Source organism: Vigna umbellata, chromosome 11 (genome assembly GCF_029865625.1).
Source record: "Vigna umbellata cultivar VRB3 chromosome 11, Vumbellata_1.0, whole genome shotgun sequence".
NCBI lineage: Eukaryota > Viridiplantae > Streptophyta > Magnoliopsida > Fabales > Fabaceae > Vigna > Vigna umbellata.
In genome coordinates, this window is record NC_142175.1 from 840,174 (window position 1) to 912,262 (window position 72,089).

Consider the following 72,089-nt stretch of genomic DNA (forward strand, 5'->3'; position numbering starts at 1 on the left):
ATCAACCTTTAGTCGTGGATCAAGAATAGCTCCAAAAGCTAACCCAATACTATACTCCTTCCAATACTTTTGAAACTTTTGTTTCATATTACAAGCCATGTCCTTTAAGATGACATTTTCATTCAACAAATTTTCTTCAATGATGAGCTGAATTTTCCAAATTTGCATAAAATACAAGTTTGAAGTGGGATAAGATGAACCAGACATCATGTTTGTAATCTCATAAAATGGTTCTAAGAATTGACATATTTTCTCTCCCCTATCCCATTCCTCAGAAGATGGAAAATTTTTATAATTTCTATCAACCACTTTGAGAATTTCAAAAGCTTCCTTATATTTGATTGCACTTTCAAGCATTAAATAGGTTGAATTCCATCTTGTAGTCACATCTAATCTCAAACCCATGCTCATATTTTTGCCAGCATCACTAACACATTCTTTGAATTTGAGAGTTCTTCCATCTGATGATTTAACATACTTAATACTCTCTCTAATACTATGGAGTGCTTTGTCAATCACCTTTAAACCATCTTGAACTATCAAATTAAGAGTATGAGCACAACATCGTACATGGAAAAACTCACCATCACATAATAAATTTCTATGAACACAAAGATGGCTTTTCAGAATGTCTTGCAAATTAGTATTGGCAGAAGCATTGTCTAGGGTAATTGAGAAAATTTTCTTATCAATACCCCATTGCTTTAGGCAATCAAACACAACACTTTCTAGTTCAACACCTGTATGTGGTGGTTTCATTCGACAGAAGTTAAGAATCTTACTTGTCAATTTCCAGTTTTCATCAACAAAGTGTGCAGTTAGGCAAATATATCCCTCAGAAGTAATTGCAGTCCAAACATCAGAGGTTAAACAAATTCTATTAGGAATCCTAGACATGATTTGCTTAACTTTATCCTTTTGTTCAATGTATTCCTTTTCCACATCTGATACAATAGTGTTCCTACATTTCATGTCAACATTAGGATTAATGTATTTTATCCACTCTCTGATTCCTTCATATTCAACAAAATTATAAGGAAGGCTATGTTTAATTATGGCTCTTGCAAGTAACTTCCGATGAATCTTTTGATTGATTTTTCGTGTCCCAAACTTTCCTTCTTGATTCAAATCCACACCTAAGTTTGCAATACTTCTACATACATGGACATGTCGACTTAAATGTGAAGTTCCATAATTGTTTTTAGTAACTGGGTTTTTTCCAACTTTGTAGCTATTACCACAATACTTACATGCAGCCTTTTCAATTCCATCCTCATCTTTTCCTATTTTTGTGAAAAAATTCCAAACATTTGAGATTTCCTTTTTATTGGTGGTAGCACTCTCAGATGGACCAGGAGTTTCAGATGCAAGATCATCAACCAAAATCAAAGGGTTACTCTTATGGTGGTCCATATTTAAAAGCTATTGCACACAACTGCATAAATAAATGAAGAAATATTTTTAATAGGTCTTCAATAAAGATAGCAGGAAAACTGCTTTTGAAAAGGGAAAGACGTAACCCAGAAAACAACTCGTTAAACTTAAAAACGATTCGTCAAACTATAAAACTATTCTTCAGTTTGTCCAATATGTATCTGCTCTTATTTCAGCAGCTATTGGAGGTGTGTATATATTCTACTTGTTTCTTGATCTATTGGTAGCTACTTTAACTATTGGTTTTGGGCAAGTTCATTTCATTGCATCTTCTTTTCAAGGGATAGATGAACTAAAAGAGACAAAAAAAGAGGCATCAATTGGGTCTAAGACTCTTGAAGCAACTATTGAAAAGACCTTATGCATCAATGACGGGAAGAGGGAGTGTACCCTCTGATATAACAATTGATGGAGATATGTATAATGTGTATAATTTTTATAAAGGTATCTATCTATCTATATAACACTTTTCTAACTAACTACATTTCTTCCCATTTTGTCAAAACTATCTTAATCTCCCTTATCACACCCATCTTAATCACACTTACCATTTATTGTAGAGTTAAATGTTACAGAAATAAAACAAAAATCAAATCTAGATAATATTTCCAGATAAATAAACTCATTTCATTTTAAAGTGTATCATCAGTGTGTAATGAGAGGGACAAAAATAATCATCCATGAGTTCAAATGTCAAAGGCAATGACTGTGTTGGTATTCAATTGCAGTCTCAAATACAAGATAGTTCGGAATAACTAAGATTGAAAAACATACACGATCATTTAAATGAGGGACACAGATGATGAGAAACAAGAGCATTTAAAGGATTTATATATACATATAAAACATAAACGAAAGAAAAATCATATAAGCATGCCAGAAAAAAAAAACAGTTGTGGAATTGATGCTGTCATCTTATTTAAAACGCATAAAACAGAATACAGAAACATATATTCCACCCATTTACTTACCTTTAAATTGAAATCAAATATTGGAGAAGTACAATGTCGTTTGACAAAGCTGATTTGAAGTCTTCAAACGTCCAGGTTGAGACTAAGGTGATCTGAGATACATGATAAATCATATCCATCAAAAGGGGCGTGAGAAATGAATCATGGCTACCAATGAAGTGGAAAACCAAAAATCGACAAAAATAAAACAGAAAAAAAAAGAAGATTTACCGGAAGTGAAATCTGGAGGCGGTGATGTTGCGGTGATGAGATTCGGCGAGGTCTCAGCGGAAGAGAGCGTATATGTTCCAGTGATGAGATTCGTGAAGTTTTGGATCTTGGTAGGCTGAGAAGAAGAATGTCGAACTGTTTCAGTGAAAACGATAAAAGAAAGAGTACTTTGATTGAAAAAGGGGGCTCAACCCACCGTGAAGACGTCCCAACCCATTTTAGTCAGGGCTTTTGGGGGCTGGGGCTTTCAGAAAGCCCCCTGTTAAGTGGGCTACTAAAATGGGGCCTAATTCTAAATAGGGCCAGGGCTGACCCATGGGTGGTGGATTAAAATGACACCTCTAGTTGCGATTAAAGAATAAATAGAAAACATAAGTGTAGTCTGAGTCTCTGTCTAATGTGAATGCCTATGTTTAATGTGTTCAAATATCTAATTTTATGTGTTTACATCAGTTACTTTTATATATATATATATATATATATATGCTCTGATTATCTATTATATACTCTCAAACTTCATATAATCATAAGCTTATTATTGTTGTAAGAAGAGAGAAAACTTTAAGTTTGTTAGATTAAATTCTATTATATACACATCATCTCTGCAAGAGTAATCCTCTAAGGACTTGTAAGCGATTTGACTAATTGCAAATTTTAAAGAGAATTCAAACAATTAACACTTGACTCGGTGGGGTTAAATGGTAGCTAGACAGGTTTGTCTAGTGGAAACGAGGAGTAGGTGAAATTCAACTAGACAATGTGTCGGGAAGATACCGAGAGTGTCTAGGGATACCAAAAGTAGTGAAGAATAATGCACAACCAGGAGTGAGTGAAACTCGGTTTTAGTCAGAATAATGGGGGTTATTGGGATTGACTAGGTGATACCATTAGTGGTGCAAATACTCAGTTATAATCTTAAATTGAAGATTATAGTGGAACTCTCTAAAAGGTTTTAGAGGAGAACTAGATGTAGCTGGGTGGAGTGAACTAGTATAAAATAACTATGTGTTTATTACTTTAGTCTTGCTAAACATTTTCCTTACAAACTCTATAGTAGTTTCTTATTATCTCAATCATTTATAAGAGCTTTTGTCACCAAAATCTATTTTCCATTAAGAGTTATCTTTCTCAAAACACTATAACGGATTTAACTTTATGATTGAAAAATATTTATTTGAGAACTTATAATTTGAGCAGAACTTTCCAAGTCAAGTGTTTAACAACTTATATATATTGTTTAGTCATTGACAAGATTGTTAAACTACTCTTTTATAGAAAATTTTTCCTATTCAACTCCCTTTTTAGTGTTTTTCAAGTATTTCAAATATATGTCCCGTGTTGCAAACGTAGCACGTCCTTCCTTCCCTCTTAACATCCGAGAGCTTGGGACAATTTTTCCTAATATGATCTTTACCACACTCAAAACACTTTAGGGTCCCTTGTATAAATTGTTGCGGCCTCTCATACGGCTTCTTTTGATGCTTTCCTCCTGAGTAGTTTCCTCTCTAAGTCTTTATCACTTGCCCTACCTCCTCCTTCATCTGTTCTGCCACCTTGTTCTGCTCGACCATCTCTAGGAACTCTCTGCCCCTCAAGTGGACAATCACTTTCAGTAGGTTGTGACAAAATCCCCTCTCAAACTTTCTACACTTCTATTCCTTTCTCACGTTCTAGGTGTAGAATCGAGCCAGATACTCAAACTGCTCCTTATAAGACTACATAGAGTTTCTCCCTTGCTGTAAGGTTAAGAATTATGCTTCCTACTCAAAATTGACACTGACGAGAAAATATCTTTCCAAGAATCTTGCTATGAAGTTCTCCCAGCTGATGGGTTCCCCTCGAGCATCCATCTCTTGTCTCATACCTCGTAACCAGTACTTAGTTCCCCAAGCTAGCATGTAAGTAGCAAAGACCAGCTTCTGCCCCTTAGAACATTCAATCACTTCGAAAATCTGCTAATCTCTACAAATTTAGTCGTCGGCCTCGTCTAGTGTAGCCTTCCTATTGAACTTGGTAGGATTGTGGCGCAACTAGTCATTCACAACCACCCTTGGGTGCTGGTTCGGCATGTCGCCTTTGTAGAACCTGTGTCATTTGTCGAATGGCCTGCACAAGCTCTTCCGTAGCGTTGATAGGAATCCTTGCCCTTCGCAACATCTTATTATTTATAAGATAAGCAGATAAGACAACTAATCACACAAAATATCAGAATCACACAACAAAGCTAGCCGAGTTCACTCCCTAAAAGTCTCAAAAGTTTTTTTTTTCAAAAAATAGGCTCTGACACCAAAATGTAACACCCCTACTCGGATGCCACTGGTAATAAAATAATGATCCTCATTTTCAGTAAAACATAGAAAATTATATAAAATGATTCTTGTCATTTAATCAAAATCCTTTATAAATTTGTAAACAAAACACAGAAGCAAAACCATAATTTAATTGAGTTTCAAGTAGCACAAAGTAAACCAAAAATTTCCTTTACAAAATAATAAAGCCAAGTATGACTGAATAATAAAATAGAAATCCCAAATAGTATTTCCCGCGCCTCTCGTTGATATGCTCTATTGTAGTTATATTTGTAACAGCATCTATCCCCGTAGAACTACGATCATCGTAAGTGGAAACCACAACCATAATATGCAACAGTGAACAACCAAAATAATCATCATAAAACATGAAATAACGTATAAGATCAGTAATCAAATTTGCTCAAACATATAAACTAAAATTCAAAGATTAATAGTTATATATTCCTAAACACAAAAGTTTCCCTTACCTCAAAGGAAGAGCCCTAGCTCACAAAGACCCCACAAAATACACCAATCCTTAAGCAACTCTCATAAAAGACCCAAATTAATGATCTGATTGTACTCTCATGACCACCAAAAAATACTTAAGGACGGATGCAATCCCCTCATAGGATACATGCAAGAAAAACAAGAATTGGATCAAGAAAAGATAAAAAAAAAGGAAAACTTACTCTATTTACAATTCTAATCGAACAATCTTATAGTTCTCTACACTAAAACTCTTATGATGTGATCGAATCTTCAAAGAGTTAAAAGGATTTAATAATCTTAGAGAGAAGAAAGATGAGTTTTAGAGAATAGACGATAAAGGTTTTTATAAAATGAAATTCATTTAAATAAATTTTATTTATAATTTTAACTTTTTAATAATATAATACATGAGTGTAATTTATAAAGCATTTTTATACTCTTAATAAATTTTCTAAGATTTCATATTAATTTAAAATTAATTAATTTCTTTAAATATGATTAATTTATTAACTTAATCAATTGTTAGAAAAGTTATTAATAATAAAATTTTGAAATTTAATTAATAAATTTTAATTAATGATGTAAGTTAATGTTATGAATATGAATTTAATATTGAAATTAATAATGTGCTAATATATTCTTGATAATTAAAAATTATTAAAAACGATATTTATTATGAAAATAAATTTAATTTTCTTATTATATCTTTCATTAGTTTAATTAAGTTTTATATTCATCGTATATTTGAATATTTTAAATTAAATCCCTAACACTTTTTTTTATTTGAAGTAATAAAAGTTATTTATCTTCATAGGTTGTAATTTTTTTTATATAAATTATCACTAGGTAAAAAAATTAAGGAGTCAAATAACAATAGCATCATTCTATTAAAAGAAATAGCAAGGACTTAGTTGAAATATATAATTTTGTAAGTTTTCAATAAAAAATAAAATTAATAAAAATTCAATTAAAAGTATCCAAATATTACAAGAAACTTTTTATTTACGTTTGTTTCTTTTATTTTGTAGTTGAAAAAAATTGTTATAGTTATTAGCGTTGACAATTCTGGAGAGCTGCAAGTGGTTCGTGTTTTGGATGATGATGTCATGTTATCAACGTTGTACAGTGGTTGATGATGACTAGAGTTTTTGATATGTTGGAAGATTAAAGATGTTAATGCGACAACATATATACAGTTATTATATAACAAAAAAAATTGAACTGTTACTTGTTCAAACACTGTTAATATATATAGTTCGTCATTAATAATTTAGACCATGAAAAATATCAAATTAACCATAAATTAACAAAATTAAGATTATATTAAACATTTGAAAAAAAATAATCACATTGAATTACTTCAAACATAGTTATTAATTATAATAATTACTTGAAAATTATTGTAATATTTTCAGATTTATATTTGTGTACAATTAATTAATATGATATATTGAATTTAAATAATTCAAATAAATATTAAAAGCATACATAACACGAAATAAATATAATTAGTTGTCAGGATAACAAGAGGGAAAAAACGACATTAAATAGGTAATGAGGAACCATGGAAAACAACGTTAAAAGAAAAAAAAAATCAATTAGTACCTAAAATATACATTTTCTTTCTTAGGCTTATAGTAAAGGGATCATCTAAATCACTAATCATGTCCTGTAAATAAATAGTTCAATCTTATCTTTTCATTTTTTGAATGAATATATATAATTCCAATTGTCTCAAATCAATATTAAATCATTTGGGCAACATCCACATTGATTTTTAATATAAACTGGAATTCTACAAATCCTCATAACAGTTCTAAGAGGTTCATATCATTCTAAATTTCCTAATATTTATTTCAATCATTAATTTAAATTTATTTCTTAAATTTAAAAATCTTAATATAAGTAATTCTTATATCAATTATTTAAGTTGATAATATTTATTACAAATTCTATATAAATAAGTTAACAAATTAATTATATTTTAAAAAATTAAATTCAATTACATTTAAATTAATTTTAAAATTTTATAATGTTTTCCTTTTATTTAAAAATAAAATTATCTATATCACTTAAAAATCAAAATCAAACACAATTTAAATAGTGTTTTATACTTTTTAAATATATTTAAAGATAAAACCATAACAAAACTTTAGGCCCTGTTCTTTTGAGTGGATTTGAGATGATGGATTTGAGGAGATTTGAGAGGATTTGAAGATAATTTTTTTTGTCGTTTATTTGAGTGAATTTGAAGGTAAATGAGAGTGAATTTGGAAATAATTTTTTTTAATTTGTCATGTCAATACAATTCTATACTAATTCTCACAAAATTTATTTTCAAATTCACTATCATTTACCTCCAAATTCACTCAAATAAACGACAAAAAAAATTATCTTCAAATCCTCTCAAATCCCCTCAAATCCATCCTCTCAAATCCACTCAAAAGAACAGGGTGTTAGTCTCCAAAATCAATAATCAATAATATCTAACCCATTCACGAATTTAAAATCAAAACAAAATGATTTTTTTAGTTTTAAAATTGAGTTCCAATACCGCCAAATTGAAAAGTGCTAGATAAGTAAATAATGAGAGAATCATGTTAATTAGAACACTAATTCTGAGAAGAAGAAAAATACAGTAAATGTTCCTCTTATTTTCAAGGGTAAATTTTAAAAATATTCTTTATTTGTCAAATTTAAGATAACTTTGATTTTTCTTTTCTCGTACCTTTTCATTTTCAAGGTTAAGAAACTAATAAATACAGAGAAAGAAATAATGAAATAATAAATAGAGGAGTTAATACCAAACTGCAAAATAGAAAGAGAAAAAAGCATCCAATATAATAAATTGGCGTGATAATTTTATTACCTGAAAAAACGTTAAATTGCCATTTTTCACAAGTGCGACAGTGCTGTAAAGAAAAGAAATAATTAAAAAAAAACTAATTAAATATTATGAGATGTTTCTACCAATAGTATACGAGAACAGTCTGAAAAAATATACGTGTCAATCTTTTATTTCTTGCTCTACAAATAGAAAATGTAATAAATAATGTTTATTCCTTTTTTATATAATAATAAATAATAATAACAAAATAACATATCTTTTACCCAAACATTTCCATAACTGAAATGGTCCCAATTGAATACAAGAAACTCATTGCCACAACCCTTTTCTGCATGCTCTCCTGGTGGCTCTTCAAAACCTCTCTTTTCTTTACTCTGTTTGTCCCTGTTCCGTTCTCTATTTTCTCTATTGTCTAGATTTCTTTCCAATTTTTTGTGGACAAAAGAGCAAATCCTAATTTTGGTATTCTGAAATGGGAACAAAGAGGGGCAGTTCGAGGATGAGTGTTTTGTTTGAAAGGTTGAGGAAGCTGCCAATGAAGGTGAAGATCTTTTGTGGGGCGTTGCTTGCTCTGTGTGCTTTGGTCGCCTTAAAGTTCACCTTCACAAGCACCTACTATTACTTCATAGCCTCTGAAGCAGTCCATATTATTGGAATCATTGCTCTCATTTACAAGCTTTTTGCCCTCAAGACATGCTCTGGTACTTTTTCTTTCCCTCATTCATCACATCCCACTATTCATTCATAAATTGTCATTCTGGTTGATTGCAGTTGTTAGCAAGAGAAATCATAACCACCACTTTCAATCAAAACAATTCTGGGTTTGATTTTGTTTTCTTCAATTTCTGGATTTGATTGTGTTTGTGAATGTGTTTATGATCTATGTTATGAAAAAAATGGTATGTCCTTTATAAAAAATTATAGGCTATCTGGAATTTGATCTGGTTTGATTTGTTTCACCAGATATCCCATTGCAGTTTTGGGTTTTTCTTCTTGGAATTTTAGAAAACAAAAACTGTAGGTTTTAAATTTTGGGTAATTTTAATTTATTTATTTTTAAATTTTTATCTATTTGGGTGTTTAAAGTGTTTATAAGTTTTGCTTAACAATTTTGTTTATTGATTGATTTTGTTCTTAGTAGAATCACAGTGATTATCATTTTTGACTTGTTAATGACAGAATACTTTAGATAAAAATAAAAAGTGTATTAATTTAAAAAAAGTCAATTGAAAATACGTAATGATTTATTGAAAAAGTTATATAATCTGTGGAATTTTACAATTTTTAATAAATTTTAATTAATAATATTATGATATTTTTACAGTATTAAAATAATATTTAGTCCGGGGAAGTCATATGTTAGTCATTGATTGTTAGTTTTAGAAGAAAAAGAAGTGTTGAAAAGTAAAAACTATGTTTAATGCCATTAATCAGATGGTTTTAGAAAAAGTTGTGGTCAAAGTAACGTAAATTAACTTCAATGATATTTTTGTAACGTGTAAACTTTGGTTTAAAGATTTTCAAATAATAATCCAAATACACTCTTAAACTTAAATTAGTGCGAATATGATATATTAAACTTAAATTAGTGCGAATATGATATACTAAATGCTAAAAGTCATTGGAAGAATTAAACAAAGCTTAAAGTGTTTATATTATTAACTCGTTCATTTTGATCATTCAACTATTCCATTATCTATTGTGTTTAGTTTAAGAAAATAATTATTTCATGGTATATATAAAATAGTAAAAGTGTTTCTAATAGAAAACAAATTTTCAAATGGTTGATGTATATAGAGAATATAACAGGATAGAATAAAAACATGATATTATAAAAATAAAGTAAACTATAATCTTGTCACACGTAAAATAATAAATTAAATATTAATTGTAATATATAATAACTCTTAGATTGACTATAAAACAATTCTTAGACTGAATATCACAACTCACAGGTCCACAGTCTACACCTAACTAACCTAACTTTATATGAAATTATGAATTCGATTGGCTCACACAAAGTCAACTTGAATGAATTTTCTTAATAAATAAACCTTAGGTGGTTCATTTAGCTTAACCTAATCACCTAACTGTATCCCAGTCTAATAATTTCACAGGCTTAATCTTTTTAAATCTCAAGAAAAATATTACAGTTTATATGTAATATTTTTAAGTTCCAAAATATTAATATTTTAATTTAAGCCGAACTATCCAAAATGTAGTTTGATCCCAACCAAACAAAGATGTCACATTTGATTTCCCAATGGAAAATGAGCCGCCATTCTACTAAAACGTTGTCTATGTCTGATTATGGTGGACACCCCTACTGTTCAAAGTCATTCCCTTATTTTAAAGGCTTTTGTTTACTGCACATCCCAATTACTAACTGCACTCCTAAAATATTAGGAAAAGATTCAATAATCCTTCAACACTATATCACACCACACCATACTACTGTCACCACCACACTGCTCCTGCATAAGAAGAAGAAGAAGAAAAAGAAAAGGCTGCAGAGGAAGAAAAAAAGAGAAATGTAGAAAAAAAAACTCGTTTTTTAAAGCTTTTTAGAACATATTTCATTTAAGGTATTCCGCAAAAGTCAGTTTCGAAAGATATTTTGCGTTTTGAAAAGTTTGTTTCTGAATTTTTATTTCAAAAATTTTATTCTGAAATGAATTTCATGTATTTTGGAAATTCTATTTCGGAAATCATGTTCTAAAATTTTGTTCTAGAATTTTTTTTTCTGCAAATTCTGTTCTAGAAATCTCGTTTCGGAATAACTTGTTCCAAAAATTCGGAAGTCATTTTACCGGAAGGTAAAATGGTCATTTTGAAAACTTGAGGAGGAGTGGAAAGAAATTGTGGAGGTGCAGGAAGTAAAAGCCTATGGTCTACTGGAATCATAAACTTTGTTACTATTAAATGGAATCAGAAAATGCAGAGTTGGTTGAAATTTGAATTACTGATATTTCCCATTATCAAAGAGTAAAAAAAACTGATGTTGTCCCAAATATTACAGAAAGTCTGTCAGAGGTACATCACCAAGGATTCATAATTATAAGATATAGTTTTCATCCCCTTTTATACTATAATTGGTTCATATCTATACTCAAAACAAGATTTCTAATGAATCCAAGTTTTGGTTCTTTCTTATGTAATGACAATTTGATATGTTTTATTATATGGTTATATAATTTCTGATAAAGAGTTAATATAACAAGTTTCTGTTTCCATTTTCAGGCTTATCCCTCAAGACTCAAGAGCTCACAGCTTTATTTCTAGCGACAAGATTATGTTGTAGCACTTTGACAGAGGCTAACCTACACACAGTGCTAGATGTGATATCTCTTTTTTCAACATTAGTGGTCATATGGATGATAAGATTCAAGTTGAAGTCATCCTATATCAAGGATCTTGACAATATGAAACTCTACTTTGTGGTAAATAAACTTTACTTCTCACTCTTTTGTGTTAATTTTTGCACATAATTTGAAGCTTTGCACGTTTGCATTCAATGAACTAATACATGGAATGTCATTTTGAGTATATTACATGATTCAAAGTTTTGTTCCTTTGGCTTGAAAATGTTGTTAAAAGAAAAACTAACAGTACTTCAATGAATTAAAACAGTAGTTTATGCTTATATGTTGTTGATGAAGAGACGCCACATCTAAAAATGAAGTCAAGTACATTAGTGAGATACAATTTAAACCTAACCAGATAAGGTATTGACCTTATTCTCTATTCAAAATCTTTAAGTAATATTAATGAGTCTTCATGTTTAGTTGTTGTTTTATTTTCTCCTTTTTATCTAATGTAAGACTTACATTCTTAGATTTTCAACAATTACACAAAAATGATTAATTTTAGTGCAGTGGATTAAAGACTAAACATAAAAGAAACAACGGTAAAACTTTCTTAACTATGTTTGTGTGAATTGTCGGTCATTGTTTGTCTTGTTTGCTCTTCAAATAAGCCCAAAGATGACGATAACTCTTAGAATTTGTGTTGATTTGTCTCAATGTGATCATGTGATGGGATAATGCTTTTCATTTGGCAATGAATCTGCATAGACGAAAATAAATGTAACAAAAACATGTCTTACACTGTGTGCTAGGTTGTCCCTTCTGCAATCATTGCAATACTAATCCACCCTTTTACACACCATTGGCGTGTGATTCGAATTGTTTGGGCATTCAGTTTGTATTTGGAAGCTGTCTCTGTTCTTCCTCAACTTCGTTTTATGCAGAACGCGAAGGTTGGTTCTCTGTACTTTGTTCTACTACTGATATGAATTCAGAGTATATGTTGTAATTGTGGTATGTTTTGTAGATGGTTGAAACATTTACAGGGTACTATGTATTCGCTCTTGGTGTTTCTAGATTCATGGCTCTGGCTTATTGGATAATTCAGGTGAGATCAGTGTTCACTTGGTTTAATCTCCTTCACCTGTATTAGACTTTTTTAATTTTAACTTGTTGAAATCATATTATTATAAAATAATGTCGATCATGCATCACTTCATTTTTATTAAAAATAATAATAATACAAGATTAAGTATAACATTTGTTGTGTTTAACTCATGATTTCTAACAAAAAGTTGTCTAAAACTAGCACAATTTTACTTTAAAAGTTGTCTATGTATACATAATTTTTTTACAATGAAATTTTGTTATATAAACACAACTTATCCATATTTGTCAAAATTTTAAAATTTACCAACTTGAATTATTTTGTGAAAAAATTACACTATTATGATAAAACAAAAATTCCCCGCATAAGACCCTATATCTATTTTTCAATCTTAAAAGCACCACTTCCTATCATTAATCAGATAAAAAAATTATAAAAAGGAGTTTTATAAAACTTTTTCTTATATTAGAGTAAAAGTTAGAGAGAGAAAATTCTTAAAAAAAAGTGTGATATTTCAGGATCCATAGGAAGTAAATTAAAAATTCATGTAATGACTCGTGCTAAAAAGATTACCTAATTTTTTTTTCATTGTAAGTATATTTTTAAAATCTCAATTTTATAATTTCCTTTCATTACAGTGAGCCCTCCCTTTCTTTTGAAATTCTTTTATAAAATTATGTAAATAAGGTATATTCTAAGGTTTTATAAATTTGAATTTTTAAACCCAAAACAAAATTTATGTTGTTGAGTATATTTTGCTTCTAACTATATAACATATTGAGTCTTTTTCTCTTGTTTTTATCTTGTGATAGGGGTGAAACAAAGAAACAAAAATAAAATTGTACATACTTATATATAAGAATCATAACTCCTTTATGTATTATGTAATATCTATAAGAATCATAACTCCTTTATGTATTATGTAATATCTGCCAATTACTTTTTAAAAAATGTCAATATTTTTAATTTAATGAGAAATATTCTTAATTGAACATAACATATACACAGTTAATATTTTATGACATACACTTTATTATATATAATTAATTAAATCATTTTACTTTGGTTAATAATCTTAACACATTTAATTGTTTATTATATATATATATATATATATATACATATATATATATATATATATACATATATATATATATACATATATATATATATACATATATATATATATATATATACATATATATATATATATAAGACTTAAATTACTAACATTATATTGTTTAGAAAGACATTGAATAATGTGTAGTGTTATTGGTATGTAATATTTTGCAGATCTACGAGACCGGAGGAACATATTTATTTTTGGCTGGAAGTGGCTACTTTTGGTTTTTGGCAGCTTTTCTGGCTGAGATGGTTCAATCCTTCATCTTGGCTGACTTTTGTTACTATTACATGAAAAGGTACCTCAATTTCTTTCCTCTTCCTCAAGTCTCTCTAAGGACATTTCTTTCTCTAAAATTTCCAAATTAATATTTGCTTTGTAATATTGCTGCATTTCTTTACCCTCTTTATCTTATTGTCTTGGTACAATATGTTTTTTATTTCAAGGAAACATAGGCTAGACAGCAATAAAATAGAATATTTATCATGATTATTCTATGTATTGGTATAAGATATTTTTTATTTGAAGAAAAAATAGGTTACACTGCAATATTTATCATGATTATTCTTGATATAAATGTCACTCTTTTGTATTAATGTTACTTTTTTTTTTCATCACTTTCATTTTGTACTATTGTCATTATAAGTACATTCATGTCATCTTTATCATTTTATTATCATCATTACTATCATTTTGTCACTTTTATCATCTCTATTATAATAATTATCACCACTATATTATATCTTTTAATTTTCATTGTCGTGTTATAATATTGATATCATAACAACTGTTACTGCTTTCATTATTGCTGTATTTATTTCCATTGTTATTATTATTCTTCTTCTTCTTTTGTTATGTCTATTGAATAATAATTATTATATTATCATCATCATTCTTTCCACTATTAAATAATATTTAGAAAGCAATATATATTTAAATTATGTATTTTAAAATATAAACAATTTCTTTTACCATATGTCATTACTTATATTTGTGTTTTTTCTTTTCTTTTTCAGCTTCATGCAAGGGCAACTTTTGAGGAAAATGCCTGTTTAAGGGTCTTGAAACCTATTCTATCAAAAAGGAAAATCATGCCTAATTGATGTAGAATGTTTTGAATGAGTTTTTATTTGTTGTAACCTTTGTTTGAGCTGAGACTAGGTTGTCCCGTGTATGTTTAGTTGGAATCACTTTTTGTACATCCTTTTGGTGTTAACTTAACTTTCATATTGCTTCCTGCAACTCCAATATTGTTAATAGCACTCCACACTAACACAAGAAAAAGATTAAACTATGGTTGTTTAGGAAAACTCTTTCCGATGTGTTTTCAAAAGTTTGTTTTGATAGTCTTATTGAGGAAAGTCGTTTTCAAAATGCATTTGAAAAATTTTGTTCTGAAATTTTTATTTCGTAAAACTTGTGAAAAATTTTCTGAACTTTACTTTTACGATAGAGCAAAATTATCATATTCAAAATTTGAGAAGGGGTGCACAAAAAAATAGTGATGATGCAGCTCTTAACTTTTGAGCTTTGCATTTGGTTGTCATTTTCATTACTAAACTTTGGATATTACAAGATTTCAAAGCCCACTTAGGAGATTCTTTTAGTCTCTAAACAAGTTGATACTAACCATCACTCTTATTACATAACAATTTTATTGAAAATAAAAAATAACAATAAAAAATATGAAAGACCATATTAAATCTATAATAAAATTACATCATATAATAGTCAAATAAAACCTTTTTTTAATAATCTCATTTCCTTTGTGAAAATTATTTTATAATTTGAACTTTATATACTTTTAAAATTTATTGTTTAGAAATTTCTTGTACTTTGAATTGAGTTATCATCTTCTTCATTATTAAAATATTTCCTCTCATCAAGTCTATTAGACCATTTAAAAGTTATTTTCAATTCCTCCTCCTAAAGATATTTTTTAGACATCAAAAATTAAAAATATTTTAAGAACTATTATTTAGTAAATATAATTATTGTAAACCATGCAAACTATTAATAATAAGAGTGACATTCTTCAAAGAAGATATATCAATCAATAATTGGACTTGTGTAATTTCACTATAGTTTCAATCTATTGTTTTGCACTAGCTTTCGCTTTCACACACAATTAAGGAGTTGTATAATTCGTTACCAATTATGTTTAATTATATTTTTAGTATCTCATTTAAGATAATTTTAATTTTGGTCTCCCAAATATAAAAATTAAGAATATTATTTTAATTCCAAAAACTGAATTTGAGGATCAAAAGCAATTGTAAACCCTAAATCTTATAAAACCCCTAAACTTCAATCATAAATATTCAAACAAAGCAAAATTAATCTTGCATTGTTCGAACTAGAGAAGGAGTAAAAGAAAACAAAAAAAAAATGGAAGTGAAAAATGAAATATTTTTTTAAGGGTTAAATATGTTTTTAGTCCCTAAACTATTGACCGTTTCTGGTTTTCGTCCCTCTTCCAAAGTAAGGTACATTTTAGTCCTCAATCTTTAAAAAACGTTCGTTTTAGTCGAAAAAACGAACGTTTTGAGGACTAAAACGAGGACTAAAAACAAAATTTTGAGGACTAAAACGAACGTTTTTCTAAAGAATGAGGACCAAATTGTACCTTACTTTGGAAGAGGGACGAAAACCAGAAACGGCCAATAGTTTAGGGACTAAAAACATATTTAACCCTTTTTTTAATTGAGGAGGAAAATGGACAGTGAAGGAAAATAGGAGAAAGTTAATTCAATTGACGTAATAGATTATTTTTAAAAGTTAATATGTTTAGAATATATTTTATAAAATAAATTATTAAATAAATTTGAAATATAAATTATTTTTAAAAAATATAAATTAGTTTATTATAATAATTTTAAATTAAAATACAAAAATTATTGTAAAATTTTAATAAATGAGAAACATTAAAATAAATTAATTGTAAGAAAATAAATGTAAATTAATTAATTTTATTTTATATTATTTTAATATGTTTATTTTGAGTACTTATCATATTATTTTAAGAGCATAACTATTAATAAAATGTTAACAATAATCAAATTATATTAACGTATATGTTTATAATAATTATATACGTTTACATAAATAAAGTATTATGCTGATCGTATTTTTAATATAATTAATTACATGGTAAATATTTTATTATATTTATGTATATATTAAAAAATACGTTATCTTTTTGTTACAAATTTTTCTCGATTATACATAAATTTGAGAATTTTTTTTCCATGTATATATTTTTTTTCCAAATTTCTCTGTTTTTCTTGTCGGACATTTATTTACGTTTTTCCATACCTTAAAACAAACAAATTGTTGTCCTTAAATGTGTAACTGATTAAATTCATTTTTTTTCAATTTCGAGGAATTAAATTATTATATTAAAAAAAAACTTTATCACAATGTATCACAATGATATTATAATTGTTTAGGAATAACAAAATAAATATTACACGATCAGAGGTGAGTCAAACTAACTAATTAATAGTAACGGTGGTTAAGATTAGAAATACCAAGAGTGGTTTAAAACACTCAACTATACTTCATTGAATATTTATTGAAACTTTCTAAGTTAACTTAGAGAAGAACTAATGTAGTCCTACCAAGTAAACTAGTATAAAATGTTATATGTTTTTGCTGGTTGGTAAACGATCCAGTTTTAGTTGAAGCTTCTTCACACTCTCTTTCTATATCAACAAGAGTCGCTTAATCTAAAGTTACTGTCTACATACAACCCTTGGATACATTTAGTTAGTCATATCTTGTCAAGATAACATTTACTAACAAGTCACATCATGCATTATTATCCAATTCCGAAAAAGTCGAGAAAACATTATTCAACCACCCCTCCTCCACCCCCCTCCCCCCTTCTAGTGTTCTCTCGCACCTTCAACGTCCTGATCTTGCAAGTGTGTTGATGAAGCTTTTTCAAAGGGTAGACTCTATATGAACAACGATAGTAACAAAAGCAAATAAAGATGAAGATGGTCATAGAAGAGAATTTGAAAATGAACTTTTTCAAAAATTGAGAAAACGGTGGCATTAACCACAACTTTCCAACTCCAAGGACTCCATAGAAAAATGGAGTCGTTGAGAGGAAAAATAGGTCTTTACAAGAGATAGCCAAAACAATGTTAAATGTTTTAAATTTTCCTAAGCACTTTTGGACAAAAGTAGTCAGAACTACATGCTTTCTTTAGAACTACATGCTTTCTTTAGAACAGAATTTACATTAGGCTAATCATTAACAAAACACCTTATGAATTATGGAAAGACAAAAGGTCGAACATCTCTCACTTCCATCCCTTTAGATGCCAATTCTTCATTTTAAACTCTAAAGACAATTTGGGAAAGTTTGACTCCAAGAGTGATGAAAGAATCATGTTTGGCTATTCAGAAACATTAACAATGTTAAGAGTCTACAACTCTTACGGCCTTGAAAGTTGAGAAAATCATTCATGTAAAGTTTAATCATGAACCTGACCTAAACAAGTTAAAACTAGATTATTCATTTTCTAAATTGCAGATAAACAATACTCTGTCCAAAGAGGCGAATGCATCTACTTCATCATATATACTCAACAGTCAAAAAGAAAATCAACAGGAAAAGTCACTCAACAATACATCCAAACAACATCATAGTCCCTTCTCCATCTCGTGAAATTTATCCACCTACTTTCCCTTACCTTCACTCCCCAATCCAAATACTAGCCAAGAGTAATTACTTTCCACCTACATGTTATATACCTAAGAACCCTGCTTTTTACGTGGTATGATGAAAAAATTGATTACCCAATACATATTCCATCATTTTTCCTCATTCATTAATTTTTTTTTACTAATTACTCATTTATTTTCTTTATTCAATTTAATTGAATGATGAGATGCTTTTATAATTTAATTTATTCTTAAATAGCTGTTTTAACTCATTCTATCTATTATATAAAATTAAATCCTCATATATCTATATCAGACACTCGTATCGAAAACATAGTTCAAATAATTTTAGATAATAAAATTAAAATATTTAAGGTACAATGTTGGGATCATCCCCTTTTGACTCTTTGGAACATTTCTTAACTTCCTCAGTGTCTTCATTCTGAAAAAAAGAGGAAAGAAAATTATTGTCACATTACCACTCAAAACATCTCTTCCATCTACTGAAATTCCTTTATAATCTAAACCACTCTAACAAATTTCTCTGCACAAAACAAAGTTTTGAACCAAACCCACATTTTGATTAGTGATATTTTTCTAAACAGAAATGGGAGCAAAGAGTAGCAATTCTGCAGTGAATGTTTTCTTTGAAAAGTTGAAGAAGCTGCCAATGAAAGTGAAGATCTTTTTCTGGGTTTTGCTTGCTGTAATTGCTTTGTTGGTCTTAAAATCCACCATTAGAAGACGCTCTTATTTCTTTAAGTAATCCACTCCGTGGGGCTAATAGCCCACACATACAAGCTTTTTGCTCTCAAAACCTGCTCTGGTAAATTTCCTTTTCATCATTGATGAGTATATTTGCAAATGGTTCTCATGATTAGTTTTCATTGTTGATTGTTATCAATAACTTGTATACTTTGATTTGCCATTTTATGTTCTCTCTGCATCTTTTCATTTCAGAAAGATTAAATCCAAACAAGGATTCTAAACTTTAGATTACCTTTCAAAAGGACATTATAAGAAAGTTAGTTCAGAATGAAAAACTTACATTTTGAATTAAAAATGTGGATTTTCTTAATTAATTTAAATTAGAAAAGGGGTTGGCTGGGTTTGTTTTGTTTACTTTCTTTGTTGGCAAGATATGTGAATCTGTTTGTAATCTAAGAAAAGGATTTTGGTACAGTGTGATAATTAAATTATTCATATCTCCTTTGTAATTCCATTATTATTTAATTCTCTCTTTTGTTTCAATAACATTGTTTATCATATGTATCACATATTTATACAACAAGCACAATCTTTTCTTGGAGGAAAACAGGAAAGGGTTAAGTGTAAAACGAAAAAGGAACCAATCAAATACTTTCTTCTAATTCTAATTCTAATTCAATTTTCAGGTTTATCACTTACGAGCTCACAGCTCTATTCCTAGCAGCAAGATTATTAAGTCGAAAATCAAGTGTACATAAAGTCCACTCTGTTATAGATTTGAATCTCTTTCTTCAACATTAGTGATCATATGGATGATAAGATTCAAGTTGAAGTCATCCTATGTCAAAGATCTTGACAATATGAAACTCTATTTTGTGGTAAATAAACTTAACTGTTCTATTTGAAACCTTTCTTTTGCTCTTTTAATGATTATATATTTATATATCATATATTTATATATCACACTTAATAGATATATCTCTTAGTATAAAAAGATTAGTAAATAATTTCACTTCAACTAAAAACAAGACGATTTAAAATATATCAATAAATGTATTCACTTTAAAAGTTAAATTATATCAATAATTTTCATTTACAATGGATGTGTAAATAGACCAAAACAAATGTAACAATAACCATTAGTGGAAAAAATTAAATTATATGATAATATATTATCGGAGTTTTGCAAAACAGTCATAATATACCAACGCAAAACTTATAAATAATTTCAAAATGTATTATAACGGAGTTTTGCATATATGTCATAACATTACTAATGCTGTGTGCTAGGTGGTGCCTTCTGCAATTCTTGCAATACTAAATCATCCTTCTACAAATGGATGGAGAATAACTGGAAATTTTATGGCATTCAGTATGTATTTAGAAGCTATTTCTGTCATGCCTCAGCTTCGTTTAATGCAAAATGCAAAGGTTGTCTCCCTGGACTCAGTTACGGTTTTTTTGTTACTTCTTTATGTTGTCAGTTTCAGAGTACATGTTTTAACTCTCGTATGTTTCTAGATGATTGAAACATTTACAGGATATTATGTATTTGCTCTCGGTGTTTCAAGATTCATGGCACTGCCTCATTGGATAGTTCAGGTCAGATCAATTTTTACTTTTCATGTTCTGTATATTTAATGTGTTTGATTAAAATAAAATAAACCTTCTGTAAAGGTATAACATTAATCCGTTTGGAATCTAAACCTAAATCTAAGTTTTATATTAAGTAAAAATAAAAAAGTTGATCGCTATTAAAAAACTCATAAAATCAATTTCGTTTAATGTTTTACGTACTTTCTAAAGATTCATCAATATACAATAATAATTTCATACATTCATAATATAATCCAAATTTAATATTTTAAAATTTATATTCGATAGTGGGTTAATCAGCTAATTCAGATTATAAGTTAATTGGGTTGAATTGTTCAATGACAAATTTATATTAAATGAATTTATAAGAGAAATGTTATTTTTATTTAAATAAATAAAATAAATATAGTAAATTTTTAAATCACGTGTGTAATGATGATTTTTATAATAATCTATGATTTTGTATAGTTTATTATTATATTTTAATAAAAAAATGTTACAAAAACAAGTTAAAATATATTTACCAAATTATAAATATTAAAACAAATTTGAATCCATTATTTAAATTCGGCCATAATTAAAATATTTTACTAAATCTAATTGTGTGATTAAATTTGTTTAGAAGAAATTGTTTTCTCATACCTAATTTGTAATGATTTAATGATTTGTGCTCTATGTAACATCCGAAAATATAGCTGAAAACTATATATAAGAGTCATTACATAATAATAATGTAGAACAGTTTTTGGAAATAAAGTTAATTTACAGTTATCTTAAAATAATCATAAATTTAAAACCTTACAAAATTCTATCCTAATACAAAACTATATACAAGACAGAAAAGAAGAGTAAGCTAGTGTAATTTAATAGTCATGTGAGCATACAATTCCAAACAAACACATCAGATAATCATACATATGTATAAAACATATGAACACAGATTGACCGACCACTTTAACTTGGTCGTCCGAACTAGTATGAATATGTAGCTATGGTCGTTTGTGCACTTGTGGATGTAGTAACTGGAAACTCATTAGTTGCCACACAAGGTTAGCCCGTTATCACTCACTGTAGGTCCCCCCTAGGTTAGGGCTTCCTGTTATTCTCACGACATAACTTACCCATCTCTACTTGAGAATTGGTAATCATTAGAATTTCAGGATGAACGCCGTGAATTTCGCTGTCATAATTCATACTTTACCAACCAATCACTAAGACATTCCTCCTTGGAATTCTCTTTCATACCAGTTGAAACATAATCCTTTATAAAAACATCCACTCCATTATGCATACATAGCATGTTCATATAACTGAATTTAAACAAGTTTATTAAACAACAATTGAAACCGCATGCAAGACCGAACACGCTGCGTACGTTGGAGACCGAATGGTTTCTCACTACCCCAAAGAACAGGACCGAACGGTCTATAATAGTGATAACGGTTTAAAATACTGTTATCTGTGATGTAATTTTGATACTAAATGCACCTTTTTTGACTTAGAAACTTGCTTGAACTCATGTTTTTTCATTAAGTTGTGTGAATAAGAGAGTTGAGGTTGAATTTGATGATTTTATGACTAATTCCCTTTGTTTTAATAGAAAATGAGTTAATACAGGAAGCAGAGATGAAGTGCTAAGGATATAGAGCTCAGAAAGGCCTAGAAAAGCACCAGAAGAGGAAACGCATGAAGCTTGGGCGACCTGCAAGAGGCTTGGGCGTGGAAAAATCGACGCCCGCCGCCTGGGCGTCGTGCGTCATGGATTAGGCCCATTTTTTTCTCTGTTTCGACTCTTTTGGAGCGGACCCTGTTTCTACTCTTTTCCGACTCTTTTTAAAGGACCCAGGCGCTTTAGGTTTGGTATCTCTAGCTGGAGCAACACAACAACACACTCTTTTACTCTCTGAAGGCGGATCTGGAAGCGGAAGCTTCCTCTTCTACTCTTAGGGTTTTACTATCTCATGCTTTTCCATTGTACATATAATTTCTCCATGTCTAGGGGGAACTAAACTCTATTTGTTGTTGGGGAATGATGTAACCTTGTGAACTCTCATGTATTTGAATTGATTCTTAATCATATATGCTTTATTCATTAATTGTTAGGGAATTCATTTGTTTTAATGATTGCTCTATTTAACTCATTTAGTTGCATGATTTATGAATTGCATGAGTGTCGGGAGGTTCTTTACAATTCAGGTTCTTGTTAAATTCTCCCAAGAGTAATATTTCTCAAGGATGAGGGTATGAGTACTTGGTCGTCTTAAGCTCTTCATCTTCAGACTTAATTTTCTAGGAACGCTAGGAATTGCACGAACTATGAATTAAGGCAGGCTTATTGCGCCAAGGGATTGGGTTCTAATTACTTTAGTGAGTGACGTTAACATTAATGCATAAAGAGGAATTTTTATATACATGAGAGGAAACCTGGTGAAATCTAACCCCAACAACATATTCATCTCATATTAAACAATATTTGTTCATCTCTGTGTTACTCTACTATTGATCAATTTGCATTCATATTTTATTTTATATTTTTGCATCGCAAACCAATGATCTCGTTTATTTTAAGTCTTAATTAATTAATTTATCACACGACTGTTTAGTGCCGAGAGTCCTCTGGGATATGATATTTGGTCTTGTAATTTTATATTACTTGTGTGATTTGGTACACTTGCTAATCCATCAACAAGTTTTTGGCACCGTTGCCGGGGACTCACGGTTTAAACTATTCTATTTGTGTGATTCTTAACCCATTAGACTTTTTTGGTACACTTGTGTGATTCTTATTTTAGTGCACTTGCCAATCCATCAACAAATAGGTAAGGCTGAAGAAGTGGCAGAACACTATTAAGGATCTAACTCTAACGTAAGGCCGAATACAGTTAAACACGAATGTAAGACCGAATACTACTGTGAGACCGAACACTATAATAACCAAATAACTAAAGCTAAACCAAACGCCTACAACTTAGACCGAACACTTTAGAGCTTAGACCGAACACTAAAATTTGACCGAAAGATCATTAACAGATAAGGTCCATAAGAGGCCGAATGTAGTTAAGACCAAACACCAATACAAATCGAGTATTAGTGTAAGACCGAGAACTTAGACTATACCAGATACTTTATCTAGGCCGAACACTAGGTCAAGATCGAAAACTAAAACTAGACCGAACGCTATATTCAATCGAATGCTAATACAAGACCAGGCATTACTAAGATCGAATGCTAGTACAAAACCGAGCATTACTAAGACCGAATGTTAGTATAAGACCGAACATTACTAAGACCGAACGGTCATGAACTTGGAAGACTCTAAAGAGACCGCATCCAGTTAATGACCGAACACTTGAATATGACCAAGCGATCAACAGCGCCTACTCATCTTTCTGCATGATTCTGCAGAACTTCTGCAAAATGATGAACACGCTAGACTTTATCCAAACTAAACATTTTTCCCAACTTCTAATCCTCCAAACATGAATCATATACCCATTTACACCTATCCAATGGTACCTAAATCTTTCTAACATCATTTCAAAGAATCCCAAACCAAAATTCACTCCACATTTTGCATAATCCACAACTCAATGACTACATCATTTAATAGCCCACACAAACAATGCCAAACACACAAACAGTCATCTATGGTTGTAATTATTTTTCAACTTCCAAAGTTTTTGTTCATCATTGTGTCCATTATTAACGCATTAAATAATGTATAATGTAATATAATCTAGATTTGTGACACGAGAGGGACATTTTTATTTTTGGTTGGTAGTGGCTATTTCTGGTTTTTGGCAGCTTTTGTTGCAGTCGTTCATCTTGGCTGACTTTTGTTACTATTACATTAAAAGGTACCTTAATTTTGTCTCTTAGTATTTAGAATTTATATTTGATTCTTCTAGTGAAAATTACACAAAAAAATTTTAAAGTAGAAAGTAAATGTAGAGGAATGGAGGAACAGAGGAACATGAATAAAAGTAAATGATTCTGACGGGATTGAGTAAAGTATCACAATTGAATATGGATAATACCTATTTATTACTTAACATAAAAAATCGTTTTATTATTTATTTTATTTATTAATCAGATATTCGTAAAAATAATACAGATCTTTTATATAGTCGGAAGTATATTATGAATATTTTTATATTTTATGTTTTAAAATTTTTTAATAAAATTATTCGAAAGTAAATATTTAAAATTTAAATTTGAATATTAAATATAATTTAAACAAATTAATCAATAAAATATTAATATAAATCAATTTGATTTTCTAAACAAATATTAAATAAGTTATACTAAAATATAAAATTTTAAAAATTATTTGTTTACGAAATATATTATTACCTACAAATATACATTAAAGATATATTTATCCATCATAAATGTAAGTAAAGTTCACATGCAAGCAAGTGTTTACTACATGACTGATGCATCTGTTGTAGAAGCTAACAATAAAAAATAAAGATCACGAACAAAATACTTCCTGAGGCGTGTAGATCACTGTCCTTAAGGACTTATTCGCGGTGTATTGCGCAAGCCCCCAGGATACAACAGGAATTTTTCAGAATTTCTGAGAATCTCAGAACTAGCAAGGATCTCTTAAAAAGAGAATAAATAAACCCAGAATATTTTTAGGAAAAGAGAGAGAGAATGAAACTAGGAGAAAAGAGAAAGAGAGAAGAATAATTCTGATCATATCTTCTGAATGAAAGAAAAGCTCTATTTATAGAGCCTATGATGGAACTAACCCTCCTTAGCTTGAGGAGTACTTCACGTAAAAAGTGGCACCAAACCTTAAAATTAAAGCAGAAAATCGGTGGTTGTGGAAAGAGAAAAGCAACGTTGGAAACAAACATGAACGTTGCACACCAAATTTGCGGTCCAATCTCAACTTCCTCTACAAGTGATGGCACATATCTTTGCAATATTTTATTAATAAATAATAACAGCGTCAATACTTATATTATTGTTATTATTTTCCTTTGCAGCTTCACGCAAGGACAACTTTTGAAGAAAATTCCTATTTAACTGTCATTTTTGTAGTATAATTTTTATTTTTCTTCTTAGTTGAGGATATAATAACTTTGTTTCAGGCTAGTTCTCTTAGTCTTACATTCTTCCTCCATCTCTTTAATCACATTACTCTACAAAGGATTGGTTTAAACATGTAGAGATGCATTTTCAATATGAGATTCTTCTTAAACTTTCAATACAAATATATATATATATATATATATATATATATATATATATATATATATATATATATATATTGAAATAACATGCAGACTTTAGAGAGAAGATTTTGAATAGTTTAAAAACTTTTCGCAAATAGTGTTAGATGTTGCTTGTAGAGATTAGACGATTTACAAAGAATGTTAAACACTTAAGAATTTTAAATTCATTTGAAAACACGGTAAAGAAATAAAAACTTGTTTTATACTAGTTCACTCAACTTGAGCTACGTCACATTCTTCTTTAAGCACTCTCAAAGGGTTCCGCTAACTTCAACAAATTATGAACGACAACAGCTCAACTGGCTAAAATATCGTTTAACTCCCCTAAGTTAAACAAACTGAATGTTTTGAATCACTTCTGATTACCCAAAAACAAATGTAGGTTTAAAAACAAGTATAGATGAATATCTCTCTTAGATAATATGATCAGAATAATACAAATATCAAAAACTTGTTACAATATGAACTACCAATGGTAGATGACGCAACGATGTGCACAACCAAAGAAAGATAATTTAAAGAACACAAGAGTATATGCAATAAATTCGTTCTTTTTCTCTTCTTCATGCAGTCTTCAACTTATAGAGAACTTCGAAACAGATTTGTTACACTTAGGGCCTTGACTTCGATAAAGTTGATGTAGCCTTTTGTCACCATTGGACGCTACTATGGTTTTGTAGAGAAAAATTGTGTTGTTGTATGGGTGATGTTAGAAAAGTGATGCCTTATATCTCAAGCCAAGAGGGGGGTGAATTAGATTTTACTTTAAAAATTGTTCTTTCAAAAAGCTTCCATCATGTGACACAGATAATGTTTTTAAGAGAAGCTTCTTGAACAATGGGCAACATTGGACGAACATTTTTGTCTTCATGAACTGCTTCTTCAAGCACATTCTCAATAGAAGAGACAACCACAAGATATTGGACTTCCTGGATCAGGTCGTCTAGGTTGAGAGGTTGTTGGATAGTTATGGTTGTTCGCAAAGGAATGTTAGCAGGAAGTGTCTATAGTGGTCTTCTACCAAGAATGTTGGAGTCCACGACGAAGGTAGCGTTGGTATCATCAAAGTGGTAAAATTTGCATGGCTCCAAGACGCTTGAACTTGGTGAAAGCTCTCCTTCTTCAAACTTGACTATCGAATGCTAGCTCGAACTGGCATGGAAGGGCATTGACACATTTATATGGCTGAATATGCTTTGTTACCAAAACAAAAACGCATTGGACTTTGTATAAAGCGTTAGGAGTCCTTCATTCCATATCTTGATGGGATTGGCTAGTGTTATCGTGAAGACATTGGACGAGTGCCTTTTGTTAGCATAAAGCTAAAGAGAAGAAGTTTTGATGATGTCTTAAAGTCAAGTCCCAAGTGCTCTTATTGTAAGAAGATCTTCATGAAGACTTGTCTTGTGTTAAAGCTTTTGAAATTTAGTCGATTTATATAAAGGATGTGATTTATCTTTGATTCTATTTATTGTTTGCCTTATGTTGCGTTAAAATTCGTTTTGAATCAAAAAACCTCATTTTATACTCAAGATAATCGATTATCAACTTATAATAATCAATTATTAGTAATCGATTATGACTTGTCATAATCGATTATCACGAGCAATTATGAGAACTTTTAAGCAATTTTTTTACCGTTGTGCATTCATTAAATGCATAATCGATTACTATAAGTGGATAATCGATTGCCATGAGTGGATAATCAATTATCACACGTTAATTAGCTAAAACAGATTTTTGAAGGTATCCTTGAGTGAGTTTCATCTCTTGTAGTAACAAGAAAGGTGTTCTAACCTTAAACTGTGTTATTTTCTTTGTGATTGTAACAATTTGTTGGTTTGTGATAGTGAAGCGTTAATTCTTGTTTTAGATTAACAACTGGACGTAGGATCTGTGTGATCCAAACCATTATAAAAATCACTTATGCAATTTTCTCTCTTCCTTACTTTTTTATTTGTTTAAATTGTTATTAAGGAATTTATATTTTACGAGAAAATTATTAAAGGTATTATTTGTGATAAGAAATCAATTCACCCCCTCTTAGTTTGTTATACATGCTAACCATTCCGTGCACCGCTCTGACACCTTTTATCATCTCAACCATAGGTTTCTTCAATGGCCTAAAGTCTACTAGAGGTAAACAAGATGTGATCTAGTCTAGCACCACGAGCACATCCAGTGTTATCTTTGAACCAAAGCGCATTTGATTAAGCAACATCAGAGAAATTTATTTATAGAACTCCAAAGGCGTCAAATGCTCACGGTGTTCTACAAAGATTAGCATCATCTTGGATGTCATGGGGTAGAATGAGATGCGACCATGTTGGTAACAACCTATTGTAGGCATTATTTGGGAGTCTTCAAATGACTAGCGAAGAAAAGCGTTGAGCTCTTCAGATTCAGTATCCATAAATTATAGTGAGGGCAAGGAGGATGGTGGGATGGGTTCATTCATGAATTGGTCTATCAAGGCAGTCGTGTGTATTTGGACATTTTGGGAAAGGTTTGGGTAGGTTTTTGTGGCCCAAGTGGGTGGAGGTAGGGCTATAATGACTTTAAATGGAAGATTTAGGTAGGTTTGAGATGGTTGGAAGTGGAAGTTTGGCATATATGGGTTTCAAGGTGGCGTTGGATGAGGGGAAAAGTAGGGGGTGTTGGATGGATATCTGAGAGAATAGGTGTGGAAGGTATGGGTGCAAGATTATATGGAAGGTTAAGAAGTGGCCAATTAAGCGGTTTGGATGGTGTAGGTTCATGTTGGGTAGAGTGGAGGGCTTTAACATTGAGGGTGAGTTTTGAGGTGGTTGGATTAGAGGGTGATAGTTGAGAAGTTGGTGGTTCAGGTTGTGGTGAGAGTTGTTTTGTGGTAAGGGAAGTCTTTGTGGTAAGGATTGAGGGGGTGGAGTTGTTTAGCAAGGGGGTGATTTGGTAAGCAACGCTTGATCTTCGTCCGAGTTGATATGGATAACAGCCTGTGTAGGAATGACGCTAAACAAAACGACCTTAGACGTTGTCCCAGAGGAGCGTCTAATGATGCTTTTCTACTTCTTGATGGGGAGATTCATCAACAACAACTTCATTAGACTTTCAAGAGCACTTAAAAGTGAGTCCATCATTAGAGTTTGAGGACTCTTCAAGACGTGCACCAAATGAAGATACCTTGATCTTCTGTTCTTTCTCCTTCACCAACAAGGGGCGTGAGCCTTTTGTACACTGTTAGACACTATTGTGGTTTTGCAGAGAAAAACTGTGTTATTGTATGGATGATTAAACAGAAAACAACAAAGAAACATTCTTAGAATATCTTTGTATCTTGTAACATCGTTTTGGATCAACACAGAACTTTGAATAAAACACTTTGTCATTGATAAAATCTTCACGAAACTACACAACAAATTAAAGAACTATTCGTACACCAGATCTTAACAGTAAAGTGTATATACTATAACATTTAAGATAGTGTTTACTCGTATAATTAACAATTAACACTATTTCAATAAACAATTTTATTAAACTTTAAAATAAAAAGTTTTAGACAATCTATTCTCAACCTAAATAAGTTTCTTTGGGTTTTTTTAATCATTAAAACAAGACTTAATATGTATTTTTTAAAAAGTGATACAACATTGTGGAAATAACATTTTAAAATAAAAAATATTAATTAAAACTTATGACAGTAACACGAAATAATTTCCAATGAATGTGTTGGTGATAACTTCTACAAAATGAAGTCAAGAAGGTTGAAATAGTGACAGCTCGAAAAGCTCTGGCACTGTGTCACATATCTGCTACCTTTCTCGGTACACATTACTTCACATTGTCCTAGCAAGCACCACGTAACGTACATGCATACCCCATGCCAGACACTCTCCTTTCTCTTTTTGCCCTCATTCCTTTGTCTCTTTCCTTACTTTTCAACATCAATCATCTCTCTCCTCCTGTCCCACATCATCACTTTTAAAATAATTTTTCTTTTTATCTTTTAAAAGAAACTATTTGCTATAACTGTGTTAAAATATAAAAATATAAAATTTGTTTTTAAAAATCAGATTAAATATAATTTTACTCTTTAAACTTTTATATTTTAATGCATTTTTATTTTTAAATTTTAAAAATAAATAAATGTAGCACATTTAACTTAATAACATTAATTTTTTATTTTACATAAATTTTAATGTATTTTGATTTTTAAATTTTAAAATTAACAAATACAGTACATTTTACTCAATAATATTAATTTTTATTTTATATAAATTCTAATATATTTTCATTTTTAAACTTTAAAAGTTAATGAATGTAAAACATTTAACTTAATCACATTAATTTTTTAAATACTAATTTGACTAACAAAAAAGTTAATATTATTAGATAAAATATTATATTTATTTATTTTAAAATTTAAAATTTTTAAAAAATTCACGGCTATGAATATATTTAATTTGAAATCTTTTACAACAAAATAAGTGTAAAATATATCATAGGAAACCGTACTCAATGTTCTTAAATGTACACAGTTTCCGAATGTCCAATATTTATTAAACAGTTTTCATGACTATTTATTTATTATATTTATAGATTTTAATAACTTTTGTTTCAAATATATTTTATGCAGTGTTATTTTCGCAAAACTATAAATGAAAATAAAGTATTGAAACTAATAGGATAACTCTCACAAATAAACAAGAATGAATGTAAATTTATATTAAACACTGTAAAATAAAAGCAATCAAAAGCAGAACAAAAGTAAATGAAAAAAAGGAAGATAAATATAATAAAAAAAAGCTTTTCTTTTGGATTAGGAATTTAAAGAGACAAAATGAGTGAATTTGTTTAAGTAATTGTGATTGTTTTGAAAAAAATAAAAATATATAGTAATTTAATAATTTAAAAGTATCAAATTGCCCTTTAGTCAAACACTTGTTATTTATGTATCACAAGAAGGACACTTTTGATGAATCAGTCTAGTGTGACTATGAATGCATATTTGTTATTTTAGACAAGAAAGATGGTGTTATAGACCATAGGATTTGAAACCTTTCATTTGAGGTGAATTCTTCATGCACAAGTACAAACAAAATGCTTCTATTTATAGGGATTGGTCGTAACATGATGTGTTTAATTTTTAAATGAATTTTAAAATGAAAAATATTCATGTACATAAAAGAATATAATTTTATATTTAACATATATTTAAAGAGAGAATGAAAGTAAGACGTTTATAAGATATATAGTCTAATAAAAGAAAAGAGAAATAAGAAGAAAAAATATATATATTTATTATTATCTTTCTAATTTCTAAATCAACTACAATATACAATACTTTTTTAATTAAGTGATTTAGTAAAGTACCTTGAAAATTTTTGCTATAATTCCTCGCATCGACTTTTTACTATGAATATCAAACAACACTCTTTACTTTTTAAATTTGAAGATATTGTTGAAGTATCCAATTTTAACATCAAACAAGACAGAAGAAATATTTTATAGTGTTTTTCATGCACCCATAATAAATTATCTAGAGACACAATGGATTAGGTAGATTATCCATAATTGATTATAAATAATCTTTTTACATATTTCTATTATAATAGTGATAAATAATTAAAGTTAAAAATTATGCAACGGTTTAAAAGTTAGAAGGGAGACAGGGAGAGGGAAAGAACCGTGACGTGACACGTAGCTTTCTTTCATGATGATGATGTGATGAGTAGTGTAGTAACAGCAGTACGTGAGAAATTCCCTCCCGAAACGTCGACGTGTCGCTTTCCTTAACGAGTCCCAATCAATCTGGGTTCTCGTAACGTCACCATCACCTTAGAAACCACTCTTCACGCTTCAACTTCACCACCTTCCACGTTTCGCCCGACCAAAACCCAACCCTCTGTGCCCTCTTCAACACCTCACCTCCTCCCTCCACGTGTCTCTCCCTTTCCAAGCGGCACCACTCTCTCCCGCCTCGAGATTCAAGCAACGCGCAGCTAGAGATTCGCACCTCCCTCTCCCTCCACCACGTGTCCTTCCTCCCCTCCCCTCATTGCTTGCCACGTGGCTCCCTCCGAACCTTGGCTAAACAGATTCTCATTCTCCGTTCCTCGATAAGAAAGGATTTAGCGGTGCACCCTTCGTTAACGCTCCCATTACGTGTCGCTAACCGCCATCCCTGCCTTCTCCCCTTCCGTCACGTGTCCCTCCGTTCCCCTGATCACATTAATTCATTTTTCCGTTTCTTTTCCAATCCAATAAATCGCGAATCCCACGCCCACCACTCTCTTTTCTCATGTTACCGATAACCATTTTGAATTTCCTTTCTCAGAAGCCATGGTTGAAGTTGAAGAGGTAGAACTCGATTTGGCGCTCTCCATTGGAGGTTCCTTCAGCAGGCACACCATCCACACACCACCTCCTCCGGATTCCAAACCCGACTCCTTCACGCGTCTCGTGGGTGATCCACACGACAAGCGTGTGATTCAAGCGCTGCGGAGAATGGAGGCCAAGAAGAAACGAGAGCAGAAGAGGGAACGCGTTAGAGAGACAGAACCCGAGTGGGAACAGGTTTCTAAGAAGGAGAAAACGGAATGTGACAAAACCGTTACTGCCTTTGGCCCGTGGAGAACCACCGAACCCTTCCGCGTTCACCAGTTCGCCACGGTCCAGTACTTGCCCTTGAATACCGGCTTTCCGTTACCGTGCTGGGTCGGAAGCCAGAAGAATGCAGGTGGAGTTGACGGCGGTAAGGGTTGTGATAATAAAACGGAAAAGTCTAACTGCTCTTCTAAGTGCAGCTCTTCTGCGGATTACCAAAGCTCTTCTCGTGAAGGTGATTAATTATATTAATTTATCCATTTTTAATTTAATATTTTAAGTTTTTTCTGTTCTTCTTCGTTTATTCTTCTTCTGCTGTTTATTGTAACTCGTGCAGCAGTGTGCATGGACCTGGAACTATAGAAAAATTATTCATTGACTGATTTGAGTTTGAGAGCTGTGTAAAGTAACTGTTGTTTAAGCATGTGATACTGTCAAAGGTCGAATCAAGAAAAGAAAATTTGTGTTGCAGTGTTAGGAAGTTGCATTTTTTTTGAATCTGGGATTGTTTGCATATGCACATTAAATCTGAGCTTCTCTGGTGAATTTTAATTTTGTTTTGAAAAATTAAATATAAATATGGAGAATCACGGTCCCATACATCTTTAGAACAAAATGTAGATCAACCTTGTCCTGTTCCTCAAGTTGGGTGAGTGAATTCATTCTGATGAGAAAAAGTTGTCATTTTTTTTTGTCATAAACAGACAAGTTAAATGGCATGAAAAGAAAATGAATTTTTAGTTTGTGTATATATGTTATTGTAATGTTTGTCAGTTTAAGTTTGAAGAAACTCTGTAATTTTGATGTTTAATCGGATATAGTTTAAAGATTGTTGCAAACATTGTTTTCTCAGATGGGGGAAGCAGTGATAGCCACAGCCATTCAGTTCATTCTTTGGCAGAGCAACCCCATTTGACCACTTCCAAGGAAACAAGCATAGGAACCCAACCTGAAGAAAGTGCTTCTGCTTCATCTCACCCTATGAAAGCCAAACAAGGCAACAAAACGGAAGAAAGAAAGCACATTGCAAAGGAAGCTCAACCAAAACCAAACCCCTCTTCACCCGAACCTATGAAAATCAAGCAAGAAGCTCCCACAAGCCACGATGCGGTTCTAACAATGGCAGTTGAGAACAAGTCTCTGTCGAACGAAAACTCAGCCCCCTTGATGGAGGCGAAAGGTGAGCTGGGAAAGCCTCCGAAGCCTCTCTCTCACACCTCTTTACTCCCTCAAATGCCTTATGTGTCTACAAAAGGGAACAATGGGAAAACTGTTCATGGGTTTCTATACAGATATAACAAATCTGAGGTTAGCATTGTCTGTGTCTGCCATGGAAGCACATTTTCACCTGCTGAGTTTGTGCAGCATGCAGGAGGCACAGACATCACACACCCTTTGAGGCATATCACAGTAATTCCTTCAGCCTTGGGTTGATTAATCTCTTTTTTTTTTTTTGTTTTAGGCCTTTTTCTCAGTTCTATATCTAATAGCGTGTTTGAAAATGTTCAGATGTTTAGAGATTGAAGTTATATCATTAGCTGGAACAAACAACACTCTAGGAGAACTGGGGAAGAATTTGATTCATCTGACTTATGTTATGTTACCTTTAGGCTGAGTATGTATTTTTGTTTCCTGTTTTAGATTATATATATTATATTTATTTTGGTAAAGTATGATTTTAGTTGCCCAAGACTTTCAAAATTTTATATTCTTTTGTCTTCAAATTTTTCCTATAAACTATTTTTTTGTCTGTTTAAGTTTTGTTTAAAATATTTTTAATTGGATTACTATAACACGGTTATTAAAAATATCAAAATATAATCACCAAGCACTAAGATTGCTTTACTATGGTTGTTAGTCGCACACTAGGTGCAGCAGCCCAAAAGGTGAAAGAAAAATTAATTCGTTTTTTTTAATTGTGTATAGAAATAATGTAAATATTTTTTTATTATATGAGACGTAATTTCTTACTTTTATTATTATGGCGAAAATTTATTTCTAAAAAATTATTGTATTTGTCTTTAATAACTCTTTATTGAAGAGTTGTTCCTTATCCTTTATTTTTTATTTCCTTTTTTTCTATTTTCTTGTCTTTGTTATTTCATTCTTTTATTGGTTAACCTTAAATTCTTGTTTTACTTATATTCACAAAATCATTCTTGTACCACTTCTTTATATATATATATATATATATATATATATATATATATGAAAGTTTCAATATATATACTTATTTTTAGTTGATAATAATAAGAACATGAGACTTTCAATATATCTTTTTACGATATAATAATAAGAGATGAATATTAATAATAATAATAAATTTTATTAAGATAAATTTTAAATCAAGTTATTATTTTTAACTAATAATTTGATAGATGCAAATATATATTACATATCCTTAGAGTTTTATATGGCAACTAATACCTACGACTCATACAATAAGTTTTATATTGATTATGTTTTGAGTTAATGTAAAAATATGAAGATTGATTTGGTAAAATATTTTTTTTTAATTTTTTGATGCATGTAATAGTGAAGACTGGGTTACCAAGTTTTATATCATTTGTAAATATTGTTGGTTTTATGATGTATGTAATAGTAAAATCTTTATGATTGAGATACAGATAGAGTTGTGTATATAACCAGTTTGGCACCTTTTTGCTAATAATCAATTTGGTCTAAATAATTAAAAATGTTTATAAAATAAATTAGAATGAATTTAAGAAAAAAAATATATTAAAAATATTAATTGAAAGAATAGAAAAAACCTATTTTTATAACAAAAATACTTTTTTATTTAATTTAAATTTTTTAGAAAATATTAATTTATTCTAACTTAAATATATTTAGAAAGAAAAGTATATAATAAAATAATATCTGTAATTTAAAGTAAATTTTTAATTTATAATAAATACTATTTACCAATAAAACATAATGTAGTCACTCCCTCATTTACTTTTATTCTCTCTCCACAGCAACCATCTCAGCACACCTTGCTTTTTTATTTTTTATTTTTAATTTCCTTATCCTAATTGATTACAATTTGATGGTCCCTGACAAGCTCAATAAAAACCACATTAGGGGTAGTGTTTTTTGTTTGGCTCAAAGCACCTACCATTCTGGGAGAAGACTTGTTTATAGTTAGAGAATAAAGAGAAAAAAAAGTTAAAGGAAGAAGAGAAAGAAAAAAGAAAACAAAGTCAAGAAAATTGACATTAAAAGAAAAAAAAAATAAAGGACCTAATCATGATGATCTCTACATTTATAATTTTAATATATAATAAATTCATTTATTTACATTAGTAAAAATACATTTGTCACACATATGTGTATTCACTCTTTTCTATAATAATAAAAAAAACAGTCATTATTGTTATTATATTATAAAATTAAGTATAAATCATTTTATACTTAAGTAGTTTTAATTTATTTTATAGGTAATTTTTCAATTGAAAAATTATTAAGTTTAAAAAAGTCGATTAAATTTAAATAAATATTCACTTAAGAGATAATATTGATAAAATAATTATTTTAATTTAAAAAATTATTTAAAAGATAAAATTAGAAAACAAATGGAAACATAAACAAAAGGAATTTGGTCTATATACTTTATATATATATATATATATATATATATATATATATATATATATATATTATGTTGTTTTGTTTTTTTTAAGTTATTTTCTTTTTTAATAATAATAATATACTTTTGTTCTAAATAAGTGAGATTTAGATGCCGCTTACCAATGGTTTCAAATGACAAAGACTCATGTGTCGCCTATTTTTTTTTTTTTTTTGAATAATTCAAATTTGTGTGTTACTTATCATGTTTCAAATTAACAATTCAGAAATAAGTACTAAATGAAAGATAAATTCTCAGCAACTCATATATAGTCAGATCCTACATCTTATTATTCAAAATCTCTTTATTACTATGCTTTTCAAGGATAGGGTTATCATACTTTAATGATACAAATTTTCTTTACATTTGCTTGATAGTATGAGACGACTATCGAGTACTTATTTTCGGCATCATGTTTTATAAGTCAACTAACATTTAATAATAATTATTTTATTAAATTTATTGAAGTTCTTCATGTGCTTTTCAATCATGAGAAGGTTGAGGTGATGTTATACTATACACGTATATTATTATTCGACAATAAACTGGTCTCTTATGCTTTACTAGCGTATTATTTTTTAACTTGACATAATATACGTCAAAGATAAATGAGTTATTAGGCTTACCTTGACCTACATAGGTGAGAGCCTAAAAATGTCATAATTATCTTATAAATAGTTATTTAGATAAATAATTTACATTTATTTTTACAGCGTCAATTGCTATCTAACGCCTTTCTAAGTTGAGCGTCAATTGCTACCTAAGACGTCTTTCTAAGTTGAGCGTGAAAGTGTCTTTTATAGACACCGTAATAGTCTGAAGATTTTATAAAGCCATTGGGCCCTAATTTGACAAGTCAGACCCATTGACCCAAGGACACTTGAACCTTGGGATGGGCTCTTTCCTTACAAGTCAGATTTCATTTTACATATTCCTTTCTCTCTAGAACAGAAACCTTGCCCTAACTCAAGTGCTCTGACTCCTCTCTAGGTTTCCAGCCATTTCCACCGATTGAATCCTAATTTGGTGGTGTTTTCTTGTTCCTGGAGTCAAGAGCTACGAAACCATCCGATTGGTTATCCGTTCCAGCGGGTAAGTAGACTTTCCCTCTTTCCCTTCACTGTTCTTGTCCTAGATTGTACCATTTTCTGATTTCCTGTGCCCTGTGTGATTTTGTCTTCATTCTCGGTTTATTCCGACTCAAAGAGCTAAAGTCTAGCACCTATTTGGTGATTTATAGGTTCTATACAGTTTCGCACGGTGTAGGGGGTACTGTTAGAGCATCTGTGAACTGTGTTGAGCAACCCACCAAGTGAGGGGAGCTAATTATTTTTCTCTGAATTTATTGCTTGAATCTGATTTGTAAATGTATGCATGTTGAATTTTGGACTGTCGTGCGATTTTGTACGGTATTTTGGATTTTCAGTATATAAGATGGTTTGAATTGAACTGGTGTACTCTTGTGAAAATGTGTTATAACTTTTATTGTATTGGGTGTTATAATTGAAACTGTGGAATGGTGCATGTTGTGTTATGATTATTTTAATCTGTTTCGAATGAGTTGGTTGGCTGAAATTGTTCTGGTTTGAGGGTTTTGAGTAAGATTCTGTAATGGCATTGATATGGGTAGTAAGTAGGTATACAAACATTGTTTTAGATTACCGTGAGAGGAAATAATATATATATAAAAAAAAATTTGGCAATTGAGGTTTAGAGCACAACAGATTAGTTTAGGTAACTTAAATAAATTAATTAAAATTGGTTGAGAGCCTTTCTTTGTTGGTAGGATAGAGGGGACTTAAAAACCTGAGTTGGCACATCCCCTGATCATAGAGCAGCCTTGGCCTGGTCCAGTCAGTTGTGACTAGTCATATGTGCTAGCGCCGAAGGTGAGTCTGATGCGTTCAGACATCTGAACCCTCTCCGGTGACCAATTGGGTAGCGATGTGAAGTGAAGAACAGGTATTTTGTGGTAATGAAAAATTTAGCAAGCAGTTTCATAATTAAGGGAACATTGTAAGTTATTTAGAGATAATACGTATGATATTATATTATATTATTAATGTATACATTATATATATATATATATATATATATATATATATATATATATATATATATATATATATATATATGTGTGTGTGTGTGTGTGTGTATTATATTTTTACGAATCTATCAAAAGAATAAGATGCAAGCTGTTTTCTTTTTTTATATTTATTATTTCATTCAGTATATTAAATTTGCAGTGATAAAATTGTTATAGTTTTCAGAGATTATGCTATTATTATTTTTACATATAATCCATAACTTTTATCTTACTATTTGGTATATATTACTGTTAGGTAATAACATGACAATATCGTCTATTAGGGATGATTGAAATTGGTTGTGGAGCATGTTTTGTTATATATGATTTGATATTTAAGGCTTAAGTATGCGGTTTGATTATAATTCAAAAGTGTGTGAATTGGGAAAGACTGAAACAGGATTTCATGGTTGCTTATGGTAGTTTCAAATGTAGAATCTCTTGGTGAGATTCTTAGTGTTTTAAAATAAAAAGTAGGGGCTCAGCCTTGGGAGTCATTCTGACGCTCCAATGGTCAATCATACTCACTTAGAGAGGTTGAACCATGTGGTGAGGAGTAGTAGGAGGTCCTTAGTCTTGGGGGCTCCCAGTATGCCTCAAGGCGCGGAACGGACTAACCTCGTGAGTGTGGCAGGGTGGGGAACCCAAGTTTCATAAGTCACCACGGGTGCAAGACTCGCCATAGCCCGACTATCATTTTAAAGTCCGGACGAGTCAAGTCTAGAAATTAACATGCTTAGGTTGTATTTCTGAAATTAATTGGTGTGAGTTATTTCTTGTATGTATATGCTTAAATTGAGTTGCATGATTTTATATAATTAGCTCACCCTTGCTTGTTTGTGGTTGTGTTTGTTGCATGCTTTTTCTTTTGCAATGATCATCCACTTGGATGTGAGCAGAGGAGAATGAGGCCTCAGTGGAGAATGTCCTAGAGGGGAATGAGGAAGCAACTTCTTAGTCTCTTTAGGAATTCCATAGCTTTCCATGTATCTGAACAATTCCAGTTCTTGTATTTTGAAGTACTTTAGTATTCTACGTTTTAAAATTTCTTCTACATTCCGGATTACTGTAATCCTTAAATTTTAATTTCTTACAACCTTATTTGCTATTTTATTATTCTAACTGTTTTCTATTATCATTTATGTTGACGTCTTAATTTTATACATGCATGAAGTATAATATTGGGATGTCACATTAGTGGTATCAGAGCAGTTTCTTTCTTAGGAACAACTCTTAGGTTCCGTGTGTGCCACGCTATTGCCCTTATACTCTTAGCGTGTCTAGCTCTTTTTGATTCGATTGATGTTCTGTTCTTTTTGTGTGAAACAGAATAATGGCGCCCAGGCTTCCACCTCCTCCACCTCCTCAAAATGAGCCCTCTGAGTCCAATGCAAGACTGAAGGCTGTACCTGAGGCTCTTCAGCAGCAAAACACTGCTCTGGTGCAACAAAACATGGTTGCCCTTCAAAACCTAGAAGCCGCTAGGATAGCCGCTGAAAATGCCAGGATATCTGCCGAGAATGCAAGGATGGAATCTGACCACACCCAGAGGAAACTGATGGATATGTTGTCCAGGGGTGTACCCACTCAGGGTGCTTCCTCATCTGTTGCTCCAACTCAGGAGTGGACCTTGGAGAGCTTTCTCCAGCACCATCCAGCCAGGTTCACTGGCAAGTGCAGCCCGGATGAAGCAGATCATTGGTTCCAAGACATGGAACGCATATTTGAGGCAAAAGGATGCCCGGATGACAGGAAGTTGGCCTACACTCAGTATCTATTGACAGGGGAAGCTGGCCACTGGTGGAACAGTGTGAAGATGATCCTAGAGAAGCGTGGGACTCCTATTACTTGGGAGTTGTTCAGGACCAAGTTTTACACGGAGTACTTCCCTGATAGCGTCAGATTCGCTAAGGAGGTAGAATTCCTGGAGTTGGCTCAAGGAAACAAGTCGGTGTCAGAATATGCTGACCGTTTTAAACACCTTCTCCGCTTCAGCACCGTACAAGTAAGTGAGGAGTGGCAATGCCGCAAATTCGAGAACGGCCTGAGGAAGGATGTGAAGCTGATGGTAAAAGGATTACGCATCTGAGAGTTCTCTGCTTTGGTAGAGATGACCCGAGACATGGAGAAGACGAAGGCAGAGCCCGAAGTGTCACAGGGCCAGCGAGTCCAACCATTGAGGGTTGGCAGACTAGCAATATCTAGAGGGGGATCCAGCTCTAGGACGACCCCTGTTTCTAGGCCCACATCTTCTAGGTCCAGGAGTTCCTCCTCTAAGCCTTCGGTGCAACAGGGGCATCCCAGTTTTAACAGCCCTGTTCGGTGTTATATGTGTGGAGGACCACACCTTCAGTCTGTGTGCCCTCAGCTGATAGGGTACAAGAGGTGTAACCTCTGCAAGCGGGACGACCATTATGCCAGAGATTGTCCTACTATTAGGAGGACAGGACCACCACCACGTCCAGCGGGCAGAGCCATTCAGAGGGGTGGCGTCAAGCCACAGGCAACAGGGAGAGTATACGCTCTGACAGGAGTTGAGGCAGTCAGTGCAGGTAACTTGGTTGTCAGCACGTGCTTGTTATTTGGAGCTTCATGTGTAGCTTTATTTGATTCGAGGGCGACACATTCTTTTGTGTCTAAGTCTTGTGTGGAGAGGCTCGGTCTAGTGGTCAGAGAACTCCAGTGTGACCAGGTGGTTTCTACACCAGTAGCTGGGCTAGTCAGGACGTCTACGGTGTGTTCCAGATGTCCTATAGAAGTTGAGGGGCGAAGGTTCAGAGTGAACCTTATTTGTCTACCTTTACAGGGGCTAGAGGTCATTCTAGGAATGGATTGGTTAGCCGTCAATCGTATCCTTCTAGATTGCGGAGGAAAGAAGCTTATCTTTCCTGAGGAAGATGAAGACATGTCCTTGTCTCTCAGCGTACTTGGGCAAGACATTTGAGAAGGCGCGAGTTGTTTCCTAATTATGACTCACATAAATGCGACTCAAGACTTGAATTCCTCAGTTCCAGGGGACCAGAGAATGGATCTGCAGGTGGTGAATGAGTTCTTAGACGTCTTCCCCGAGGAAGTCCCTGGTCTACCTCCTCCCCGTGAGGTAGAATTCTCTATAGACCTGGTGTCAGGTGCAGGACCACTGTCTATAGCTCCTTACCGTATGGCTCCCGCGGAGCTAGCAGAATTGAGGAAACATATCGTTGAGCTTCTTGAGAAACAATTTATCAGACCCAGTGTGTCTCCATGGGGTGCGCCAGTATTATTGGTGAAGAAGAAGGATGACACTTCTAGATTGTGTGTTGACTACCGGAAATTAAATAAGCTGACAATTAAAAACAAGTACCCATTGCCGAGAATAGATGATCTGATGGACCAGCTGCATGGAGCTACTGTGTTCTCCAAAATAGATTTGAGATCAGGGTATCACCAAATCTTGGTGAAAGCAGATGATGTTCAGAAGACAGCTTTCAGGTCCAGATATGGCCACTACGAGTATGTAGTTATGCCTTTTGGCGTAACCAATGCGCCTGCTATCTTCATGGACTACATAAACCAGATTTTCAGATCGTTCTTAGATAGATTTGTGATTGTATTCATTGATGACATTCTAATCTATTCTAAGACTCGGGAAGACCATGAAGGTCACTTGTGGACAGTGCTTGGGGGTGTTGAGAGAGAGAAAGTTGTATGCCAAGCTGTCTAAGTGTGAGTTATGGATGGAAGAGGTCCGCTTCCTAGGGCATGTTATATCGGTTGGTGGTATTGCTGTTGATCCAGCCAAAGTTCAAGCTGTAATGGAATGGGAGAGGCCAAAGACAGTCACTGAGATCAGGAGTTTTGTGGGATTGGCCGGTTACTATCGCCGCTTCATTGAAAACTTCTCCAGGATAGTATCCCCATTGACTTAGTTGACCAGGAAGGATCAGCCCTTTGTATGGACTGAAAGATGTGAAGCAAGTTTTCAAGAGCTTAAGGAAAGGTTGACAAGCGCCCCAGTGCTAGTAATTCCAAACACTGGTAGACCTTTTGAGGTCTATTGCGATACCTCTCACCAAGGTCTAGGGTGCGTACTGATGCAAGAAAGAAGAGTGGTTGTCTATGCCTCAAGACAACTTAAAGTGCATGAGAAGAATTATCCCACTCACGACTTGGAGTTAGCTGCAGTCGTCTTTGCTTTGAAAATTTGGAGGCATTATCTATATGGGGCCCAATTCCAAGTGTTCAGCGACCACAAAAGTTTGAAGTACCTCTTTGATCAGAAAGAGTTTAACATGAGGCAAAGGAGATGGATGGAGTTCCTCAAGGACTATGATTTTGAACTCCTATACCACCCTGGAAAGGCGAATGTGGTGGCGGATGCACTCAACAGAAAGACGGTGCATATCTCATTATTGATGGTTAGAGAGCTTGAATTGGTAAAAAGCTTCAGAGATTTGAAGCTACAGGTTGAATTGGAAAGAATGTCAGCATCAGATGCAGTAAATTGGTTGTGTCTAGTAACTTGATAGAACGCATCAGAGAAGGGCAGTTGTTAGATCCTGAGCTTCAGACATCCACAGCCTTGATTGGTACAAAGAAGGGGAAGGATTTCAACACAGGGACGGATGGTCTCTTGCGATTCAAGGGAAGGACATGCGTCCCCAATGATGGGGAATTAAAGAGATTGATACTTGAAGAAGGACACCGAAGTCGTTTTAGTATACATCCAGGTATGACTAAGATGTACCAAGACCTTAAGAAGTCCTTCTGGTGGTCGGGTATGAAGAGAGATGTGGCTCAATTTGGTTCTTCTTGCCTTACTTGTCAAAAGGCCAAAGAAGAGCATCAGAGACCTGGAGGTTTATTGCAGCCTTTGGAGATTCCGGAGTGGAAATGGGATAGCATAACAATGGACTTTGTTACCCATTTACCACGCACTTTCAGGAAACATGATGCCATATGGGTGATAGTGGATAGATTGACCAAGAGTGCTCACTTCTTGGCAATTGACTTAAGGATGTCCATGGCAAAACTAGCGCAACTGTATATTAAGGAGATAGTAAGATTGCATGGAGTGCCTTCTAGCATCATATCAGACAGGGATCCGCGGTTCACCTCTAGATTTTGGCAAACACTCCAGAGTGAGATGGGTAGTAGATTGCAAATGAGCTCAGCCTACCATCCTCAAACAGATGGCCAATCTGAGAGAACGATCCAGTCCTTAGAAGACTTGTTGAGAACATGTATACTGGATCATCTAGGAGCTTGGGATGAGGTGTTACCGTTGGTGGAATTTACTTATAACAACAGCTATCAAGCCAGTATTGGTATGGCTCCATTCGAAGCTTTGTATGGTAGACGCTGCAGAACACCTCTCTGTTGGTTTCAGGATGGAGAGGCGGTATTGACAGGACCAGAATTAGTGCAGCAAACCACAGAGAAGGTGAGACTGATCCAGGAAAGAATGAAAGCATCTCAAAGCCGACAGAAATCATATGCGGATCAGAGGCGAAAATCCTTGGAGTTTGCAGTCGGAGATCATGTCTTTCTCCGAGTTACTCCTACCACTGGTGTTGGAAGAGCTATTCGAGCAAGGAAATTGTCCCCTAAGTACCTCGGTCCTTATCAGATCCTGCGGCGCATCGGACCAGTAGCCTATGAGATAGCCATGCCACCTCAGCTGGCTAATCTTCATCCTGTATTTCATGTCTCCCAGCTTAGGAAATATGTGCCCGATCCGACTCATGTGTTGGAGGTTGAAGACGTCCAAGTGAGGGAAGACTTAAACCAGTGAGGGTAGAGGAACACCAAACCAAGCGGCCTCAAGGCAAGGCGGTCAGACTTGTCAAGGTTATCTAGGACGAAAGAACGGGCGACTCCACTTGGGAATTGGAGGAAGAGATGCAGAGGTCTTATCCTCATCTAATTACCGGTAAGTCTTAATTTTCGAGGCCGAAAATTTTCTTGTTGGGGAGAATGTAATAGTCTGAAGATTTTATAAAGCCATTGGGCCCTAGTTTGACAAGCCAGGCCCATTGACCCAAGGACACTTGAACCTTGGGATGGGCTCTTTCCTTGCAAGTCAGATTTCATTTTACATATTCCTCTCTCTAGAACAGAAACCTTGCCCTAACTCAAGTGCTCTGACTCCTCTCTAGGTTTCCAGCCATTTCCACCGATTGAATCCTAATTTGGTGGTGTTTTCTTGTTCCTGGGGTCAAGAGCTACGAAACCATCTGATTGGTTTTGCGTTCCAGCAGGTAAGTAGATTTCCCTCTTTCCCTTCACTGTTCTTGTCCTAGGTTGTACCATTTTCTGATTTCCTGTGCCCTGTGTGATTTTGTCTTTCATTCTCGGTTTATTCCGACTCAAAGAGCTAAAGTCTAGCACCTATTTGGTGATTTATAGGTTCTGTACAGTTTCGCACGGTGTAAGGGGTACTATTAGAGCATCTGTGAACTGTGTTGAGCAACCCACCAGGTGAGGGGAGCTAATTATTTTTCTCTGAATTTATTGCTTGAATCTGATTTGTAAATGTATGCATGTTGAATTTTGGACTGTCGTGCGATTTTGTGCGGTATTTTGGATTTTTAGTATATAGGATGGTTTGAATTGAACTGGTGTACTCTTGTGAAACTGTGTTATAACTTTTATTGTATTGGGTGTTATAATTGAAACTGTGGAATGGTGCATGTTGTGATATGATTATTTTAATCTGTTTCGAATGAGTTGGTTGGCTGAAATTGTTCTGGTTTGAGGGTTTTGAGTAAGATTCTGTAATTGCATTGATATGGGTAGTAAGTAGGTATACAGACATTGTTTTAGATTACCGTGAGAGGAAATAATATATATATATATATAAAAAAATTTGGCAATTGAGGTTTAGAGCACAACATATTAGTTTAGGTAACTTAAATAAATTAATTAAAATTGGTTGAGAGCCTTTCTTTGTTGGTAGGATAGAGGGGACTTAAAAACCTGAGTTGGCACATCTCCTGATCATAGAGCAGCCCTGGCCTGGTCCAGTCAGTTGTGACTAGTCATATGTGCTAGCGCCGAAGGTGAGTCTGATGCGTTCAGACATCTGAACCCTCTCCGGTGACCAATTGGGTAGCGATGTGAAATGGAGAACAAGTATGTTGTGGTAATGAAAAATTTAGCAAGCAATTTCATAATTAAGGGAACATTGTAAGTTATTTAGAGATAATACGTATGATATTATATTATATTATTAATGTATAGATTATATATATATATATATATATATATATATATATATATATATATAGTAATATATAGGTTTAATCCTTTTCGACATCCCTATTTGTGTACGAATGTCTGAGATAGGTCCTCGTTTTCTAAAGTGTATCAAAATGGTCCTTGATTTTGAAAATTTATATCAATTGAGTCCTTTCCGTTAAGTTGGCTGGACGGCGTTAAAAAAATTGATGAGTGGGATGTTGAGATGACAAACGAACGCTCGTCCACCAGTGAACGAACGCTCGTCACCTCTTACCGCTGGACGACCGTTCGTTCCGCACTGAACGACTGTTCGTTCGGTGGTCGCCGAGCGTTCGTTCGCTGGTGGACGAGCGTTCGTTCGCTGGTGGACGAGCTTTCGTTCATCATCTCAGCATCCCACTCATCAATATTTTTAACGCCGTCTAGCCAACTTAACGGGAAGGACTCAATTGATATCAATTTTCAAAATTAAGGACCATTTTGATACACTTTAGAAAACGAGGACCTATCTCAGACGTTCGTACACAAATAGGGATGTCGAAAAGGATTAAACCTAATATATATATATATATATATATATATATATATATATATATATATATATAATATAGATAGGTAACGTTATATATATAATGTATTATAACTAACGTAATATATACAATATACATAGGTAACGTAATATATATATATATATATATATATATATATATATATATATGTGTGTGTAATATATTTTTATGAATCTATCAAAAGAATAAGATGCAAGCTGATTTCTTTTTTTATATTTATTATTTCATTCAGTATATTAAATTTGCAGTGATAAAATTGTTATAGTTTTCAGAGATTATGCTATTATTATTTTTACATATAATCCATAATTTTTATCTTACTGTTTGGTATATATTACTGTTTGGTAATAACATGACAATATCGTCTATTAGAGATGATTGAAATTGGTTGTGGAGCATGTTCTGTTATATATGATTTGATATTTAAGGCTTAAATATGTGGTTTGATTATAATTCAAAGGTGTGTGAATTGGGAAAGACTGAAACAGGATTTCATGGTTGCTTATGGTAGTTTCAAATGTAGAATCTCTTGGTGAGATTCTTAGTGTTTTAAAATGAAAAGTAGGGGCTCAGCCTTGGGAGTCATTCTGACGCTCCAATGGTCAATCATACTCACTTAGAGAGGTTGAACCATGTGGTGAGGAGTAGTAGGAGGTCCTTAGTCTTGGGGGCTCCCAGTATGCCTCAAGACGCAGAACGGACTAACCTCGTGAGTGTGGCAAGGTAGAGAACCCAAGTTTCATAAGTCACCACGGGTGCAAGACTCGCCATAGCCCGACTATCATTTTAAAGTCCGGACGAGTCAAGTCTAGAAATTAACATGCTTAGGTTGTATTTCTGAAATTAATTGGTGTGAGTTATTTCTTGTATGTATATGCTTAAATTGAGTTGCATGATTTTATATAATTAGCTCACCCTTGCTTTTGTGGTTGTGTTTGTTGCATGCTTTTTCTTTTGCAATGATCATCCACTTGGATGTGAGCAGAGGAGAATGAGGCCTCAGTGGAGAATGTCCTGGAGGGAATGAGGAAGCAACTTCTTAGTCTCTCTAGGAATTCCATAGCTTTCCATGTATCTGAACAATTTCAGTTCTTGTATTTTGAAGTATTTTAGTATTCCACGTTTTAAAATTTCTTCTACATTCCAGATTACTGTAATCCTTAAATTTTAATTTCTTAGAACCTTATTTGCTATTTTATTATTCTAACTGTTTTCTATTATCATCTATATTAACGTCTTAATTTTATACCTGCATGAAGTATAATATTGGAATATCACAGACACCCCATCCATCCATTAAAGATGAGTACCAAAGAAGGGACGAAAAAAAACCTAGTTCATTTGTATAATCAGTAAATACAATAATAATAATAACAATAACAACAATCATAACAACAATAATAATAATAATAATAATATAAAAGAAATTTAGATATTTCATATTATGAATATTGATAATATATAACAAATGAAATTTATTTTTTATTAATATTTTTATGTGATTATGGTATATTATTTTAAATCCCCAAGCATCATGTAAAGATATATAATTCTTTTAAATCGCCAAAAATATTTCAAATTGAATATTTGGATAAATCGTGACAGATTTTTTTATTTAAAAGATATTAACCAATTCTTTTATAGTATTCATGATCATCCTGTTCTTTTCATATAAACTGAATTATATTTTGAATTTAATTAAAATATATTGATGATATACAATAAATTTGAACTTTTATAATTGTTATTTTAAAATTTATTAAAAGTTGGTATATCTATGTTATTAATAAAGAAAATGTATCTTCATAACAACTTTCTAACTACCTTGAATATAATTTGTTATCAATTTTATCATTATTAATAGAATATATTTTATTGTTTTTAGATTTTGTAGTTATTTTTTAAAATTGAATTAATTATCTACAACAAAATTGCTGTCTATAATAAAGTTGTAAATATTATTTATTTTATAATATTTTTATATGAATAAACATTTTTAAAAATTTAATAATACTTTTTTATTTTAAAAAATATAATAAGAGTTATTTTTTCTTTTTCTTTTTTATTATCATGAGAAAAAAATTAACAAAGCGCAGGCACATGTTTTTTTTTTCTCTAATGCTGATATAAAATTAGTTTTATTTATCAGTAAATTATTTTAAAACACCAAAATTTAATTTAAAGATGAAAAAAAGGAGATAGGTAACATATCATAAAAAAACTGCTAAGAAAATTATAATTAGAGAATTAATCCAATATAACATATTCATCTTGATAGCATTACTTGATTAGAACACCTGCGTATATGGGAAATCTCTCACCCTTTATTTCAAAAGGGTCAATATAGTAAATGCATCGTGTTTCTCAAACTCGTAACAACCTTATACCTATTTCTTTTTCTTTTAAAAAGTACATCACAGTCATTCAAATATCGAATCAAAACCTTGTATACAGAACTTTCTTGTAATCACTTCAATACCCTTCTTTTATATATAAGTCACACTACAGAGGCTGTGGAATAAAGCACACACCAAACATCAAGGTCAGGGTTGATGGTAGATGTATCTGTAACAACAATAACAATTTACGTAAATCTTCATCACCTTTTCCTTCACAAGTTGGCGCAAACCAATTTTCTTATTCTCTCAGTTCTTGTGTTAAGGAGTTGCCTAGACTGATTTCTTTTCATTGTTTTTAAATTTCTCTCTGGGCTTAGTGGGTTTCTCTTGGATTTTTGTCTTGACCTACGTGTGAATGTCTGCTATGTTTTGTTCTGTGTGTGTGGTCAATTGGGTTTTGGTGGAAAAGGTGTTTGGTTGAGGGGTTGACCCAAAGCAGAGGATTCTGAGTTCGCGCAGATGAGATGATGTTTGTGTGGATGAATTATTTTATTATTTTTTGTTTCTACCAAATTAATATTATTGTGGCGTATATTAATTAATTCTGGGAATTTTACTTTGTCATGCTTTATTTTCTTCTGCAGTTTTTTGGTTTATGTTTTTGGGAAGAGTTTAGTGTTGATGTGTTTTCATGGGCTAATTGTTCTTTGTGAGATGTTATGTCTGGATTACCGATTTGCATGATTACACATTTGAGGGTTTTAGTGGTGGTTAGAATTGTATGGTGATGATCAAGGTTTATCTGCACTTGTATAGGTTTGTTTTTGTATGGGTTTGTCCAAGGTGGTCTAAAGATGAAAAAAAGTTCTCACTTTGATTGCATTTGCATTCTGGGATATCTTTCTTGATGTTTATGCAATGTCTTTGTTCTCCTATGTTTATGTTCCTATTTGTCTTCTCTCTGAGAATGTTTTATTTTTGTTGCAGGTACTCCTTCTCTATTGAAGGGAGATTGATACTGCTACCGGTGTCCTCTACAAAATTTGCTTTGTAAATTGAAACTAACAATGGTAAGTCTGAGAAGACGTAGACTGCTGGGACTATGTTCAGGTGAATGTTTCATAAAATATTTCATATAACTTGGTTTAAGCCTTTTTTAGTCTTGAGTTTTCTTTTGTAGCTGAGTTTGCTAAAATTGACATTATTTACTAATTTGATTCAAAATTTGTAGGAAATAGTTCGTTTGTCACTCCCCTTCCTCTTCACTGTGAGCATCTGACTGCTACTGAAGCTTCGGGTCAGCAAGTTCAAGTGAGTGAACAATCTAATTTTTCTGATATGACTCACTTCTCCAATCCTCTAGGAACTAATGACTGATTGTATATTTCTGTTGGTGATTTGTTTGTTTCCTATAGTGGTAATATCTGGGTGTTTGGTCCTCTTGTATTTAATGTGATAACTCTTTTTTTCTTAATATTTTGCACTTCATTAATTTTAAATTATTGGTGTATGTGAAATTGAGGCATGAGTTTAACGTCATTTATGTAACTTTCTACAATTGAAAATGTTTAAATACTTTTGACCACTATTTATTGATATAGGATTTACACCTTCCTCTTTTCATACAATAGTTTTATGTCAAGATTCAACAAGCACAAATCATTTGTATATAAAAATTTGCATTTATGCCTCCTCGTAGTTGTTTTTGGTTTACAAGAAAGGAGTTTCTCCTGTTAAGTAATAGCAGTGAAAGATAACTTGGACAAAACTAAATTGAAAAGTGATCTCCAAGCAACATTTTTCTTTTGTCATCTTCAGATGGCTGAATGAATTGGATAACTCTTTTTTCTAGCATTGGTTATTTGCTCTATCTGCTGCATTGCATATTGCATAAAAGGGCACAAGTATAGATTCACACTGAATTTGAACATATAATAAACTTCCAGTTATAGGTATCTGGTTTTCAACAAAGTCCACTAGTTCCTATGAAAGTTACTTGTGATTGTAAAAAGAAAGAGGAATAAAAGGATTGTCACGTTACATATGTTTCTGTTTGTTTCTATTCTGCTTGTTATTTACATCTGGGTTTACTTAAATCGTAAAATTTGCAACAAGCTATTGATTAATAGTAAAATCTGGATGAAGTTTTCCATTGAGTGATAAAATTAAACGTTTATTCTATCTTTTCTTTCATTTTTTTTCAATTGAGAAACTTATAATAAACACTTCTGTCTGTGTTTCCTAGAACACTATTGTGAAAGATGAACCGGGATCATCAAATGCATCTGGTTCCAGCTTGTCCAAAGAGGATTCTAGTCAACAAAGCCTAGGTTTGGTTTCCTAGACATATTATTCTTTTTGTTATATCTGATCTATTTTGTTTTGTGACTAGAAAGTCAACCTAGTAAGAGATGTTCTGCTTACAAAATCTTTGTAATGCTTCTTCCACTTTTGTTTTTTGCTATTTTTTCTTTTAATGTATTATTCACTGATTCTATACATTATGAACTGCAACAAGAAAAGTATAATGGGAAAACTCATGAATAGAAGTTGGTAAGGAATAAAACTTACATAATTCTACCTTTTTTTTTAATAAAGAAAAAGTGACACACTCTTAGTTTGTGGGAGTTAGAAATCAGTCTTATCATAGAACGCACACAAGGTCCCTTATATGAGAAGGAGATGTGTTTATGTCATTTTTTGTTCTGATTTGATAGCATTTTAAATCACTGGTCTAATTTTATCTTAGATTGCGGTCTGTCTTTCTTATTGGACCTTGTTTATGGTAATGTTTTCAGATACAAATACTGAACAAGATTATTTAACAATATTTTATTGGATATCTACAATTTCTTGGTTAATTCTTCATCTGATTGCTGCACCCTTTGAAACATTAATTTCATTGAGTTTATATTTTCTTCACTGAAATTATAGACTATAATTTTGCATAAAGCTCTTAATTGATTGACATTGAATGTTGTGCTGTGCAATGAAAATGGTACCTGACAATCATGGGTTAATTGAAAAGGTAGGAACTGTATGCTGTTTTGAACATAACATGAAATGGACAAACTTGCATTGACAGTTTACTACTGCAAGGAGAAAGTCAGTTTGATCACAGTTCATAAGCATATGGGCATTCAGTTTACTTTCTCTATTTCAAATAGTCAGAGTTTTATCTTGCTTTTGTTTGACTATAACTTACTGAACAAGCATATATCAGGACCACCTGTTAAACGCAGAAAGCAACATTTAAGGAAACATGCTCATGATAAAGAACCATGTTTTATGAGGGGGGTATATTACAAAAACATGAAGTGGCAGGCAGCCATAAAAGTAGACAAGAAACAGATCCATTTAGGAACAGTTGAGTCACAAGAAGAAGCTGCTCATTTATATGACAGGTATTGTTTGAATTGTACCATATTAATACTAAGAATGGTCTCTTTAGACAACTTCATACTCATTTACAGAATATGCATTTCTTACAGTGTATTGCTTGATAAACTGCCAAAAAAAAAACTTTTCTATTCATTTGCTCACTTATTCTAGACAACTTCCTGAGTCACAAGAAACTTACAATAGAAAAAAAATTGTACAATGGTTGTTTTGCAGCCCGCAATTGTATATTAAACTTTGTTACATATATGTAAAGTACAATATCTGCAATGAACATGAACAAGCAAAATAGTTTAAAATCTATCGATTGGAGAATTTTAGTATTCTTTCATTATACTAACTGAGCTACTACTTTGTTATCTATTTCTCCAAGGGCTGCTTTTATGTGTGGAAGAGAACCCAATTTTGAGCTTCAGGAAGAGGAGAAAATGGAATTGTGTAAACTAAAATGGGAAGATTTCTTAGCAATGACTAGACAAGCAATTATCAGCAAAAGTAATTTTCTTCCCTTTCAATTATTTTATATATAATATATATAATTATGTATTTTTGGACTTAAATTTTAACAGTTGTTCCATGCAAAATGTTCAACAGAGCATAAGAGAAAACATAGTCCTGAAGCAAAAGATGTCAGTATGGAAGTTTCAGTGCATTCTGTTGATAGAAAAGTAGTAAATCTAAACCAGCAAACAACAGTCTCCAAAGATCTGAGTTAGGTGGGAATGAAAATTCAGTTTTAAGAATTTAGATTTTACTTTTAGATTCATTTTCAATTTCATTAACCAAAAAATTGTACATGGCCCAGTTCATAGCTATTTGCTTCCTTGTAACGGAGAATGAAGATTCGTTCATTTGTTTTATACACAGCATTTTTTTTTTCTTTTTGGACTTTTATTACTTCTTATTCTAGATAAATAAATCTTTAGACATAATTAGGCATGCATTCTATTATACAGTAAACAATTCAAATCCACCAACAACAAAACTGATGAACTATGTTTATGAAATAAACATAAAAACTGAAAAATAAATAATATCAATTCTTTTTATTTTATCTTAAACCCAAATATTTTATTCATTTCTTAAATTAAAAAGTAATAATCAAAACCAAATCGAACAAAAACACTTATTATATATTGTTGTATATTTAAAATTATTTTTACTGGGAATCAAGAGTGTGAACATTAAGCCAGGTGACAAAATCTAAGGGATGATTCGAGTGTTTCTAATGGCCGAACAAATCTCTCATTATTTAGAGGGAGAAGATTCACTTGCAAAAGATTTTCTGATGGTCATTAAGAGAGTTTTTAAGATATAAGAGTATAATAGTAAGTATGAATTGGATTATACTCTCTTAAGAAATACCATGTATATTTATGGATTTCTAAGCCATGAAAATTATTATAAAATTGAGAATATTTGATAATATCCATAGATAATAAAATATGATTGTTTGTGTGATAAAATAACAATACTATATCATTTAACTAGATTAACCATATAATACATTGATATATGGTATAAAAGGATATTTACGATATCAATATATTATATAATTAAACTATCAAGACTTGACCATATAGTTTGTTAATATATGGTAACAAAACAACAAATATCTTTATTAATATTATTTAGTCACTTTAGGCCAATAATGTTGAATGAGCCTTGATGGGTTATGCTATTTAATGTATTTATTGAGTCAGGTAGGTACAAGCCCTTCAAAGCTTGAGAGTTTGATTGACACGTAAAATGAACACGTTGTGACTGTAATTAGCCCTTTGATCGAGTTGTAGTTGGCATTATGCTTGTAGGTGGATTTGAGTTGTTTTAACTATAGGTCGTCCTTGACTATGATATAGTTAGTTTATTGATGCAAATGTCATCTTAGGCCTTTTGAACTACCTTTTTAGGTAGGTTTTGTGGTGTTGTTTAAGTAGGCTTTGTGTTGTTGTGAAGTAGACTTTGTGTTGTTTAATCAGACTTTGTATTTGCTACCATCTTAGACAACCTTTGTGTGTAATGTTGTCTTAGGCAAACTTTGTAAGTTCTACCGTCTTAGGTTGACTTTTGTTTGTGTTGTCATCTTAGGTAGGTTTTGTGTTGTTGTTTATGTAGGCTTAGTATATGTTGTTGTCTTAGGCATACTTTTCATGTGCTAATGTATTAGGTAGACTTTGTATGTGCTGCCATCTTAGGCAAACTTTGTATGTGTTGTCATCTTAGGCAAACTTTGTATGTATTGTCCTCTTAAGCAGATTTTTTGATAATAGGCGTTCGTCTTGTGCATCTGTAAGAGGAGCTTGAGCTTGCTTCCTTCTTCGCTCTTGTATGTCTTTTCGTCCTTCAACTTTCTTTGATTTGGCTTTCTTTCTTTTGGTTATTTTCTGCAAAGTTATATCGCGTGTGATCATAGTTGTGGCATCAGTAGTTGAAACCTTTATTAGCATAAAGAAACATAAATGAAGAACAAAATACATAAGGGAAGATAGAAGATCTAAAGTGAAAAAAGTTTTTGGGAACAAAGTGTTTGTTATGTCTCTTGTTTAACTTGGTGGCCATTGTCGAGCTTTCGTTAGGCTGTCGTCTGCTTTTTGGAATACTCGTATGTTATAACTTTGTGTTGCTCTTGCTTTTGAGGTATTTTTCATGACAAAAGTCTCTTCCCGTATTTCTCTTGTATATGAAATTTAGATGAAGTTGACAATCCTCCTTGTTATGTGAGGATGATTTTGGTAAAGTTTTGGGCTTTTAATACTCCAGAAAGAAAGGTAAGTCGCAAATGAACAACCTTAGGAACCTTGTCTTTTCTAGCCAGAGTTTTCCTCACACCCTTCTATAAATTCTTCAGTAGAAATCTTTAAAAAGATTTCACAATTTTAGCCATGACATTGACATTCCGTTAAAGAATATCACTCGTACTTGTTCCTCTTTTACTCAAGTTTCTTTTCGTACCTTGTATATAAGTTCAATCATTTATCGATCTATCATCATTTTCAGGCATAGAAGATTTTATAGTCGTTGTGATTGAGACCGATTTGTATGTTCTACATAGCTTAAGAACATGCAATCAAAGGTTTTATAGCATATTTTCCTTTTTTTAGGATCGAGTAACATCACCTTAGCTAGACACCCTGATACTCTTAGATATTTAAGGTTAGGTTGATAACCTTTTCACAACTCATAAGGAGTTTTACCAATTTTCTTATGAGGTATTCTATTTTGTAAAACACATGCAGAGGCTTCTCCCTAAAGGTTATCAAGTGCACAAGAACTAATAAGTATAACATTCATCATTTTCTTAAGAGTTTTATTCTTTCTCTCATCTACTCCATTATACTCTAGTGAATATGATGTGGATAATACCTTCTTTAACACAAAATTCATTAAATAATACATATTCACCACCTCTATATGATCTAATTCTCTTAATTTTCTTATTAAATTGATTTTATACTTCTGCTTTATAAGTTTAAAACACATCAAAGACTTCATCTTTATGTTTGATTAAGTACACTAGGTGTATCTAGAATAATTATTTATAAAGGTCACAATAAATTTTACCTCCTCTAGACATGATTTGCTTTAAATCAGCTAGATCAGTATGAATTAATCCTAATAGTTTAGTTTGACAATCTACACGATAACATGTTTGCAATTTTTTAAAATTAAAGTTTGTAATTTTTTTTATCTAATATACCATTCAAACAAGATTGTATAAAAAATGTAATATAGGTTGTGATGAAAGAAAAATATTTTGTAAATTTGAATGAAGTTTGTGAATATTGAAGAAATTAAATAATTAAAAGAAAAAAATAGAAAAATATCATGTAAGAACAAAAAGAAGAAAGGTTTCAAAATGAATCCAAACTAAAGAGCTAAGAGAATAGTAGTTATATTTTCAAATTAAATGTTAAAGGATTAGGCATTTCCTAATTTAAAATTTAAAATTTAAAAAAATATTATTACGAATTTTACAATATAAAATTCTTGTAGTAAAGTTATTTTTTTATGTTGTGTAATCTAAGAATTATTCCGTTCTAATTATCATTTTGATCTTTAGGACTATATTTAAAAAATTATGGTGTTTTTTGTTTTAAATTAAGAAGTAAATGGGGTGCATGGACGAAATCATGGGCGCAGAAAGCAAAAAGCTCCATCATCTTATATAAGCCCAATTTAGCCCAATCGAGGAACTCCGTTTTCATTTCGAAGTTCTTCACAGTTACCCTCTCACTGGAAACTTGATTTGGGAGTGACACAGAGAAATCAACCACTGCACCATAAACCCTTCAAATCAAATCGAACAAAACCTTACAACACAATCGTGGATTGAAAACAAATAATCCGAAAGAAAAAAATGGGCTCTAAGAATGAAGAAGCTTCAGACGAAGGACCTAGCAATTCACCTCCTTCTTCTTCTTCGTCTCCTTCTTCTCATGCTTGGAAAACTCGAATCGTTATTCCAACCCTCCTCGCAGGTCTCTCTCCCTTTCTCTCTTTTATTCTGTTGCTTCTTTTATTTCTCCAATGTTTTTTCATCGGATCACCATTCCCACGATGAACACTAGTTTTATCTAATACCTATGGAATTTGTGTTTTGCACAAAAGAGTTGATTTTTCACAACGTGGTGATCCTTTTTTGTACTGGAAAATGTGACATATTTAGTGTCTCGAATAAGAAGATACATGCGGTTCTCTAGAAAAGTTAGAGGAGCTAATTGGTGTTCTATTTACATATAATTAAGACAATGTTTTAGTAATGATTAGTTATTTACCTTTTAGTCACTATATTTCAAAATTGTCCATTTTATCTTTATATATATATATATATATATATATATATATATATATATATATATATATATTTTCTATTTTGATCGTTTAGTCAAAGTTAATATGGCAGGGGCAAAATGAAATTGTAGTAGTATGCATAAGGAGTAAAGATGATAAAAGTAATGTGTGTAGGGATCAAAATGGATGATTAAATGGCGTGTGACATAAATTTTGCAAATTTATATTAGATTGAGGATTTGGGTGGGGATAGAGACTGAAAGAGGATAGAGTGTTTGTATTTATGATGTTTGTGATTCTTTGGGAGCAGGGGTTGCTGGAGCTGGAATTGGGTTGATTTCAAAGCATCGAAAAACACTTGGTCTTGCTAATGTGTGTTCTAGCTATGCTGCAAATTTCGCCATCGTCACAGGGTGCTATTGTGGTAATTGTTGGATTTTCTTTTGATCTGATTCTCTGCTTTTCAGTTTGGAGTTATGTTGTATTTTGTATTGATACCATTGTTTGTGTTGATTACTGTGGCGTGCTTTGAATCCATGAATTTATTGATTTGCTATGGTTTCTTATAGATTTGGACCCTCCTGTTTTTTTAACACGAGAGTAACATTATGGGGGACAGCCTGTGAAATTTTGTTGCTGAGGCAGAAGAAGTTGATACCTTCTCCTCATAATGTTTTACCTTGATTTTCTGAAAAGAAATGAGAACATCCATTATAGGGTTGGAGATTTTATATGTAACTATGAAAAGAAAAATATGGCCTCAGTATTCGGGAGGAGTGTTTGTGTTACTGGCCTGTATTTGCTGTGATTTATTTTTAGTATAGCCCTATTAATACGCCCTACTTATAAATAAGTGAAATATGCTATATTGTGTTATAGAGAATCCAGCCATAAATTGGAGCATGGGGGTGACCTCCATTTTCCCCCATCACCTCATATATACATTTACTGTTAGCCTTATGGAAAATTTTGATGAAGTAGATTGGTAAAATTTGAAAATGGTTTGGTGCGGTAACATTTTATCTATCAGAAGTAACATACCTTCATAAATAACAGGAAGGCTATTATTTATATTTGCTGTGAATTTAGAAATGAACTACAGCTTTTTGAATTAGCAAATCTTTATTATATTATATTTAAATTTTTGGCAGGGTTGTTTATACTTCAATGGCATTATGTTATGAAATTCTTAATTAATTACTAATAATACCCAGGAAAAATGTATTTTCCGTTTGGAAGTTTGTTTCCAAAAGAATACTTTGTTAATCAAACAAGTGCTTTGTTACTGAGTATTAATTTTATAAAATGTTTCACAGATTAAATAATCTAATAGTAATAGTTATAGTAACTCTTTGGATGTAAACCCCATTTTGTTTATCTATGTGGATGTGATATTGGTATCAGTATCATCTAGTGAATTGTCATAGAGTGACACAGTGAGTTTTCAACTCTCAGAAGTGATGTTATGATATGGATTTGGATACTATTGAGTGTCTAAATTCCACATTAAGTAATGTAAGATGTTATGTAAAACATTTAATTGCTTGGTTTTTCCTCTATAATCCTTATCAAATTGAGGCTCTAGAATATTTGATTTTATCTTTGGACATAATGTGTCAATTGCAAAGATTCAACACCAATTTGTCTATAAGAAATTTTGTTAAGATATAATGCTGAACCCATGAATTTATCTTGCTCTCCTTGTGGGAATTTGCTAGGAGCCATGAATTGAAAAGAGAAAGAAAAGAAAGATTTTTATTGAATAGAATGAAAAGAATGAGAAATTGGACAGCACTCTCTCCTCCAAGTTTTTACCCTTCAATAACAAATCTCCCTCTCTCCTATCTTTCTTCCCCTATGTTTGTCTTACTACCCCTCTAGCTAACTAACATTAGTATTCTAATTATCCTAACTAATTTCTTCTCATCCTTATATCCTGACAATACACTCCTCCAATATCAACCTTGTTCTCAAGGTTAGAATGGTGGAAGCTTGATCTCGTGGCTCTTCATAATCACCATGATCTTTACCCACTCTTCCTAGAAGTAATTGCAATGCTTTCCTGGTGGCATGAATGATGGTGGAGATAAGGGTGGCTTTTGTATAACAGCCTTTGAACCTTCCTTCTGCCTTGGCTCCATTGCCGAGCTGTCATAGATGCAATGAAGTTTAATGCTGAAGGCTCTCCTAACAATTTGAGATTCCAGGATTCCAATGTTATTTATGTTTCAACCTCCTTCATTCTCAAATCTGGGTCCAACAATGATTCTGATTCATATTATGGAAATCTGAATTTAGAAAAAATTATGCTTTTTTGCATCTCCACCTTGGACTTACTTATACTATTGGATTACCAAGAAAATGGTCTTTTCAGCCCACATTCTTTACTTTATTCTCCTCATGTTTCTCCTGACAATGCATGCACTTTTTCCTCCACCATAATGTCTGTTTCTCTTGCTATTTTGCCTCTTCATTTTTGGTTTCTTCTCCATTATGTAGGATCAAGTGTTTACCACGAGGCTAAAAGCTGTAATTGATAGTCAAGATGTAACTCTTTGTATTTAAGAGCGTAACAGTCGAGATGTCATTATTCGATTGTAACTTGGTCACTTGGCCTATGTCATGGGACAATTGATGCACCCTGCAAAAATCTCTCCCTCAACAATTGTTCCACTAGGAATCAAATTCTTTGATTGTGACTTGACCTACCTAGCCTTGGGATTATTGTGCAACCTACGCAACAATATCCCATTGAGCAATTGCTACATCGGAAATTGAACTTGTGATCTTGGCTTTAATAATAATTATTGGATCAAATGTTGACCACTAGGCCAAAAGCTATAGTTGATAATCAAGGTGCAACTCTTTTTACTTATGAGCGTAGTGGTCCAAGTATCACTATTTGATTGTGACTTGACCCACTTGTCCTATACCTCAAGACAATTGATGCACCCTGCAACAATCTCCCCCTTAACAATTATTCCACTAAGAATCAAATTTTTCGATTGTGACTCAGTCCACCTGGTACAGTAGAGGATAATTGTGCAACTTAACACAATCTCCCTTCAAACAATTGCCTTACTAGGAGTCAAATTCATGACATTGACTTAGATATCAATTGTTGGATCAAATGTTTATCACTACGTCAGAAGTTATAGTTGATAGTCAAGAAGAAACTCTTTCTACTTAAGAGAATAACCACCCAAGTGTCACAATTCAATTGTGACTTGGCCTACACCGTGGGACAATTGATGCATTTTGCAACACACACTGAGTTTGATTCTTGGTTAATGAGCCTTTTTTACTTCTACCTTTTGATTTCAAGAAATGTAATATATTTCTATCACACTCGGCTGCCACTCTTTGAATCAATTTACCCTTTTAGGCTTCCATTAAAGGTAAGCAGTTCAAACATTTTCACCAAGAGCTAGCTTTTGCTTCAATGCATTTTGACCCTCTTCCCTCCGTGCTATTTTTGTTGCTCTGTCAAATATGGATCACCCTCTTCATTCAATATCTTTTGCAGCATGTGCTTCAAATTTAAAATGTTGGCCCTCTCTTTCAAGAACGTTGAAAGTCTTCATTTCTTTGCAGTAAGTTTCCATCTTAGTTTGCTCTTGCATTATGGCAGCCAATCTTTCAAAGATGTGGCTACCATAGCTATCTTTGAATCTTTTTATCGTAGCTGTGAAAAATGATCCCCAGTCTGAATGTGTTATCTTGGTGCCAATAATACAAACTAAGTATCGCCACACCGTCCGTGTTCTTGAATGTGTGTTGCAGCTCGTGGATGAATGAATATCTTGTACCACAGTATTTTTCAACCATAACCAATTGGGTCTACCCACTCAAATGTTGATTGCTCTTTTCTGCCAAATGCCTCCATCTCTAACACTTGCTCTTCCTCGAAGATCCGATAAGCTGGACCAATTTGGTAGGAACCAAGAATTGAAAACAGAAAAAAATAGAAATATTTTTATTGAATAGAATGAAAAGTACTTGAAATAGGAGAGCATTTTCTCCTCCAAGGGTTTCTCCTTTACAAAGGATTAAAAACAACAAACCTCCCTTTCTCCTATATTTCCCTTATTTATGTCTCACTGCCCACTAAGTAATCTATTAATTTTCTAACAATCTTAACTAATTTCTCCTTCTCTATCCTAACAGAATTAAATTGTAACCCTCCTCTGTGTAGATAAGTTAATTGATTCATTAGATCCTACCTAGGTTGGGAATGGGGCTCGAACCCTAGTAGATGACTTCTTACCTAATTTAATAAGATCCATTCTGTCTAATTTGTTAGGTGCACGAGAATTTGTGGCTGCAACTAGAAAAACAGGACCTGACGACATATGGAACTCTGGATTAGCTGGATTTGGAACTGGTGCTCTTCTTGGGCGACTGCAAGGTTTAGTTCTGCCCCTCTTACTATTGCTGCGTTCTTGTGATTTTTGTCAGCCATTAACCATGGTGAATTATCTATCTGTTCTTCACCTTAACTTTTATTATGTATTTTAAAAAGAATTTTCTCTTGGATCTTACTCTCCGTTACACTTTTTTTGTATTTTGTGTTAACTATTTGCTGCAACTTGTTACATATATCATTTATTCAGGACATTTAATCCTTCTCAGCAATTTAGACTGAAATAACTTTGCTTGATGAGATCTGAATTGTTTCCATTTTCAGTTTTCTTTCTCAGTTGTTTTTCTTTTTTGTCTGTGAAATCTTTTTCTGATTTCTTATGTTTTTTCTAATGATTCCTACATTGTCATAAAGTTTTGTAATAATACCTAAAGCATGTTTTTCACTAGGGTAGTCAATAACAAATGGATTTCTTTTAAAAATAGAAATTGATCAATATTTTTATCTTAAAGAACTTGGACTTGCTATAGCATTGTCAATTACTTACAAGGAAGTAGAAGATGTATCATGGTTATTCCAAATACATTTTTATTTTTTTTTTTATCTTAGATTGCCTCGTATTTTTAATATTCTAAGGGTAAGGTTCTTGGAGATTACCACTGGGATTGATATGGAAGTTACACACCCTTGGAGAGGATGAAAGTAATGTTGAGAGCGTCTCTTAAATCTAATGCTACCCAAGGGATTAGTCTCATGAAAATGCTTGTGGGAATAATTTGGTCAAAGAGAGAGTTTTCCCAGATTGTTTAAATTTTGATAAATGAATTATTTGAATGTAAATTGAATGTAATAATTCTTGCTTAAATGTGGTCAATAGTTACAGAGGATCGGTTACAAGCCCTGAAAATTGATGGGCACTTGTGAAATTTTAGGTGGTCAACTGGGTGCAATCCGGTACTCTGTCGTCTTTGCTGTTGTGGGGACAGCGGCAGACTTTACTTATTTGAAATCGAAAGATGCTTTGAGAGATTACACTAAAACAATATACCAAGACATTGAGAATTCAAAAAACAGTGGATCTTGGTTAAAATTGCCAGAATGGTTTCCAGTTCAAGTACTCGATGAGGAAGCCCTTGCTGCTAAACGAGCTCAGGAAGAGCAATTCCTTCAACAAAGGGCAAGGATCCGCAACCTTAAAGAAGAAGAACCTTGAGAACTAAATTTTTGTGGATGTTTGCCTGATCCTTGAGCGAGGCAAACTTTCACCACGTAAAGCATTTTGTATACCCAATTTTATTTTATTTTATTGAGTTAGTTTGTAATAATGTACTTTTCAAGCTAAAAAGCAATGGCTTCAGCAGAGATTTTGAAAATGTTGAGATTGAAATTCATGTACTCATTTGGATTGTCTAATGATTTTTCCCTTCTCAGGGTAGACAATGTCCAATTACTATGTGAGGAAAATCTATAAAAGTATAAATGTTGTAGTTTGACTTGTGCAATCTCGCGAAAATGGCTTCACATGACATTGTTTTCTATTCTATTGTATCATTTCACCCTTTTACTCTTGATGTTGTCGAAAATAATTTGGCTTCACAAGCCCATGATCATGACAAGCCCCGAAAACTCCATTTTCCACGTTTATGCATTGATATTTACATCCTTTCGTGTGTAAACAAAGCCCTGACCAAGTTTGGCTACGACATTGACATAGTTGTGCTTCAACCTCTGCAAATGACAGGGAAAACAGTGAAAAAAACCCATCAATATTACACAATTCGAATGCTTGATATGTGTGACTTGTGACTTACAAAACCTGGTGAATGAAGTTAAAATATTCGAAGGAGTATATATCATACAAAATGAAATTTGGTGAATGAAGAGTATTCAGTTGTGATTGTACCCCAGGTGGATAGAAGGAGTGCAAAGAACACAGAACTTAGGAGCAGAGGAAGCCATTATTGCTAAATGCAAATACAAAATGTAAAAAAGGTAAATGATTTCTCTTGTGATGTGGAATGCATGGACTGAGTTGTGTTATATAGTAACTCTAAGTCATTGCGACAATATTGTTTCATGCTTTGCTTGTATCACATTTGACTTTTTACTCTCTTTTCTTTATTTTGTAAAATTTGCTACATTATCTTGGTCAGGTTATCATTCTCAAAATTGGATTATTTCTAACATTTGTTTATGCATGTTCTTGGACGGGTAGAGCACATGATCTCTAGTAACATACGATTATGTTTATTTTATTGATCAAATATGTTTTTAGTCATTAAATTTTAATATAAAATTAAAATTCTTTTATGTTTTAAATTTTGATAAAATTTAATTCTTAAATTTTATAAATGAATAAATCTAGTTATTTTAATCAAATTGTATTACATTCTTTTGACATGTCAAGTTGTGTTTTTTTATGATATTTGAGTTATTAATATTATTTAATACATTATAACTTAAATATCAATATAAAATATTGTCTAACAAAAAAATCAAAATGATTGGATTAAAAAAATTATATGTATTTATTTTTAAAATCTGCAAATCAAAATATATAAAAATTTTGATAAAGATGAATTTTAATTTCATATTCAAATTTAAGGACTAAAAATATATTTAGCTTTTATTTTATTGACTTGGCTTTCGTATACAATACATCTTCTACCTTCCTTGTTCACTTGTAAGGGTTTTCATAAGAAAATTAGTGTTGCATTAATCTGTTAATCTTAGGAAAAAATGTTTCAAGTTGAGTATTTATATTATGGATAATGCTTAGAAGCAGGTACATGGTTGCCCTTTATTTAAGTCTACACTCACAAACTCTATAAACAAATCTTCGGCCGTTGCTTCCTAGACCACCATCTTTTCTTGAGACAACCTCATACTTTTTGAAATTTCAATAATACCCTTGATGAAAAAGTAAAAGTGGATATGACTGTTGTAGGGTTTGAAGGCAGTGGGTGTGTTCGTGGTGAGTGGTGGTGTTGAGTAGAGGTGAGTGGTGGTTCATAGGTGGTTCATAGGTGGTTGTTGTGTATGGTGGTGATCGTTGATTGGTGGTGATTTTTCTACATTGGTTAATTTTTTGAATTTCACAATTCGAAACGAAAAAATATTGTATTTTATATTTTAATTATGTAATTTGAAATATAAATTTTACAATTTATATTATAAATTGTATAATTCTGAATACCAATTTATATTCTAAATTTGAAATTACATATTAAATTATACATTCTAAAGTATATTTTAAAAAATATATTTTAGATTGTGCCATTCAATCCGAGAGGCATTTGAAAGCATATACATTTCCACATTTTGTAACACAAATTCCAGAATCACTTTCACCTACACCAAATTGGAAAATATTCAGGACGTTTACCTCTTCAATCGGTCTGGTTATACAAAACTCTTCTTGCCAATGGAAAACACCTAAACAATAATTCAGATTACGTAACATCCATTCCTAAACTACCTTCACCAACATCAAATAGGAAAAATTCAGAATACTTACCTCTTTAATCGGTCTGGTTATGCTACACTCTGTCAATGAAAAAAACAATTATCTCTTCTTGGGCAACTACTTAGACAAGGAGGAAAACGAAAATGGAGATAGAAATATATTTTAGCTTTTTATTATTTGTTATGTAGTAAGGATATTTATGTAATAACATAAATATCTTAGATATTTTAGACAGTTAAAATATCAGTCAAAGCCACTAACCACACTTTTAGGTAAGGTGGTTATTTTTATTTTGCTTATAAATACAGTGACAGGACCCAAGTCCAGGTACGTTCTCTTTATGCTCTAGAGATCCTGAATAATATTTCAGAGCAGTATCCAATTACTCTCTTCAGAGCTTCAGCTCTATAAATCATATCTGACTTGAGCGTCGGGGTATCTTTGCAGGTACCTCCCTCTCCTTTTGGCGAGTTTGAAGAACAACAATGGAAGAAATGCAAACATCCCAGACAGTAGAACACGCATCCCAGACATCCAGGAGCAACAGAGACACACAGGAAAATGTACACCGAAACATTTTGGCGCCCACCGTGGGGCCGAGCGTCATCCCATTGATACTGCAAGGAGCCAAGACGGCGCTCGGTCTCGACATCGCTACTTCAGATTAACACCATCAACATCAACCAATTTATGCGGCTTTACAGATAACCATTCATTTTATTATTTATTTTATAATCTTTATAAACTATTTGGAATATTATTATCATCTCAACATATAAACTCATCTGTGACTAATGCATACCGGATAAAAAGGCCAACTATTTATATCAATATTGATTATTGAGATTTCTTACAGTGAAACATCAGAGCAGGCTTCATTCAACCATCAGGTTCAAAAAGAATTACTTGCACCCCAGGAGAAACATTATAATAATCCAACGCCACCCACCGCGGCCTGACCAATCACCACTTCAAGGCCGTCTCTCATCTTCCTCTACGCGTGATGCCACCAAAGCTATTTCCAACTTAATTTTGCCATTCAATCTAGGGGCATCGTTTCTTTGTCATTCCGCGGAAAGAAGAAAGAAGAGGAAACAACCCTTTGACACATCGTGATTTGGCATTATTCTGAGAAAAAGAAAAATGATCTTGGTGCCTTAACGGTTCCAAGTGCAATTCCAAACTCCGATCACCACTGCTCAATCACCAGCATCATCAACAACTCAGCGTCAGCAAGTGGAGGACTCTCTGGACAGACGATAACTCTTTTGTTACGAAGACTTTTATGTCCTCCTCCGACCTCTCCTCCATAGTTGCCTCCATCGTGCCGACCAGGGTCACCGTTCTCTGTCAAGCTATCCCCACCATCACTGCGTTGCCTGCCGCTACCGAGCTTGCTGCCAGCGTTGCCTACAGTCAACGGCGCTTCCTAAAACCGGTTGTACCGTTCTCACCTTCGTTTTCTTTGAAACGGGTTTCCTCTCCGATTTAGGAATCGAGACTGAGAAAATCGAGACTGAGAACAGAGAACCCTAAATCCCCAAATTCATTACACTCCGCCGCAGAACCTTCGTCTTGATCGACGTTCCCACACATCGACGCCGCCATGGTTTCCCAGCATCAAACTTGATATATAAGGTTTGTCGCGCAGGGTTTCACAGACTGAAATTTGGAGGCATAAGAGGTTTTGGAAGTCCCTCGCCCGTGCGAGCGCTGATGACTGGAATGCACCACCAGTGCCTCCGGCGCCACCCTCACCCGCCTTGAGGAGTAAGATTCAAACCTAAACCTGCGACCCCTTGCTGCGGTCAATTCATTTGGTTGAGCCCCCGCGTCATCCGCCGTACAGAGCTGGTGCGCAAAAGTAGGGTTTCTGGTCAAACCCATTCCCCACGGTGGGCGCCAAAATGTTTCGGTGTACATTTTCCTGTGTGTCTCTGTTGCTCCTGGATGTCTGGGATGCGTGTTCTACTGTCTGGGATGTTTGCATTTCTTCCATTGTTGTTCTTCAAACTCGCTGAGGCCGAACGCTGACTGAGTGGACGCTCGACATTCAATTGCCAACGAGCGTCCACTCGTTCAGTCGTTTGCCTCAACGCTCGCCATTCAATTGTTAACGAGCGTCCACTCCATCAGCGTTCGGCCTCAGCGCTCGACATTCAATTGTCGACGAGCGTCCACTCGTTCAGTCGTTTGGCCTCAACGGTCGACATTCAATTGTCGACGAGCGTCCACTCGTTCAGTCGTTCGGCCTCAACGGTCGACATTCAAATGTTAACGAGCGTCCACTCAATCAGCGTTCAGCCTCAGCGCTCGACAAACAAATGTCAACGAGCGTCCACTCAGTCCGTCGTTCGGTCTCAACGCTCGACATTCAATTGTCAACGAGCGTCCACTCGTTCAGTCGTTCGGCCTCAACGGTCGACATTCAATTGTTAACGAGCGTCCACTCAATCAGCGTTCGGCCTCAGCGGTCGACAAACAACGATCATCCAAACTTCGCTGGACATTCCATTTTAACGAGCGTTCAAGAGCCGCTCGTCAATTCACATCAACGAGCGCTCGGCCTCATTTGCTCCAGCTTTTTGCCGTTCATCTTCGCCTCCTTGTGGTCCATCAAATTCCTCACTTGCACACGCTCTCTAATTACAGCGAAGACAGCCTCCCTCAAACTCATAAGTCCTATAGTTACCACGTTCATAAAACGGAACGGTTAAACTCGGACTTGGGGGGCATGTTATGTAGTAAGGATATTTATGTAATAACATAAATATCTTAGATATTTTAGACAGTTAAAATATCAGTCAAAGCCACTAACCACACTTTTAGGTAAGGTGGTTATTTTTATTTTGCTTATAAATACAGTGACAGGACCCAAGTCCAGGTACGTTCTCTTTATGCTCTAGAGATCCTGAATAATATTTCAGAGCAGTATCCAATTACTCTCTTCAGAGCTTCAGCTCTATAAATCATATCTGACTTGAGCGTCGGAGTATCTTTGCAGGTACCTCCCTCTCCTTTTGGCGAGTTTGAAGAACAACAATGGAAGAAATGCAAACATCCCAGACAGTAGAACACGCATCCCAGACATCCAGGAGCAACAGAGACACACAGGAAAATGTACACCGAAACATTATTTTATTCAGTAATGGTTAAAAGCGTCATTTCAGCATGATTATGGGGTGTCTCAAGAAAATATGAGATGGAGGAAGCAATGGCACGAATCTTAATCTTAGGAAATCACACTTTCGAAACTTCTAAATTGAAATGTAATTATTAAACATATTTCAAGTTTATAAAGAGTCTCAAGTCTAAATCTAACGTTCAAATACAAAATAAAAAAAGTTTAAATTTAAAAAAGAAAGAGTATTAAATATTAAATTACATAAGAAAACCATAAAGGAGAGAAGTATAATATTCATGCTAAAAAGAAACTTGTTGATAATACAATATTATCTTATACATTAATATAAAATGTGATTATTGTTAAACTTAGACCATATCTAAATAATTTTATTGAACTTTAGGTGTGTGAACAAGATGAATTCTTAGCAGAAATAAATTATAAGAATAATTTTCACATTACTTACTTTTAGTACCGAAAATTTTGAGTGTTGCATTGTAGGAAAACTTTTGTATGTTTTTACCGGTCTCTTTTGGATATGTTGGTTGGCAAGTAATTAGGTATTCTATAATGGCAAAATCATTTTCTATCTATGAAGCTACTAGCAATGTCAAGTAAGGAATGATAGATTAAGTTCAATTCATGTAAGGAATGATAGATTAAGTTTATACAGTACCTTTAAATTATGCTTGATCTATTGATCTTGATTGTGAAAATTTGATTGGTATGATGAATTGTAATTGCTTAATTTTGGGATTATATAAGTATTTGGTGCTTGAGGCATGTTTGTAATGACCAAGTTGGCCTATTCTAGGTACTTTGGATATACAATTTGGTATCTTAGATTAGAAGTTAAAAGATATACTTGAATCGCTTGTGTTGTATTGTTTTGGTTTTGGGTAAAAAAATTCTCTTTGAGATATTAAATTGATCGAAGTGGTATTTTCCCAGTTATAACGTAGCTATATTGAATTCAAAATGAAACATAATAAGTGGTAGAGAACTGAACAAAAGTCATACTAATCAATCAAAACAAATAAAGAACTTAGCTTTTTTTATGCAGAGTTGGGTGTCCCTATTGTGCCGTTAAGCGCCGATCAAACATTGTCTCATTGTCTCAATTGTGCTAAGCAAAACTTTAGTACCGCTTGTCGCAAAAGTGATAGTGAACTCTTTGTTTTGCTGGCGTTGAGCAGTGGATAAGTGTTGTTATGTGCCATTGCGAAAATGAAAGTCATTGAGCTCTATGAGCCAAAACGTCGGGTGTAATCTAGGTACTATTAGGCGCTCACTTGATATTGAATCCTTGAGAATGTTGTCATTGGATGCTAGAAACCTAGTTTTGGGCACCACCTCAGAATTTATGTTTCAATGGTTTCAAGGCTTATGTCGCTGGGCACTAAGGGGTGTTTAATAATTTGAAACTTTATGAATTATATGTGAAAAGAAAGAAGCACGAATTGTATGAATCTTGTATAGTTTGAAATAGTTGTAATTTTCTTTAGTTTTATATGAATGATATGGAATGAGAGGGTAATTATTCCTAAGGTAGGAATACTACTATATTGATGATATGTGGAGTGTATTAACGTCTAGTTGAAGTGAGACTATTCTAATTCTACTAAATGTTGAATTTATGTAAAGGAAAATATTTAGAGTGACAGTCGAATGAGGTTCTCATATGTAGATTTGATAAGAAGACCAAATCTTATAAATTGAGATTTACCTTGTGATACTCCTTGGTAGAGGATGTGACCTTATCATGATATAACTATAACTATAATCCTTGGTAGAGATGAGTATGATAGGTACATGACCTTAAATTTTACTCAATATATTAATTCTTTAAAAATTGTGTCAGTTATATGATGTTGGATAAAAGAGCTATGATGACTTTTATAGTTAGGTTATTATTTAGACTTTGTTTATTAACTTTGATGTATGGTTTGTGATAATATGTATGTCTTTTTTCATTAATTGAAATTTAAGCATTATTAGGATTTTAAATTACTCTAGCTTACTTTCGTGTGATTTGTTGTGATATTGGTATTTGTATGTTATGATATAGTATTTCACAATAATGATAAAATATAGGAGTTGAAAAAAAAGTAATATCTAGGTTCAAAAGTTCATATATTGGAGAAATCATAATCTTCATCCTCAAAGTAATAATAATATAATCTTAGTGGAGGAGAGAATCCGTACATAGGTAAAAAGAAGGCAAGATGTTGAGAGAGTCTTGAAAAAAGTGAGAAATAATATGGTGATTAAGACGAATAAATAATGAACAAGGAAATAATCAAATTTAGCCTGATCAACATAATTTTCAATTGAATGAATTGAGGTAAGTTGAGTAAAATTATGAATGTTACCGAAGAAGGATTGAGAAAGTGACCACCGCTTGCATTGAAGAGAACCATTTATTGAACGCGTTTACCTGCACACAACCAGACAATTATCACGCAGTGTAGGTTTTAGGTGTAGTTGGTGTTGTAGGAAAAACCATTGATAAGAGTATATAAATAATATATTCTTGAATATGTTTTGTTGGGGTCATGATTAATAAAATGTGCTTTCATGTGTCTCCATTCCATCAACTTCATCAGGGCTTTCAATTTCAACTAGTTGTAGGAATGCTAAAATGGTCCCTTTTGACTAGTAAAAATAACAAGCATGTTTAACATCTTCACTTGTTCTATCAACTTCTTTATTTTCAAATTTGATTTTTGTATTATATATATTTAAAAGTATAATTAATGATGTAAGTATATTCAAAATCTTTAATTGACCCATTAATGATTCGAATTACATATATGAAAAAGGATTATTTTACATATTTTCAGACTGAATATTGTGAAAGGTATATTTTGAATTTGAAAATATATTTCAAAATGGTTAATTTAGAATATAGAAAAAAAAAATTAAAACAAATATTCTAAACATTTCCAAATCTAAAAATATTTTGTTTTCGGAATATATCTCTCACCCATTTTCTTTAATAAATACACGACTTTGGGCTTAATTATTTTTTTATTTTTGTTTTATTTTTTATAACTCTTTTTTTTTTAAATTGAAAATATAACTTAAATTTATTAAAGAGAAAGATTGTTTAAGTATTTTTTTTTTTTAAAACTAAAGAAGATGAGAGGTATTTGAGTGCTTCAACTTAGTCAAAACTAGTGTTCTATTAGCAAATGATATTGTGCATGCGAATTGGCGGAGAAGGAAATAAAAGATATTTGGTGTTTGCATGGTCTCATTTGAGGGTGATATCGCTGTACAATTGTTCAGCAAAATACCCCAGTCTTAAGCATGAGAGTAAATTGCTTATTATGAAGGTGTGATTGACGTCTTTCACTCGTCTTGCAGTCTCGTTGTATTTCTGCATAAACGCTCTCAGAGTTTCATCCTTCTCCTGTTTAGTGTTTACCAACTCTGTCGGTGTCATCTCCTGTCTTCTGTTGGTGGCATACTGTCTTCAGAAGAGAGTTTCTACTGTGGCAAAACAATCTACTGTATTCGGAGGGAGGGTGTGATACCACTCCAACGCTTCGTCTTTCAGAGATAAGGAAAAAACTCGGCAAATGACTGGGTCGCTATCCGTGTAGAATGCCATAGCATCGATGAAGTTTCTGGGATGGTTATCTGGATTTGTTGAGCCGTCTTATCTTTCTAACGCTGGAGGGGTTTTTTCCAACATAGTAGTTTGCATGATGGCTTCCGTAAACGAAAGTAGATTGGTGAGCCGGAGGGATGTGGGTGCCCTTCTTCCCTCCCCAGCAGGTTCAGAATGCCCTCCATGACGACTACCTTCGTTATCATCCTGCCTGTTTGAGGCAGACACCTCAGGAGGAGGCCGTTGTGCTCTCAACGTTGCAATTTCCTCCGCTTGTTTTTGTTGAGTCTCCTGCTGCTCCCGTATGGTTTTCGCATGTGCTTCTATCTGGGCTTGTAATTCCCTGATTAAATCTCGGGTGTTATTCTCTTCCATAGTTCTTGTGGTCTTCCTTGGGTGTATCAAATCTTGGCTCCACGGTGGGCGACAAAATGTTTCAATATGATTGTTTGGGACCGAGATACGAACCTTGTTGATGATGATTTATTACTCCTGTACGTCTGGGTCCGTTGTCTTTCCTCCAATGATATTAGTTGCTCACCTTCTTGTAACTCGTTCACACTCCTTCCACAAGTGTAATGTGGCCTCTTCAATGGAAGTGGGGGGTAGCTGCGAAGATACTCCGATGCTAAAGTCAGATATGACTAGTGGAACTTTAGTTCTCTAATGAGTGATTTTCTCACAATGTGATCTCTCCAATCTTAGAACAAAACGTACCTTTTTTCCTTAGGTCCTCCTGTATTTAACCTAAAAAGTAAAATAAAGGTTTAATGTATTCGGAGGTCCCTATTTCTGTGGATTCGTATGAATTGGGTCCTCCTTTTTTAGAAGTGTTCAATTGGGTCCCTAATTTGACAAAATTGAGTCAATAATACCCTTTCCGTTAAATGCAATGG

At 32.7% G+C, this 72,089-nt stretch overlaps 4 protein-coding genes and 2 pseudogenes across 9 annotated transcripts; all 6 read left to right on the forward strand.

Annotated features, from left to right (window-relative positions):
* The first annotated feature begins 8,520 nt into the window (after positions 1-8,520).
* LOC148190707 (uncharacterized) lies at positions 8,521-15,024 on the forward strand. Its single transcript, XM_088102184.1, has 6 exons — positions 8,521-8,947; positions 11,487-11,686; positions 12,364-12,504; positions 12,579-12,659; positions 13,953-14,080; positions 14,799-15,024. Exons 1-6 carry the CDS (start codon positions 8,719-8,721, stop codon positions 14,836-14,838), a joined length of 819 nt encoding a protein of 272 aa, XP_087958310.1. The 5' UTR covers positions 8,521-8,718; the 3' UTR covers positions 14,839-15,024.
* Positions 15,025-19,063: 4,039 nt separating this feature from the next.
* LOC124829133 (uncharacterized) lies at positions 19,064-25,797 on the forward strand (annotated as a pseudogene).
* A 6,130-nt stretch (positions 25,798-31,927) lies between these two features.
* Positions 31,928-34,264, forward strand: LOC124829143 (uncharacterized). Of its 2 annotated transcripts, XM_088101699.1 has the most exons (3): positions 31,928-32,826; positions 33,445-34,001; positions 34,101-34,264. In XM_088101699.1, the coding sequence occupies exons 1-3, from the start codon at positions 32,328-32,330 to the stop codon at positions 34,113-34,115; spliced, it is 1,071 nt and encodes a 356-aa protein (XP_087957825.1). In that variant the 5' UTR covers positions 31,928-32,327; the 3' UTR covers positions 34,116-34,264. The 2 variants fall into 2 exon arrangements, with proteins under 2 accessions (XP_087957825.1, XP_047158569.1); XM_047302613.2 differs by having other exon boundaries at positions 31,930-32,826; positions 33,445-34,264.
* Positions 34,265-39,638: 5,374 nt separating this feature from the next.
* On the forward strand, positions 39,639-41,249 carry LOC148190708 (uncharacterized; annotated as a pseudogene).
* A 7,259-nt stretch (positions 41,250-48,508) lies between these two features.
* Positions 48,509-52,713, forward strand: LOC124837503 (ethylene-responsive transcription factor-like protein At4g13040). Of its 5 annotated transcripts, none has more exons than XM_047312879.2 (7): positions 48,509-48,637; positions 49,422-49,544; positions 49,666-49,745; positions 50,680-50,764; positions 51,658-51,838; positions 52,207-52,328; positions 52,428-52,713. In XM_047312879.2, the coding sequence occupies exons 2-7, from the start codon at positions 49,502-49,504 to the stop codon at positions 52,547-52,549; spliced, it is 633 nt and encodes a 210-aa protein (XP_047168835.1). In that variant the 5' UTR covers positions 48,509-48,637; positions 49,422-49,501; the 3' UTR covers positions 52,550-52,713. The 5 variants fall into 5 exon arrangements, with proteins under 5 accessions (XP_047168835.1, XP_047168834.1, XP_087957719.1 ...); XM_047312878.2 differs by having other exon boundaries at positions 48,529-48,683; XM_088101593.1 differs by having other exon boundaries at positions 48,529-48,683; positions 49,673-49,745.
* A 3,337-nt stretch (positions 52,714-56,050) lies between these two features.
* LOC124837504 (Mitochondrial import inner membrane translocase subunit Tim17/Tim22/Tim23 family protein) lies at positions 56,051-62,482 on the forward strand. The gene is made up of 4 exons (XM_047312880.2): positions 56,051-56,311; positions 56,935-57,048; positions 60,928-61,032; positions 61,920-62,482. The coding sequence occupies exons 1-4, from the start codon at positions 56,191-56,193 to the stop codon at positions 62,198-62,200; spliced, it is 621 nt and encodes a 206-aa protein (XP_047168836.1). The 5' UTR covers positions 56,051-56,190; the 3' UTR covers positions 62,201-62,482.
* The last annotated feature ends 9,607 nt before the right edge of the window (positions 62,483-72,089 follow it).

Coding starts and splice junctions, on each gene's coding strand:
- LOC124829143 (XM_047302613.2), top strand. CDS start 32,328: ATGGTTGAAGTTGAAGAGGTAGAACTCGATTTGGCGCTCTCCATTGGA. Junction 32,827..33,444: donor CCAAAGCTCTTCTCGTGAAG/GTGATTAATTAT, acceptor TTGTTTTCTCAG/ATGGGGGAAGCAGTGATAGC.
- LOC148190707 (XM_088102184.1), top strand. CDS start 8,719: ATGGGAACAAAGAGGGGCAGTTCGAGGATGAGTGTTTTGTTTGAAAGG. Junction 12,660..13,952: donor TGGCTTATTGGATAATTCAG/GTGAGATCAGTG, acceptor AATATTTTGCAG/ATCTACGAGACCGGAGGAAC. Junction 14,081..14,798: donor TGTTACTATTACATGAAAAG/GTACCTCAATTT, acceptor TTTCTTTTTCAG/CTTCATGCAAGGGCAACTTT.
- LOC124837504 (XM_047312880.2), top strand. CDS start 56,191: ATGGGCTCTAAGAATGAAGAAGCTTCAGACGAAGGACCTAGCAATTCA. Junction 56,312..56,934: donor TATTCCAACCCTCCTCGCAG/GTCTCTCTCCCT, acceptor CTTTGGGAGCAG/GGGTTGCTGGAGCTGGAATT. Junction 61,033..61,919: donor TCTTCTTGGGCGACTGCAAG/GTTTAGTTCTGC, acceptor GTGAAATTTTAG/GTGGTCAACTGGGTGCAATC.
- LOC124837503 (XM_047312879.2), top strand. CDS start 49,502: ATGGTAAGTCTGAGAAGACGTAGACTGCTGGGACTATGTTCAG. Junction 51,839..52,206: donor GCTGCTCATTTATATGACAG/GTATTGTTTGAA, acceptor TATTTCTCCAAG/GGCTGCTTTTATGTGTGGAA. Junction 52,329..52,427: donor ACAAGCAATTATCAGCAAAA/GTAATTTTCTTC, acceptor AATGTTCAACAG/AGCATAAGAGAAAACATAGT.